Here is a 69885-nt window from a genome sequence, read left to right on the forward strand (position 1 = left end):
GACCACAACAGGAAGAAAGGCAGCTGGAACACCTGCCTAGACCCTGTTTTGAAACTAAAACAAAAGCTGCGTTGTTGTTAGGTCTCCAGACCTTACAAGAATGCCTTTCTGTTTCCTAAACCTAATGCATTCTGCAAATCGTGTTTTCAACCCACCCTGAACTTGTAAGCCCATGATGTATAGCGAGCCCTTTGCCTTGCTAACCCCCTGAATACCTGTTAGGACTCCCCTTCCACAGGATATGTTCTTGCACTTTTCTACCTCACAGGCAGCTAAGTCCCCCCTACCCTTCTCCCCAGGTGCTGCTGCCACACTAATCTACCCCACAGGCTGGCAGCTGTGAGCCCCAAGCCTTGAGTTCCACCCCCACTCTTCTGTCCAGGTGCTAACAGCCAGTTATCTCACTCAACAGCTGTTTTTTGTCAGTCCTAACTCTTCCCCATAAAAGGGACCTCAAAAGCCATGATGGGGGTACTCTCTGAAACCCTAGCGAAGGGAGAGGCAGCTGGCCTGCCAGTTCTAAATAAAGCTTGCTTAATCAGACAGCTGTGGAAATGGTTTCTCTCAGGTCTAACACCACCCGTTCTGCTTTTGCAGCCCTGAGGAACAGGCGCTCCGTGGTAAAGCTCCGTTTTGGTAGAAACCCCAGAAGAAGCTCTGCTAGTGTCTCCCTTGCTGATCACTGATGCCCTTGATTTCTTCAGCAACCACTTATTGCTTCCTCTTCCTGTTCTCGGTGTCTAAAAAACATGGTCCTTTTTAAGCTGTAAAACCCGGTAAGCATGTGGTACCTTTAACCTCTCACTGGGGAGGCACAAATGGGTAGATCAAAGTCAGGTTGTTCTACACAGTGACTTCCAGGTCAGCCAGGGTTACATAGTGATACCCTGTCCCCAAACCAAACACACACACACACACACACACACACACACACACACACACTTTTTAAAACTTTCCATTGCCCCAAATACCATGTCCTGGAGTCCCTATTAGAACTAAAACTAAATATTTATCATCTAAATATTTCAGAGTCCTGTTGCTCCAAAGAACAGCAGCATGGGTGGGACCCTTTCCAAAATTACATGTACTAATGAAATTTTAACAAGAGGGGAAATGTGGACATAGCTGATTTTGGAAAAGTTATGGGCTGAAGGGGGTAGAATGAACCAAAATTTGGCCAAAAAGCGTGTATTCATCCTCGTCTAGCAAATAGAAAAGTCATCATAAAATCATATTCATTATCATTCAAAGAGACACCACATCCAGTAAACGTAAGCATCTTTTTAAATGAACTTTTAATTAGAAGCATTTTGAAACTATGAAGCTTTGAAAACATCAAAATGTATCCCTCCTGTAAAAAAAAAGATGAATATAATTTAGTAGCAGCCATGTATGGGGACAGAAACAGTAAGGCATGGGGGGGGGGGAGGGGGGGGAGGGGGGAGGGGGAGGGGGGGGTAAGTACCTCTGCAAACCCAGTGGCAACCATCTGGGCAGCTTACCTTGACTGTGATGTTATCCAGGAAATGGAGATAAACAGAGAGCATGGGCTGCAGACATCTTCAAACTCTTGGACCCTGTCTTCCCTTGTAAACCGACTCCACCACACAGCCTCGTGTGGAATGCCTCCTTCATGCAGGCGCTGGGCTCAGTAGCTCCCAAAACTCCAGGTTGCTCTGTGAAGTGGGCATGGTCAGTAATGAGTGAGAGACTGAGGCCCAGGGTAGGATGGCCAAGGGTGTTGGCCAAAGTCACATTTCAAGAGGTTCAGGGTCCATGAGAAGCCAGGTGGCAGCAGAACAGGAGCTGCTCACTGCAGCACCAGGACCAGGCTCAGGGTCAGAGAGCGGGCAGCAGCTGGATGGCTCCGTTCACTCCAGCCGTATCCACTCACGTAGCTGCTCCATTGGGCAGTTTTCAGCCAGGGCTCTCAGGTCAGCTAGGACAATTTAGAGAAGGGCTCTTGATCTCTTGCCATAAATACAATGTCACTTGGGCTTGTCACCTAACTAGGGCACAGGCATAATGCAAGGCAGGGAATCTCAGCCTCACTGTGCACATCCGGATGCATGCACACACAGTAGGGGTGAAGCTCATGTGTGCCATATATTTTATCCAAATGTTGCTTCCCTTTCTTCCCCCAGCACCCCAGTTTTTACTTTCCTATTGCTTCTCCATTTCCTGCCTCCCTTAAAATCTCAACCTTGTGCTCACCTTTTTAGGTTCATAACCTACACACACACACGTACGCACGCAGGCACGCATGCACGCAGGCACGCACGCACCAACACACTTGGGTACACACCATTTTAATGTAGGCTCCACAAGCGACATAGATGTGCTTACCTCCTTTCCGAGTCCAGCTTCATTTGAGTAACATAATAGATTGCAGACACGATCACATCCTGCAAATGTCCTGCCTTCATTTTTTTTTTTTTTCCTTATGGCTGCATTGAGTTCTATTGTGCATAAGTGCCATATTTTTAGAAATACATTGATCTACTGAAGGGCCTCTCAACTGCTCTAATTTCGGCCTGTAGTGAACAGCATAGCTACAAAAAATGGATGTTCAAATATCCATGCTATGTTGACTATGAGTCCTTCAGGCATGTACCCAAGACTGGTGTAGCTTTGTCATTTGGCACTTCTATTTTCAACTTGTTGAGGAGCCTCCATGCTAATTTTCACAGTGAACACACAAGTTTTCACTCCCAGTCATGGACGGACAAAGAGTTCCTTCTCCCCCACACCCTCACCAGCACTTCTCATTTGTTTTCTTGATGCTGAACATTCTGGCTGAGACAAAGTAGGTTTTTGGTTGGTTTGGGATTTTTTTGCTTTTGTTTGTTTGTTTGTTTTTGTTTGGGCTTTTTTATTTTTCCAAACAGGGTTTCCCTGTGTAGCCTTGACTGTCCTGGACTCACTTTGCAGACCAGGCTGGCCTTGAACTCACAGCGATCCGTCTGCCTCTGCCTCCGCCTCCCTAGTGCTGGGATTAAAAGTGTGCTCCACCACACCCAGCCTGACAAAATAATTTTAATTTGCATTTCCCTTGATAGCTAAAGATAGTGAATGAATTTTCAAGCATGATTTTGGCTCTTTGTGTCTCTCCTTATTTTTTTTTTTAATTAGAGCGTGATATCCATAGTTCCACACAAAACTACAGCCTCCCAAGGACATATGTTCATGGAGGTAAATGTTATCAATACACTTCTTTGTAATGTTGTCTGGAAGCTGTGTGTGGTGGTGCACGCCTTTAATTCCAGCACTCAGGAGGCAGAGGCAGGCAGATCGCTGTGAGTTCAAGGCCAGCCTGGTCTACAGAGTGGGTTCCAAAAGTGCACTCAAGTACTGCTTGCTGAAAATATATATAAATAATCAAGCCAAATCTTCTGTGTCAGGTAAATGCTGTACACAGGGATCGCACAGAGATGAACTGACAAATCTGATGTTTCCATGGAAATGCACAGCCTAGTTCCTGGCCCCACCCAAAACCTGGTTATGATCTTGGTTGTTTTCTGCCTCTCTGTAAAGCACTTATTTTCTGCCTTGCATATTTTCAGTTCTGGCCAAATTCTCAACCTCTGCTTCCTCCTGCTATGTGCATATCAACTAGCTTCCAATTTTTCTCACATTTTCTTGACTTGGGAGTCACTGAGAATTAGAGACTAAAATTTGCCATTCCAGGTTCCCATCAGAACTCTGAAAGAAGTTCTGCAAGCCACAGGTATGTGCCCCACCTCAGCTCCAAGAAATAGCCAAGGCCTGTCTGATGACACATATATCACAAGACCTGCCATTGCCAACCCAGATGACCCGGATGTTTTCTGCCATCTTCCTTCACCACCCAGAGATGCTCTGAGAGACCTTCATCTGGAAGCCATTCTCACACTATCATGTCATCTGAGATTCGGATCCCATCACTAAACTTTACTTCTACATTGATTTTCATAAGAATTCTCTTCCCTATACACCTGACTCATCATAGAAGTCAACAAATATCCTCTTCTACAAGTCTTAAAAGGTGGCTAATGAGGTGAGGAAGCAAACACGGCTGGCCTTATGTTACCAAGGAAAGGAAGAAAGTGTCTTCTGTTTCCTTAGAGAGAGAGAGAAAAAGAACACATGCCTTTAATCCCAGCACTCAGGAGGCAGAGGCAGGCAGATCTCTGAGTTCGAGGCCAGTCTAGTCTACAAAGAGAGTTCAAGGACAGCCAAGACTATACAGAGAAGCCCTGTCTCAAGGAGAGAGGGAGAGAGAGACAGAGACAGAGACACAGAGAGACAGAGAGAGACAGCCTGTTGGCACAGGCTTACTATTAGCTCCTCAGGAGGTTGAAGCAGAAGAATTAAAAACTGAAGCTAGGCAGGTGTGGTGGCCAATGCCTTTAGTCTCAGGACTTGGGAGGCAAAGGCAGGCAGATCTGAGTTCAAGGCCAGCCTGGTCTACACGGGAGGTCCCAGGACATCCAGGGCTACACAGAGAAACTCTGTCTGGTAAACCAAACAAACACTCCTCAAAGCTGGGGATGGTGGTGTACACCTTTAATCCCAGCACTTGGGAGGCAGAGGCAGGAGGATCTCTGTAAGTTCGAGACCAGCCTGGTCTACAAAGTGCGTCCAAGACACCCAAGACTACACAGAGAAACCCTGTCTGGAAAAAAAAAATCCTCAAGATATGTACGGGATAAAGAGTGAGTTCAAGGCTGGCTTGGGAAAATTTACTGAGACTGTCTCAAGCCAGCCAGTTTATAGAGTGAGTTCAAGGTCAATCAAAGCTACATGAGACCCTGTTTCAAAACAACTAACTAACTAACTAAATAAATAAATAAATAGGCGCTGGAGAGATGGCTCTGTGGGTAAAAGCGTTTGCGGTTCTTCGAGAGAACTTGGATTCGAATCTCAGCACCCAGCTGGACGCTAACAACCAATCTGTAACTCCAGTTCCAGGGGATCCAATGGTCTCTCTGGCTTTTGCACATGGTGCACAGACACACAAGCAGGCAAAACATCCATACATATAATTGTTTAAACAGCTAAAAGATGGCTGGGGATGGAACTCAGTGGTAACGCACCAGGCTACCACGCATGAAGCCTGAGGTTTAATTCCAAGTTTAACAAAACGAACACAATGATAAATGCCCCGTTTCTTTGGAAGAAGATCAAAGAACGCCTATGGCTTTCTCTGGACCAAACTTTGCTTCCTGTATCAGTTACTTTTCTAGTACTGTGACAAAATACCAGACAAAGGCCGTTTAAAAAAGGAAGGTTTTATTTGAGGTCACCGTTGTGGTCCATCCTGGTGAGGGAGTCGTGGCAGGAACACGAGGCAGCTGGCCATCACACTGCATCTGCAGTCGGGAAGCTTGCTTTCTTCTTCTTCCTCATCCAGGACCCCAGACTGTGGAATGGCGCTGTCCACCCTGACGGTGGGTCCTCCCACTTCTCCTAACCCAATCCATAAGCTCACTCACAATGATGTTCGTTACCTAGGCGGCTCTAGAGTGTGTCAAGTATCATACAGGATTAAAGGCAATAACCCTAGCAGGCTGGCAAGATTAAGAAGGTGGCTGCAGAGTTTGGGAGTGAGTAGCCATTTGACTTAGGGTGGATTTCCATGGTAGAACTGACAGGACCTGCCCTCACCTGGGCAGTCTTCCCATGCAGTGATCCCAGAGACACGCCCCCTTTGACTTCAGCACAGCCACTCGCTCTTTCTATTTACAGAGCAGCTAAGACCTGCACAGTGTTCAGGTCAGAGCTAATTCTATCAGTTGCAACCGTCCTGGTGTCTGGCCTCCAGGAAGTAACTTTGGTTGCTTTCTCTTCCTGCAGGATGAACTGTTTTGCCTCTTTCTGCAACAGTTCCCCATTTTCAGGAATTAATTGCTCTCTCTGCTGGTCTGTGGGACCAAGGGATCCAACAGTTCTGGCTTTTAGACTAACCAACGTGCCAAATGACACCCTATACCCGCCCCCCTTGCCTTCCTTCTGTCACTCCAGGATGGGCAGCCCCAGCCCATACTCTAAACTAACACCCTGGCCCTTCTCTGTTCCCCCGCATGATCCACCCCAAGCTTCATCTTAAGAGTTTAGATTTGCCTGGTGGTGGTGGCAGCACTGGAGAGGCAGAGGCAGGCGGATCACTGTGAGTTCGAGGCCAGCCTGGTCTACAAAGGAATCCAGGACAGCCAAGGCTACATAGAGAGACTCTGTCTCTGGGGGCGGTGGGGCGGGGGGAAGAGTTTAGATTCACTGCAGTGCTTAAGATCCTTAAGGGTGTCCTGTCGTGCCTGGTTCCTGCTCGCTGAGCTGTTCATAGCACAAACATCTTCTAGCACTTGACAGTGCCAGTAGACAAATCAGGCACGCTTTACACCTTAAAAAAAAAAACCTCAGTGGGCTGGAGAGATGGCTCAGTGGTTAAGAGCACCGCCTGCTCTTCCAGAGGTCCTGAGTTCAATTCCCAGCAACCACATAGTGGCTCACAACCATCTATAATGAGATCTGGTGCCCTCTTCTAGCATGCATATGTACATGTAGACAGAGCACTGTATATATAATAAATATTTAAAAAAAAAAAAAAAAAAAAAAAAAAACCTCAGATTCCCACAACCACAGTGAACCTGGGAGTCTGCAGCTGGTTGTGGTCTGACATTCACGAAGCAGTGTAAGGCGCCTGAGCTGAGTTTTTGGACTCTGCTCTTCACTGGATTCTCATAATAAATCATTTTAGCGATGTGTACCTAGCTAAGTAAGTTCCTGGTAGGAGCCTTCACCAAATTCAAGACAGACCGCGCACGAGCCTGGAGAAAGCACTATGTCAGAAGGCATAGACAGGAGTGACTAGGTAAACAACTGTCATACAGATGCTGACGTGTTTGTGACATCATGGCAGTGGGGGTGGGAGGCAGGACCGGGGCTTAGAGCTTTGTGCCTACATTTATGCTTGAGGATCTACTCTCTTGCATCTCAAGAAAGACGACGGGTTGAAGTTCTGTCTTTCTGGATGAAATACTATTTATCTGACTGGGTGACCCATTTCTCTGATCAGCTGCAGACCTTTTTTTACATGAGTGTGTATCTCCATGTGCCTCTGGCTGGAGTGCCACAGTCTGAGGGCTTTGTCAAATTAGGACTCTGTCCTGGGTGTGTAGAGAGGGGTTCGCAACCGTTCTTTCTTAAATTTTCTCAGGGTAAAGCTGGGCAGTGGTGGCGCATGCCTTTAATCCCAGCACTCGGGAGGCAGAGGCAGGAGGATCGCTGTGAGTTCAAGACCAGCCTGGTCTACAAAGCAAGTCCAGGACAGCCAAGACTACACAGAGAATTCCTGTCTCGAAAAACTAACTAACTAACTAAATAAATAAATAAAAATGTTCTCAGGGTAGATCCACCACCTCCCACTTAACCTCTCCTAGCTCCGAGCTTGAATTGCTATAATAACTGGGGCAAAGCCCTTATTTTTTTCTGCCCTGAGAAACGTTTATTTTGATTCAGCCCCAGAAGTCCCATCCATAGATAGCACAATGCGCAGCAGCATGGAGGCTACAGAAGTCCAGCGACCACTGAGCGACAGGCACTCACACCCGTGTCCACTCTGCTGGAGGATCCCGTGGCCCTTTGGGCCTTCCGATGCGCAAGTTGAAGCCTGAGAGAAAAAGGGGCGGCATGCAGAAGCCGGGGCAGGAAAGTGTCGGGACCCCCACCCATGCCCCCTCCCCGGTCCCCCTGAGGGCGTGCCTCCAGGTCCCAGAATACTACCGAGGAGAGAGCCTGAGTCCGGAGCCCCAGCCCAACTCTCCAAAGCGCATCCTAGGCTCTAACTGACTTACCTAGCCCACCAGTCTGCGCTCCCTCTGTTACTTCTTCATAAGCATCAGGTCCAGGAGAGTTTTGATCTGCAGGAACTACGAGCGAGGAAACCCCTAAGGGTCAGCTCAAGCAAGACACAAGGGCTCCAGTGGAGCGCAGCTACAGACTTCACATCCCGAGGAGTTGGAGGCGGAGCCATGGGCGTGGCCAAGCCTGGATGTCTGTCTTTGGGGTTAGGCTTAGACAACCCAATCTCCCAACTGAGACCTGACCTAGGGCTCATTTTGGGGTTTAACCCAGACAATAGCCCGTGGGCGTGGCCATGCTGGGTCTGAGGCTGAGTTCCGCTTGACCGCTTGGACCCTCCAGAGCCCTAGCAGGGTAGAGACCGTGCGAACAGGTGCTTGCGGGTCACCCTCAGCCGGACATCCTGGGCGGGCCCCGACTCACCGCGGCCCAGTGGCGTCGTCCCCGAGGCGTCCTCCGTTTGTGCCTTGGGCCGCTGGACACGTGGAGCCACCTGGCTGTAGATCGGGGTGTCAGTGCTGCTGGGCGCCCGCGTCCCCAGCCCTGTGCCCGCCGGAGCGCCACGCTTCTGCACCACTGCGTAAGTGTCGGCCATGGGAAAGGTCGGGGGCCCGGGCACCGAGATGCTCCTGTAGCAGGCAGCAAGCAGAGGAAGTGAAAGCGCTGAGACAGCGAGGGGGGGCGGGGGGAGGGGGCGGAGGGAGCAAGTGCAGCCCAAGCAACAGGCTTCCTTCCTGCCTGCCCAAGTCCCCGGAGCAGGAAAGGAGGGAAGGGGGCGGGCCACCTGAAGAAAGAAAGCGGGGTCCCGTGTTCCTAATATCTTTACAGCAGGAAGGACAGGGCCAGATTGGGAACTGAGACTAGGGAGGACCCACATAAAGCCAGACTTGGTCCTGTGTGTCTGTACCCATTGCAGCAATTCTACCGACGGAGGGGGCGGGGGGTGAGGGAGGGAGGGAGGGAGACTCTAAAAACATATTTGCCTAATTAATTACCTTCTGGAAGAGCAAGGGAAAGGCTAACCCAGAATGTAGGGCTTGGTGTTACAGAAGAGTGACCAGTGGAGCCAGTACCTGAGGACTCCACCTGGTGGGCGGGCTACGGCAGGCAGGGCTGGGGAAGTCCTGAGGGAAGAGGTGTCCTTGCAGATGGGGGCACAGTTCTGCAGGGAAAGCAGGCGGGAGGTTCATGAGGCCATGTCCCTGATGCAGGTCACTATGGGCACTGAGGTGAGCTTATGAGGGGAAGACCTGGGGAAGGGGTTCTGAGGAAGAGTCGGTAGCTGTTGCCGAGAGAGGAGTGGAATTGGGGGCCCTGTACCTCCTTGAGGTGGGGGCTGGTGTTCTGGAGAGTCCTGGAGAATAGTTGGGCCACTGTGTGGTACAGGAACCTGTACTGCTCCTGTTGGGGTCGTGGCCATTAAGAAGGGAAGGTGTAGAAGTTACTTAAGGAAGCCTCCCTGGGTCCTTGGGCATGGGAAGACAGGGCGGGCACATACCTCTGTCTGCACCGCGGCAGGCCGCTGTTTCCGCATCTCAAGGACCACTTCGAAGAGGCTAAAGTTGGGTGGGATTGTCTGGGATAGAGAGGGGGTGTGTGCACAGGCCCTGGTAGGCTGGCTGAGACACAGGGCACACAGAGAAGATGACGTCATACCTGGGTCAGCAGTAGCTGCCTCGCATAATCCACAGCACACAGGACACCCGTTCGTCCACAGCCAGCACTGACAACCAAGGACCAGAACAGACTCCGTCATGGCCAGCTTACAATGCCCTTTTCCCCATTTTTTTTTTTCATTCTTCTCCTCCTCCCCTTCCCACAGAGTTTGCTGTGTTGCCCAGGCTGGCCTCTGACTTCAGCTTCCTAGTGCCTGCCTAACCATACAGATACCACAACCGCTTCTGGGCTGAGAGCTCTCTGCAGTACCTCTTAAATGGCAGGGTCCCTAGATTATAATTTTAAATAAACCTTCTTGGTTTTCACATGGACATTAGTGTGTACCCATGGTGTGTGTGTGTGTGTGTGTTGACTGGAGATTAATATTATATTTGAGACAGGGTCTCTTACTAAACTGGGTGCTCACAAATTGGCGGACTGGCTGGCTAGCAACCCCCATGGAGGCACTTATCTCTACCCCTCACTCAGCACTGGGGTCACAGGGGCAAGCCACCTGCCCTGGCTTTAACTGGGTGCTGAGGGCCTGAACTCAAGTGCACCTACAGCAAGCACTTTACCCCCTGAGATACTCCTTCAGCCCAGGAAAACCGTGGTGGGCGTGGTGGCGCACGCCTATGATCCCAGCGCTTGGGAGGCAGAGGCAGGCAGATCTCTGTGAGTTCGAGGCCAGCCTGGTCTACAAAGTTGAGTCTAGGACAGCCAAGGCTACACAGAGGAAACCCTGTCTCGAAAAACCAATCCCTCCTCCCAGAAAAAAAAAAAAAGAAAGAAAAGGTAAGGCTAGCTCTAAACCTAATGTCTCTTCCTTGCCTTTCTACGTCACCCTCTGCCTTCTGCCTCACTGGATCCTCATAAAGCCTATTTCCTAAACCTGCAGTGGACACAGAGGGGTCCAGGTCCAACTCCTTGGAGGCGACGAGCCTCCTCCACTGTGATGAGAATGTTATCGGGACTGCTGGGAACTCCGTGGTCTGGCCAGGACACATACTGTAGCTGGTGCACAGAGCGGGATTCCTGAGACAGGGGAACAGAGGATAGGAAAAAACACATTTATCGAGCCCCTTCTACAGTTCTAAGTGCATTCCATTTAAGTCCACTAGATAAGGCTGGGTGGAAGAACACTTGCATAGCAGGCACAAGGCCCTGGGCTCCATCCTCAGCACCACAAAGAAAAACAAATCCACCCCATAATAACCGAGGGTAGTGGGAACTGGTTCCTGTCCTGAGCACCCGTTTTACAGAACAGGAAACAGCTCGTCCCATGCAAGAGCCCCTTCACCTTTTGACCTTTCAGTACCTTCTGGAATGTCACCTGGAGGGTCCTGAGAATGACGTCTGCGTTCACTGGGGTTTCCTTCATCTTAGTATGCGAGAAGAGGAAAGAAAACACGGAAGAGAAACAGATCTTCAGCAACGCATTTCAGATTTCTAGAAAGCGAAGGTTTGGGCTTGGGTTTTGGTTTTGAGACAGGTCTTGCTGTAGAGCCCAGGCTGGCCTCAAACCCAAGATCCTCCTGCCTCAGCCTCCCAGGTACTGGGATGTGCGGTGTGTACTACCATGCCTGGAGGAAGGGAAGCATTCTTCACTAAAAAGCAAACACTAAAAACACTTTAAGAACTCTTTGGCCTGCAGTGCTGTTCTTTCATTCCTGGGGTCACTGACTTACTTACCTCCCAGATGGCTGAGAAAAAAAGAGCTTGCTGGGCATGCCTCGCAATTCAGGCTCTGTTGGACTAGCTTACTTAGTGTGTCCTGCAATTCTCAATGATATATATATAACAAGGAAGCAATATTATATTTAAAACAATTGCTTCCTTGTACATTTTCATTTTTTTTCTTAACTTCAAAAGAATATCTTTATCTTTTTTTAAAATTAATTTTTAGTGCATTGGTGTTTTGTTTGCATGTGTGTGTGTGTGTGTGTGTTTGTCAGATCCTCTGGAATAGAGTTACATACAGACAGTTGTGAGCTGCCGTGTGAGTCCTAAGAACTGAATGTGGGTCCTTTGGAAGAGCAGCCAGTGCTCTTAACCACTGAGCTATCTTTCTAGCACCCCCAAAAAATATTTTTAAATGGTTTCACAACCGGTGATGATATTTCCTTTAGGTTAAGTATTATGTTATTGTAAATATAGCCATATATTTTAAATTCCGATAAACTTTATCGGCCCAAAACTTCTCCCAAAGCTTTCAAGGAACCTTCTGTCAGAGAGAGGAACAACTATGCAAATGTAATCCTTTTACAGTGCACATAAGAGAGTTCTATTGTTCTGAAATACAATGGCCTCATTGCATTTGTTACTGCTAACTACTGTGTGAGGGGGGATTTCCTCCAGGACTGTGAACAGGGTAAAGAAATGAGACTGGCAGAAACCTGAACAGGTACGCTTGGTTACTGAGGCAACTGTAACCATAGTCAAATGTGCTAGGGCATGGGAGGAACTCTTACTCAGCATGGACTGTGAGTTTTCCACTGTGTAAGGGGACGTGAGTAATGGTTTGTCTTTCCGGGTCTAGCCCACGGCTTTTCGTTCTGCGTACCTTCCTTGAGATCTCCCTAACTACCCCAGGCCTGCAGAGCCCAGCTCTGTTCCCAGCTTACCAGGGTGATGCAGAAAGGCCCGGTCTGCAGTGGCTCCTGTTCCCGGGCCCAGTAGCGTTCACACTTCTTCTGCAGAATGAGGCCGGAAAGGCAAGGAGTGAATGGAGAGGTCACTTTCAGAGTGGCAAGACACTCCAAGTGCTGCTTGTGCGAGGGCCAGCAGCTGCCGGTATAAGGGAGGCCAGCGGCAGAGTATGACATTAAATACTTGCACACTCCATGGAGCAAGCATGCTGGGGAAGACAGTTCAGGATGTCCTCTGACTGCCTGAAGCTAAGTGCATGGACCACTACGTATCACAGATGCTATTACAGACATGTGTGCACTGCAGGGCTGTGGTCACTACGTGGGCTACCTGGCTTACTGCCTTGATGTGTCACTAAGCTGCAGGAACTAAGAGGCCCCGCGATTCCACCATGCTGAGGGCGCACAGATCATGGTTCAGAGACAGCAACACAGAACTTGCAGGGAAGAGAGAGCTATGCAAACAGAAGTCAGGGAAACAGACCGCAGCAGGATGATAAACTATCCAGAAGAGACTTAACTGTCTTCCTGGAGAAGTAAAACACCTGAAACACTCTTTAACCAGAGTCTAACACTCTAACACTGAACTGTGCAACACTTACAAATCCAGCATCCAATGTTCTTGACCAACAAAGACGTAGTGAAATGTGACTCGCACCAGGGGAATAACCAGGGAGTAGAAAAAGACACAGAATCGACAGGGGAGAAAGAGGCCAAGGCCTTAAAACAGCAGTTTACACGGAGTCAAATGGAGTCAAAGAAAGAATGAAGTGCAATGCAAAAACAGCCCCAAACGGAATTCCGAAGCTCTCACAATTCACTAATAGCAGGTTAAACCCCCAAAGAAAGAAAAGCCATGAACACCAAGATACAGCAGAGAAACAAAGCAGAAAGAGAAGTCAGTCCTTTGTGGGACACACCAACTGGTACCTGGAGCCCAGAAGAGGCAAGATGGAGAAAACAGGGGGTGGGGAGGTTTAATTTATTATTTTGTGTGTATGGGTGTTTTGCCTACATGTATGTCTAGGCACTAGGTGCATGCCTGGTGTCAGAAGAGGGCACTGAATCTCTTGGAATTGGAGTTACAAATAGTTGTGAGCCTCAGTGTAGATGCTGAGGATTGAACTTGGGTCGTCTGGAAGAACTGCCAGGGCTCTTAACCACTGAGCTATCTCTCCAGCCACAGAGAGAACAGAAATTATACTTTAAGAAGTAAAAGCTGAACGTTCCCCAAAGCTGATGAAACTAGAGACTAAACAGTTAACAATCGGGAGCTGGAGTGATGGCTCAGCTGTTGAGAGCACTGGCTGCTCTTCCAAAGGACCTGGGTTCAAATCCCGGCACCCACATAGCAGCTCACAACTGTCTGTAACTCCTGTTCCAGGGGATTTGACACCTTCACACAGACATACATACAGGCAGAACACCAACGTACATAAAATAAGAATAAAAAGGTTATTTTTAAAAAGTCAGTAATCTGGCTGGGCATGGTGGAATAAAAAAGTTATTTTTAAAAAGTCAGTAATCTGGCTGGGCATGGTGGAATAAAAAAGTTATTCTTAAAAAGTCAATAATCTGGCTGGGCATGGTGGAATAAAAAAAGTTATTTTTAAAAAGTCAGTAATCTGGCTGGGCATGGTGGCGCACACCTTTAATCCCAGCACTTGGGAGGCAGAGGCAGGTGGATTGCTGTGAGTTCGAGGCCAGCCTGGTCTACAAAGCAAGTCCAGGACAGCCAAGATAACAGAGAAACCCTGTCTCGAAAAACAAAAAATAAAAAGTATGAAAAATAAAGGGGGACAGTTTCCCCCACAAATGCCATCCAATCATGTACTATATGACCCATTTGTTTGTCTAAAACCTATAAAAACCACACACTTTCTAAGCTCGGGGCTCCCATTCCCAGTCCACTGTGTTGGTGAGAGAGGGAGTCCCTGCTCGGCCTTGAATAAACAACCCTCATGCACTTGCATCGAAAGTGGCTCCTGAGTGGTCTTTGGGGACCTTGAGATCTGGGAATAGCAAACACAAAAATGTAAAGTGTGTCTGAGTCTCTTGGGTCACTATTGAGAAAGGAAATGGTAATTCACAGGATCCGAGAGATACCTGTCAAGTACTTTTTTTGTTTGTTTTTGAGACAGCATTTCACAGTATAGTCCTGGCTGTCCTGGAATTTGTTCTGGCCTCGAACTCAGAGAGCTACCTGCCTCTGCCCCACCCCACCACCAGTGCTAGGCTTAAAGGCTTGTGCCACTACTGCCCAGCTAAGTACTTTTGTCCAGAACTCTTTCAACTCAGACAATAACCCAGTTTTAAAATGAGACTTAAATAAATGTCTTTCCAGATAAGACACAAATGGACAAAAAAACACAGGAAGAACAAAACAGTAATGAGTGGGGTGTTTGTTTGTTTGTTTGTTTTAAGATTTATTTTATGGCCCCGGGTGGTGGTGGAATAAGCCTTTAATCCCAGCACTTGTGAGGCAGAGGCAGGAGGATCTCTGTAAGTTTGAGACCAGCCTGGTCTACAAAGTGAGTCCAGGACAGCCAAGACTACACAGAGAAAAACCCTGTCTCAAAAAAAAAAAAAAAAAAAAAATCAAACAAGAAGGATTTTTTTGTTTTTCATTTTAACTGGGGAGGTCACATGTATGTGAATGCAAGTGACTGCAGCGGCCAGAGTTGTCTGGTCCCCTGGACTGGAGTTTGAAGTACTTGTGAGCCGCTTGATGTTGGTGCTAGGTAGCAAATGTGGGTCCTCTACAAGAGCAGAATATCCTCTGGACCACTGAGCCATCTCTCGACCCCCAGGAATGGTTTTCTTTCTGAGCGAGAAGTAAATAACTGTTGAGCTGGGGAGGTGACTCTTGGCTAAGAGCAGTTGCTGAACAAGAATAAGGAAAGACTGGTGTGCATCGGTAACCCCAGCACTGTAGGGGCACAGACAGGCAGGAGGATTGCTGGGGTGTGGCTGTCTCCAGGCTAAGTGAGAGAAGCTATGTCATAGGAGAGAGGCAGAATGTGGACAGAGCAGGATACCTGACATCCTCCGTTGGCCTGTGTGTGTGTCGGGGGGTGGGGGTGGGGGGGGAGAAGGGTGGTGGCGGTACTGCTGGAATTTAGACCTAGTATCTCATACATCTAGGCAAAGACTTTACCACTGAGCTATAGTTCTCATGTGATTGGTGTGTCATTATAGACTGTAATGCAGAATGTATAAAAATGGCAGGTATTTATCACATACAACAAATTTTATTGGCTATGGAATGTGTTATATTTTTTCTCAATTTTAAGTTAGCATAAAAGTGGGTTTCACTATGCATTTTCATATATATATATATATATTTTTTTTTAACTCTTATATTTGGTTCCGACATGTTCCTCTTCCACCACACTGCCCTGTTCCACTTGGATTACAACTTTGTTTTGTTTTGTTTTTAGTGTCTGAAATTTGTGTATCAGCTTTGCAATTTCTTTCTTAAAATTCCTCTCCAAGTCTTTGTCAGCTACACTTTAGACAAGAAATTACTACCTGGAATATATAAAGAAATGCAAAAATTAAATAACTTTCCAAATCCAAAATTGCCACCCAAAAAAGGTGGTAGTGATCTTGACAGTTTGCAAAAGATGAAATACAAATGGCCAGTGATACTTTAAAAAGTATTCAAGCTGTGCATGGTGGCGCACGCCTGTAATTCCAGCACTCAGGAGGCAGACGCAGGCAGGTCTCTGTGAGTTCGAGGCCAGCCTGGTCTACAAAGTGAGTCCAGGATAGCCAGGGCTACACAGAGAAACCCTGTCTCAAAAAAACAAGACAAAACAACAACAAAGGATAAAATTCTGATAAAGGCAACAACATGGACAAACCTTAAAAACATCAAGTGAGAGGCTGGAGAGATGGCTCAGTGGTTAAGAGCACTGTCTGCTCTTCCAAAGAACCTGGGTTCAATTCCCAGTACCCACATGGCACCTCACAACTGTCTGTAATTCTAGTTCCAATAGATCTGACACCCTAACACCGATGCACAGTAAATAAAAATTTTTTAAAAAGTGAAAGAAACCAGAAACAGAAGGACACATGCTTCATAATCTCATTTACATGATGCAAGTAGAAAAGACAATTCAGTGGAGACAGAAGACAGGTGGCCAGGACCAGAGGAGTTTATGTGTGCGTGCGTGCGTGTGTTAGATGTGTTTGGGTGCCCAAGGAGGCCAGAATAGGACATGAGATCCCTTTGGGGCTGGAGTTACGGGCAGTTGTAAGCTGCTGGATGCAGTGCTGGGACCTGAGGTCAGGTCCTCTATAAAAGTAACAAGTGCTCCTAATCCCCAAATAGCTTTCAGTCCCTTAGAAGGAAATTTTTGTGTTTACATATATTTTACCACAAGTTTTTTGTTGTTGTTTTTGTTTTTGTTTTGAGACAGGGCTTCTCTGTGTAGCCCCGGCTGTCCTGGACTCACTTTGTAGAACAGGCTGGCCTCGAACTCACAGTGATCCGCCTGCCTCTGCCTCCCGAGTGCTGGGATTAAAGGCGTGCGCCACCACCACCCGGCTTACCACAAGTTTTAAAAGACCCAACTAGAGACTCCTTCATATTCCCAACAATGGCTCTAATGAGCGAGAGAAGCAGGGAGCAGGCAAGATGGCTCATCAGGTTGTTGCTAAGACAATCTCAAGGACCCACGTGGTTGATAAAGAGAACCAATTCTCAAAGTTGTCTCTACCTCCACCCCTATTCCACTGTATGCGTGTGCATCCGTGCACATGACACACACACACACACACACACACACACACTAAGTAAAATGGTTTTATAACTGAGCAAGAATAACAGATGTCCGTGAGGACGTAAGGACACTGGAGTTGCCCTGCATTGTGGGTAGAAATGTACCCTGATACAGCCTCTATGGAAAACGGTTTGTCACTTCCTTAAAATGGTGATAAAAATAGACTTCCTCTATGACCCAGCAATTCCACCCAGTGTAGACTGGAGAAACGAAAGTCGGTGTCCACACAAAGGCCGCATAGGAATGTTCAGAATGGTGTGATTCGTGGAGGCAACCCAGCCTCTACGGACTGCTTAGCGCAGAGGTGAAATGCAGATACAGTCAACGGGGGTGTACTAGTGACGTGCTGCCATATGCAAGAACCGAGAACACAGGAAGAAAGAAGCCAGGCACAGAAGGCACATGCTGCAGAATTCCACTTTACGTGACACACATGCAGAGTTGGCAAATATGCTGTGGTCAAAAGTAGATTATGGGTTGCCTGGGACTCTAAACACGGGGTATGACTGCTAATGGGGTGGTGAAAATGTTGATGGTCTCTGTAAGTTGTTCAGGCTGACCTCAAAGCTTTGAGCTGCTCACTTTGACCTCCCAAGTACCAGAAGTAGGGGAGGGAGCTGTCATGCCTGGCTAAACAGGTGAATTGTATCCCAGTGAAAAGACCTTTAAAGGCGAAACCAGTAGTGGCTTGGGGAGTGTAATCATGCTATTGTGACATGTATCCCACAGTCAGAATTACCCAGTGTGTTGAGGTGGATAAGAACTACGAAGGAGGGGCTAGAGAGATGGCTCAGAGGCTAAGAGCACTGTCTGTTCTTCCAAAGGTCCTGAGTTCAATTCCCAGCAACCACATGGTGGCTCATAACCATCTAGAATGAGATCTGGTGCCTTCTTCTGGTGTGCAGGCACACATGCGGGCAGAATATTGTATAAATAATAAATAAATCTTAAAAAAAAACTATGAAGGAAAATGGGAAAACCCAGGAAGGAGTTATAGGTGGGCATGCTGGGGTGTATGAAGCCATGTGAGGGTCCAGGTAAGGAGAATGAGCAATGGGACAGTGCAAGGCAGAGGACGGCCATGGCACAGGCCCTGAAGGAGGGCCCTTTCTGGCTCATCTGAAGACTAGTCAAGACCAACTGTGCAAAGCAGGGAGGGGCACATAAAGACCAAGGTGGAAACTGCTCAGCACAGGTCCTTGGCCATGTCGCAGGCTGGTGGAAAACCCAGGCTGCCAGCCCTGAGGGGACAATCTTATGATCAAAGTGAAAAAGACTGAGGCAAAATTAGGACAGGTGGCTTTTGCGGAGCTGGGCCAAGGGTCCTAGGGACAAGAAGACCCCAAGTCTTCCCGCATCCCCTCACTGGCCTTCCTTGCATTCTAGGAAGCCGAGGATACATACCCGCCCGTTTTCTGTCTCTTGACAAGCCATCAGGATCACCTAGGTGAGGGGCAGGGCAAAGGGAGGCCGCTGAGTAAAGAGAAACCAGAAGGAGGAGGGCTCAGAACCATGACCCTCTCATTGTCCCTCAAAGCTGACCTTGACCCCAAACTCCCAAACCAGGCGCCAGAAGTCCACCAGAGTGTGAGGCAGAGGTCCTTGTGTCGCTATGTAGGCCTGGCTTCCATCTGTGCCCTGGGGAAAGGCCCATTCATTAACAAGATTCGGGAGCCCAGCGTCACCATCCCGGCCACCTCTTCCCTGATCACTAGCCTGACCCGGATGAAGTTGGCATTGATGTAATCTCCATGGCCTTCCTCCCGGAGCAGGGAAAGGATAACTCTTGTCTCATCATCTGCCAGTGGGTAAGACATGTGGAGGGATTGAGTGTCAAATCTCTGACAGCCTCCCACGCAAAAGCAAGCAGAGTTACAGGACACTAGTGGGGATCTGCCCCCTTGTGGCTTCAGGGAGTAATGCAGCCACCTCAAGTATGAAAGGCAGAATGTCTTGGGAGTGCTCCCAGTTGGCCGTGGTTGGGTGCAGCTGCCACCTTGAAACTGCCACCCAGCATTCATGCAAATGGCACACCCACTGACTTACACGGCACCACATCTTTGTAGCGGTTCTTCCTCGTGTTCCCAAGCCGACTGCCGGCCTTGGTGGAGCACACGCCTTCAGTCTTCCAGGCCACTGAGCGGGCCTTGATGTCCTGGTGGAAGGCACCATGGGCCGGAAAGAACAGAGGAGACAAGAGAGGGAGGAAGATGCCAGGTCAGAGCTCAGGGAAACAGACTTTCTAGTGCCTTCTAGTGCAGACCCCTAGTGCAGAGCATGAGGATCTGTGTAATCATATCCAGCAGTAGCGAATGAGCCAGGCTTAGTGCCAGGGCATTTAGTCATCCTAAGTGGGAACTATCCACTGTCCCCATTGTGTGGATGAAAGATGACATATGTAGCGGTTGAGCAACTTACCAAAGGTCCCACAAGGAGATACCCCAACAAAGGCTGAACCCAGACCTCTCAGACTTGCACACTCAACCTTGTTGTGCTGTACAAATAATGGAAATCCATTTATTCGGACCCAACAGGTTGTTCAATGGGGGTACACACTTGCTGCACAGGCCTGAAGAGTTGGCACTCGGTCCCGGCACCCCACACAATAAGGAGCAAGAAGCAACACCAGAAAGTTGCCCTCTGACCTCTACGTAGGTACTGTGGCAAGCACAAGACCCCCACCCCCAAACAAATGAAACTGGGGCCAGGGAGATGGCTCGACGGGTAGAGCCTGACAACCTGACTTTGACCAGGATCCATAAGGCATCCAGAAGGACAGAAGCAACTCTCACAATTGTACACACACACACACACACACACACACACACACACACACACACAAAACAAGCAAAACAAAGTTCAAAGTCAGCCCTGGCTACATATTGAATTCAAGACTTGCCTGAGCTATATGAGCTCCTGTCTCAGAAAAAAAAATAATAAAATAGGGGTTGTAAAAACGGCTAAGTGGTTAGGAGCGCTTTCTGCTCTTGTAGAGGACCCAAGTTTGGTTCCCAGCCCCAGCACTGGCCAACTCACAACTACTGTATCTCCAGCTTCAGGGAGCCAACGCCCTCTTCTAGTCTCTGTGAGTATTTGCTGGCAAAGGTGCGTGCGCGCATACACACACACACACACACACACACACACACACACACACACCCCAAATAAAAATAAAAAAATAAATACTGTATGTAAGATAAAGCATGACAGTATGCTATATATGGGAGCTATGCTATATGACTTGTAAGGAGATGCTAAGTTCATTATAATAATTAGTGAAGAGAATCACTCCTATTATCAGGTGTTCATAATGGCAGTGATAAAAACACCTATTAGGTTGCCATTGTGTTTGGGCCTCCATTTCAAAGTGCTTTCCTTATGCTGACCAGGTTATCCCAGTCCCCAGAGACAGTGTCCTCCAGTGGGCAGCACTGTTGGTATTTCAATCAGAGAGGTAGAAAAACTAAAGCCCTGCACTGAGTGCAAGCTTCGGCATGGAGCCCTCAAATCTGCTCTCTTGACCAGCCTGAAAGTAACAGCACATGCATGTTTATGCACATTTTCTTCTCCTTTACAAATTTCATATTTTATGCCTATAGATTTCTTGTGTTATAGTATTTCACACGTATAAATTATTTAGATTTGCATTAATTTATAATTTATACATATGTTTGTTGTGTATATTTACTTATGAACTTAATAAATTTGGTTCTGGTTTTGGTTTTGATTTTGGTTTTTTGGTTTTTCAGGACAGGGTTTCTCTGTGTAGCCTAGGCTGTCCTGGACTCACTTCGTAGACCAGGCTGGCCTCAAAGTCACAGAGATCTGCCTGCCTTTGCCTCCTGAGTGCTAGAATTACAGGCGTGTGCTGCTGCACCTGGTTTGTATTTGCTTTTGGTTTTTTTTGTTTTTGTTTGTTTGTTTGAGACAGGGTTTCTCTGTGTAGCCCTGGCTGTCCTGGAACTGGCTCTGTAGACCAGATTAGTCTCAAACTCAGAGATTCTCCTGTCTCTGCTTCCCAAGTTGTGAAATTAGACCAAACTGACCTTAAATTTATAGAGCTCTGCCTGTCCCTGCCTCCTGACGGTTGGCATTAAAGTGTGGGCCATGTTGTTATTGGGTGCCATATTGGTCTTTGTGTAAGCTACCTTTTCCATTCTTTGAGGCAACCTCACTATATTCCACAGTGGTCTCAAATTACGTAACTCAGGCTGGCTTTGAACTCATGGTGATCCTCCTGCTAGATGCACAGGCCAGGCTGTAAATGGCCATTTAGTGTCGCGTTTATTTTTCTATATTTATAATATACATTTCTAAGTTTGATGCGGTGTATTTGCGTAACTGGTTCATGTCACTATACTTAAAATACTTCATTACCTGTTGTGTGCCACGGCTGCTGAGTGGTATCTCCTCTCACACGCTTGATTGGCGCTAGCTTATGGTTAGAATTTTTCTAAGCCATGCTAAAGGCACCTACCTATCCAGTACACCCAATACACGCTAGTTGCTTCTACCTAATTTTTAGTCCAACTTGGCATTTAATATTCACTATTCAGAACAGATGAAACTTAAGTCAGACATCCCAGGACCACAATTCTGAAAGGCCCTGGCTTAGACTAGAAACTGGAAACTCCTGGAGCTCAAAGTATGGGCGACAAAGTTTCCTTGTTCCTCTTTATGCTGCCCCAAGCCACTTCCTCCCTGGGATTACAAGGTGACCCAGGAATGGCCGGGTGTGAACTGGAATCCAGCGCAGGTGTGCTGCCTCCCTCCCCTGCGGAAGCCACCGCCCTGCTCAGGAGCAGGGCTGCTCCCGGGAGCGCGACACCGGAGTGTGTCTGGCTCCTCCCAGACAGCGGTAGACTTCACCCTCTGGGCACCTGTGGGCAGAGTGCGAAAGGCTGAGAGAGACAGTGTGAGAGCTAAACAGAAGTGCTAGGAGAGGAAACCAGAGAGAGCCAGAGGCACGGACACCCCAGGAACCGAGAGAAAACGGCAGAGCTTTCACAATTGCACAGGTGGACAGGCTTGGGGGGACACATGGCTTTGGCTGCTGGAGTGTCACTCACGCTGAACTCACGGGCGAGGATTGCCCCTTCCCGGCGGTCCCGGGCCTCCAGCTGCTCCAAGAAGCTCCGCACCGAGTCCAAGTGGCGATTCATGCTGCGACCCGCAAGCCAGGTCTCTGCAAAACGCGATCCAACGCTGAAGGTTTAACGCTGAGGGGCGGGGCCTCCATCCCAGCAGCCAATGAAGGTCGGTAATGGCAGGCGGACCACGCCCCTCGACCAATGGCATTAGGAGCTCACTCCGCTTCGCCCCGCCTACAGGCGCTAGCCGCCACCGCTCCCCGAACTAGCAGTCCCTTTGGCGAGTCCCGCAATTCCCAGTTTCCATCCCGGGTGCTTGGGCTACAGTGCAGCTGGTTGAGTCCCCACGGAACGCTCTGACCCGCTTGAACCGGCCCCACGTGCCTTCCCTGGTGGATGGCCGTGCTCTCAATCTTGCAGGCGAGTTTCCCAAGGTTGCTCTGGAATCCAAAAGAGTAGCTGGGCCACTCGGCCTGCTGCGAGCGAGCGGACGTCCACAGTTGTGCGACAGCAGAATACGAGGGAGGTCCGGGAAAGGCAGGCTTCTACGAAAGTACTGTCCCGCCCCTGAGCTTTGGGAAAAGGCCTATTCCTGGGGGGGGCGGGGAGGGGGAGGGAGGGAGAGCGGGGAGAAAGGTGTCTTTCACTCTCTAGAACCTGCTGGACAAGCGGGAACACCAGGACGCAGCCCTAACTTGAGGATCCTAACCCACAGCCCTCTGGGAGGAAGAGAATAGAGGCCCTGGGAGAGTCTCCCGGGAAAAGGGAACTCAACTCTAGAAGAGCCCCGTCCCGGACCCCATTTCAGGAGTTTGAAGAACAACAGCTCCTCAAGCTCCTGGAGATTCAAAAGTGAGGAAGGGGCCGCGCTAAGGTTGTAGCGGAATTGGTAAGAGTACCTACCTGCCTAGCATGAAAAAAGCCCTAGGTTCCATTTCCAGCCTCCCATAAAGCCTAGCATTCAGAAGGTGGAGGCAAGAGAAGCAGAAACTCAAGGTCACCTTCGCTCGCAACTGTGAATTCCAAGTTAGCTTGTGATAAACGAAACCCTGTCTCAAAGTTTAAAAGGGGGACGATGGTTTTTGTTTTGTTTAATGATGGCGGAATGGCTCAGTGGGTAAAGGCACTTGCCATCAAGCATGATGACCGAAATTTCATACCAAGGACCGACTCCAAAGAGCTGTCCTTTGACAACCACACAGGCCCTATGGTGAGGGTACACACAAAATAAAATAAAAGGGGGGGACTTTACAAAACAAAAACAAAACAGGTTTCCGCTGATGGGTTAGCGCCACCTGCAGGGAAACCAAAGAATTTCAAGGGTTGCCAGCCCTCTATTGAGGGCTGAGGAGTGGAAGTACTGAAAGATCAGTGGGGTTATTGGTAAGAGGCTGTCGACTTACTGGTCATCACCGTGTTTACATGAAGGAATGTATAGCATCTTTAAAAGCCAGACAAGAACTGGTTTGGGCTTTATCACTTGACCTCCATCCTACTTAGATCACTTTGCCCATGGCAACACAAATTCAGCCAGATATTAGGGAGCTGGGGGCTGTACCCAAAAACATTTTCGGGCTGGAGAGATGGCTCAGTGGTTAAGAGTGCTGCCTGCTCTTCCAGAGGTCCTGAGTTCAAGTCCCAGAAACCACATGGTGGCTCACAACCATCTATAATGTGATCTGATGCCCTCTTCTGGCCGGCAGGTGTACATGCAGACAGAACACTGTATACACAATAAATAAATAATTCTTTAAAAAAAAAAAAACAAAAAACATTTTCATTGAAAGAGGTAAGGGGACAACAAGATGGCTCAGCAGTAAAGGCCTTGCTGCCAAACCTGTCACTATGAGTTCCACCCCTGGGACAAACACAGTGGAAGAAGAATATCACTTCCACAAGTTGTCCTCTGACCTCGATGTGTATAGCCTTGTGCATAAAACACATTTTTTTTTTTTTTAATTAGGACGCTGGAGAGATGGCTGGGCAGTTAAGAGCACTGGCTGCTTTTCCAGAGGACTGGGGTTTGATTCCCAGCACCCACATGGTGGCTTATGACTCTCAGAAACTCCAGCTCCAGGGGATCCAACGCACTCTTCTGGCCTCCACAAGCACCAGTCCTGTACAGAGTGCAGGTGCTCATATACATACCCTAAGCTACATAGCTCTGTAGACCAGGCTGGCCTTGAACTCACGGAGATCCACCTGCCTCTGCCTCCCAAGGGCTGGGATTAAAGGTGTGTGCCACCACGTCTGGCTGTGTTAAATTTTTCTTAATTTGGGGTTTGCAACGTAGGTCTGGGTTGCTGGACCTAGCTTAACTACCGAGAGATGAAAGTAAGCTCAAACTGGTTAAAGTGCTGAGGACAAGTCATCATTGAACATTCAGCCCCAAAAGGGACATCTGTACCATGCTCTCCAAGGCTCAGGGAACATTGCCAGGGGACGGGTGGGGGAGGATGGGGATGGGGCAGAAACAGCAGTAGCACTCATAAATTCATAACTCTGAGCCCATCAAAGTCCCGGTGTGAATGAGAGGGGAACAGGAGGCCTCATTCCTCCCTGAGACCCCCTCCTACCCATGCCTGGTCAGGCAACCCCAAGTAAATGCAGTGGGGCACACACTAAAGATATAAAGTAGGAGGGAGCCTGTGATGACAGGGGTCTGCAGGGAGAGGAAAGAGATTAGAGAGGCTAATGAGAGGAACATGATTAAAAAATAATATATATGAATAAATAAATTGCTTTAAGGTTCAAAAGTGGGGGAATCTAAGCTATTTATTGTGAGTTACTAGGGAGTCACTCTTTACACTGTGTGTTCTAGGGGGTCAGTAGGAATGACTGAGCATGGATGGTAATCGCTGAGTTTATTGGATGTTACTAACAACAGCTGGGAAGTTGGTGTCGTCTGGAGCAGGGTGAAGGACAATGAAATAATGAGGGGCCTCGGGGACTTGGGTGGAGTATTGGTTTTGAAGGAAGCAGGAGTTGGTTGTGAGTAAGTGCCGGTGGGATTGCTGATGGCTGGTGGATGGACGTGGGTTGCTGGCAACTGGAGGCAGCACAGAGAAGGTCTGTGAACTCAGTGGAAATGGGGGGTCACAGAGGCTGAGTCTCCGACATGACTAATGGCAGTCATTGTAAGCTAGGCGACTCCAGAGCAAATGAAGTAGTGCCGCTAAGGGAACGTGAAAGGCCTCTATGGAGCAGCAGTAGATTTCACCAGTGGGCAGTGGTCATTGGAGACTGGTGGTACCCAGGAGCGGTGGAGCACTGAGAGGCCAGTGGGTTGGCTATGGTAATAAGCAGGGTGCAGGAAAGTCGTCCTGTCCCTGCCTGAGGAATCTCTGCTTTGGTAGTTGGAGATCTGTCTGAGCAGGGGATGAAAACCCAACTGGGAGACTCAAGGGAGCCTATTTCTCCAGAAGGTGGTATCCTGCTAAAGGCATTTTTTTCTCATAGGCTCGTTTGGCTAATAAGTAAGTCTGTCCCTATGAAAGCTGACAGGGAGGATGGGGTGGGTCTCCACTGGGGTAATTTACTTGGCAGAGATATTGTTTCTTCTGTTGGTTGGGATTAACCTTAGTCAGCAAGGAAGGGGGTGGCTATATTCCTCTAGGACCACCAATCTTTCTAGATGTTTATCTCCTCAGCTATCCAAAAATATATCCAATTGTTTGGCTGTTCAGATAGGAATCTGTTTTCTTGGGATTCTGTCTGTCTATCTGTGATGACTAATTTTGGTTGTCAACTTGACACACCTGAGAAGAAAGAACCTTTGTAAATGTTTTGTTTCCCCAGAAGAAGGGATGAGATGAGAGAAGTACCCAGCTTTACATTTGTAAATGTATGTATTTGCATGGTTCCAACTGAGCCCAGAGCATTTCTATCTATCCCTAGGCCTAGGCCTGGAAGCCTCCAGCCTCTGTAAAATCTAATCTTCTCCAAGCCCAGACCTTGAAGGCTTCAGCTTCCAGCCTCTTCTGCTCTCCTAGGCCTACAATGTGTTCAGTCTCTGAGACTTATTGCTGAATAAGCTCACCCTTTCTAGCTCTTTCTAAACTCTGGCTGGCTGGTTCAGCTCATGTACTGGTTCAAAACTCCTCTCCAAGCTGGCTGATTCAAACTGACTTCTCTCTACTTCTCACTGAATTACTCTGCTTGGAAAAACTGCCTCTGAACTGAAGTCTACTGTACTGTCTCCATGAACACAGCCCCACCTCCCTCCCTGCCCCATCTTTTTTTCCCCGAGGCAGGGTTTCTCTGTATAATAGCCCTGGCTGTCATAGCCTTGCCTGTGGACCAGGCTGGCCCCAAACTCACAGAGATCCATCTGCCTCTGCCACATCCACTTTCTGTACTGCTCTTAAGTAGCTCCTCTTTCCAGTCTGTTCTCAGTGAGAGTTGGGCATATCCTATTTCTGCCTCATTCTACCAAATCTTTCTCTCATTCATCACTTTGTCTGCCCCTCAATTAGAGTCATTGCTTGAGATTAAAGGTGTGTACTGAATTCCAACCAGAGAGATTAAAAGTGTGTCCCATCTATATTCCAGGCAGAGGGATTAAGAGTGTGTATTAAGGATGTGTCTGGCTGGATTTCACAGAGCTAGGTCTTTGGATGCTCTCCCTTGCCAGAGCAACCATGATTGCTGGCTTAAAATTCCTCTATAAACCTCAGTTGAAGAATTGCCTCTATTCTATCAGATTGGCATGTGGGCATGTATGTGGGTGTGTTTTCTTTAGTGTGGGGGCCCAGCCCATTGTGGGTGGTGCTACCCCAGGTGGGTGTTCTTGGGCTATATATAAAAAAAGCTGGCTGAAAAAATTATTTGAAGAAAGCTGGCTGTGTGTAGTGTAAGTTTTGGTGTTTTTTAAAACTCAGTTATGTTATGTAAACATGTTTTTGTTTTAATCCCAGGTGTGGGATATGGGGGCTGCTTCAGTCTGTCCACAGCAGCAACTATTTGCCTCGTGCAGGCTCTGAGAGGGGTGTGATCTTTGCCAGCTACATAGAGTTTAATTCTGAGGACTCTGGAGAAGGAATAAATGCCAGAGGCAGGAGAGAGAAGAGGGGGCTCCAAGAAAGAATGTTGGGGCTTCCTCCTGCTGCTCCTGGTTGCTTTGATGCAATTTGACAGTTTGACATGAAGTAGATGTCCTGAAATGAAGACTGGACATGCCCCAAAGAACCCGACATCCCTAGCCAGCAGGAAGCAGTAAAGAGAGACAAGGGTTGGAAGGGAAAAACCCAAATACAATAGAGTTAAGATATGCACTAGAGGGGCTGGAGAGGTGGCTCAGTGGTTAAGAGCACGGCCTGCTCTTCCAAAGGACCTGGGTTCAATTCCCAGCACCCACATGGCAGCTCACAACTGTCTGTAACTCCAAGATCTGACACCCTCACACCAATGTACATAGATTAAAGTTAAATAAAATATTTTTTAAAAAAAGATATGCACTAGAGCTGTGCACAAGCAGAAGGAAGCAAGCCAGTAGCCAGTACTGCAGCATTCCTCAGAGGGCTCTGCTTCAGTTCCTGCCTCCAGGTTTTGACTTGAATTCCTTGGATGGTTTCTCAGTGACCAACCGTGTGACCTGTAAGCCAAGTAAAGTTTCTTCCCTTGGTTATGGTTTCTGTTGCTATGACCCGTCATGACCAAAAGCAACTTGGGAGGAAAGGATTTATTTCACTTACCCTTCCAAATCACAATCCATCACCAAAGGGAGTCACAGCAGGGACTCAAGGCAGGAACCTGGTAGAAGGAATTGGGATCAGAGGCCATGGAGTGCTTGCTCAACCTGCTTCCTTATAACGGTCAGGACCACCAGGCCAGGGCGGTACCACCCACAGTGAGCTCAGGCCCTCCCACATCCATCATCAGTCAAGAAAACACACCACAGGCTCATCGGATGGAGCATTTGATCAGTTGAGGTTTCTTCTTCCCAAATGACTCTGGTTTGTGTCAGGTTGATCTAAAACTAGCAAGCACGCCTTCCAAGTTGCTTTTAGTCATGAGGCTTATAACCACTAGTGAAAACAAGTTAGCTCGACATTGCTGGAGTGGCTTTCTGCTATGGTGAACCTGACAGTGATTTGGGGGAAGACTGAGGATTTGGGAGCCTTGGACTGGAAAAGCTGCTGAGTGCTAATGAACTGTTCTGTAGGACCTTGGAAGACCAGAAGACCAGCCTATGCTTTTGAGATAAGTTTGAGAGTCTTTCTCGGTTCCATTTGTGTGGTATATTTGAATTAAGACTCTGGAAGTGAAACCTTTGTTCTCCTGGGACAACGGATGCAGAGAAAGCAGCTGCAATTAATAAGAGGTCAGTATCATCAGGGTGACATCTTCTGGAACTTACCTCCTCTGGGTCAGCATACAGCGCTATGGCCTGGGCTGGAGGCAAGGCTGCGTGTCAAGCTGGTAGCTGAGTTTGGGAGTGTGTAAAAGCCTCCCACACAGAATTGGTTTTGTAGGCCTGAAGGAGTCATTAAGAGCAGCCGAGACTTGGCACTGTGTGTCAGAGTCGCAGTCTCTCTGCCGCCTCAGCCTCAGTGGAAACACCAGGACTGAAGGCATCATGGGAAGGAGCTGCAGCTTGGCAGGCGCCACACGAATGGTTCAGAGTCCATGAGAGGCTGAGAGAGGCCACTGCGGAAGGTACAGCCTTTTTAGTTGCAGTGGAGACTCCAGCTTATTAGAGACTGCGGGGCATCGAACAAGAAAGACAGCAGGGCAGAGCCAGCCTGCGCTTATGAGACAAGCTGTGTGTGCTGCAGGTAAGAGGCAGGGCAGCAGGGCTGGGCCTTAGGCATTGCTCCATTGCTGTGAAGAGACACTGTGACTGAGTAGTCAACTCATGCACAAGAGAAAGGATTGAATTCAGGGATTGCATGCCATTTCAGGTAGTGAGTCCATGACCATCATGGTGTTGAGGATGGCAGCAGGCAGACAGGCATGATGCTGGAACAGTAGCTGAAAGCTTACATATCCACAAGCAGTAAATGGAGAAGGCAAGACTGGGCCTGGGATGGGTTGAAACCTCAAAGCCCACGCAGTGACATGCCTTGCCCAACAAGACCACACCTCCTAACACTTGCTAAGCAGTCCACCAAGATTTGAATACATGAGCCTATGGGGAGCCACAGGCTGCCCACCCTTTGGAGCTCAGAAGACTGTGAAAGAGTACCAGATACCGCACACCAAGCTGCAACACTGCTGGACTTGGGTTTTGTTCTGAGCTGATTATAACTGTTGCCTGGTTCCTTCCTCAGGGATAAGAAAGTATGTAATATGTACTTTCTTTAAATCAACTATAAGCCCAATAAACCCTTTCTTCCTCAAGTTGATTTTAGTCAACAGTGCTTGTCACGGCAGCCAAAAGCAAACAGGAGCAGAAATCTAGCTGTGTCTAGCTAAAACCAGTCTGGCTGCCTGCTGGCCGAAGGGAGCAAGAATGTGAGTCTGAGGGACTCACACCCAAATAAATGAATACACTAGTGCACACAGTGCTACTGGCGGCCCTTAATCCCCCAGACAAGTTTGGCATTTGAGGAATACCTGTTTCCTAGTCAGCTGACACTCCAGGCACTACTGGACAGCGGAAGTCAGGGAAAGAGTGTACAGCCCTGAACAACAGTCTAAAAGAAAATGTCACTTCAATCTTACTGGTTTTTCCTGAACACTGAAAACATTCCCCCTAAAAGCAGAAAGGCAACCTGAATTTAAAAATATTAACAAAAATACTAACAAGCAACAATGGGTATATTCTAGCACAAAACAAAACAAAACAAAAACCAAAACAACAACAAAAACCCACCAGGAATATGGAAGAACAAGACAATTTGTCTCCTCCAAAAATTGCCAGTCCCACAGTAATGGTTCCCAATGAAAACGATTCACATGACATTTCAAACACACAATTCAAAAGAACAATAATAAATGTGATCTCACAACTCAAGAGAGGACATGGATATACTTCAAGAGAACACAAAGAGCTGGACAGAAGAAGGAAGCCAATTCAGGATGTGAAAATAGAATTTATTAAAGAGAAATGCTGAGGAAAAACTGAACTAAGTAAGATGAAGATGGAAAGTGAAAAGTGCAATAGGTCAAATACAAAATTCAGCGGGAAGCCCCATAAATAGAAAGGAGCATGTATAGGATGGAATTTCAGGGCTTCAAAGCAAGGTAGAATGCATGACTCAGTCAAGGCCAATGATAAGTTTTAAAAAGTACAAGAATGAGACATGCAAGATCTCTGGGACACCGTGAAAAGACAAAATTTATGGCCATACAAAGAGAGAAATTTCATACCAAATGAACAGGAGCTATTTTAAATAAAATTATAGAAAAGAATTTCCCAACTCTAGATGAAGAGGTGCCAAAGATAAAAGAGGCCCATAGTGCACCATATGAGCAGAACCAGAAAGGAAACTGCATGTCATCTCATAATTAAAACACGCAACACAGGACAGAGTGTGTGGAAAGCTGCGAGAGCAAGCAAATTCATATACAAAGCAGGTTCAGTGGTTAAGAACACTCCTGGAAGATCAGAGTTTAACCCCCAGCATCCATATGTTGGCTTACAACTGTCTAACTTCAGAACCAAGGGATTCTATTCTATACCCTTTTCTGGCCTCCTCTAGCACCAGGCACCCATTTGGTTCACAGCATATATGCAGGCAAAACACTCTTACACATTAAAATATTTTTAAAAAGACATCCTAATTCTTACAGTCTGTAAATATGAGTGCATCTGAAATGGTCTCTGCAGATATAATTAAGCTCAGAATTTTAAATAAGGAGACCAACCCAGCCCACGGGCTATAAAACAATGCAAAGGTCCTTCTAAGAGAACACTCAAGAGATCTCACAGACAGAAGCAGCACTGAAGACCAAGGCTGGCACTAACATGCTATAGTCAGCAGTAAGGAATGTCAAGGGTTACTGGCAAGCCAGAGGGCCAATAGATCCCCATCCTAACACACCCAGCCTTTGGAGGGAGTGAATGCCCTAACCTTGCACCATGACCTCTAGAACTAACCAATTTTTGATTTGTTTGTTTTGGGTTTATTTATTATTTGTACAGTATTCTGCCTGCATGTGTGCCAGATCTCATTATGGATGGTTGTGAGCCATGGTTGCTGGGAATTGAACTCAGGACCTTTGGAAGAACAGCCAATGCTTTTAACCCCTGAGCCATCTCTCCAGCCCACCAAATTTTGTTAAACTATCTAGTCCACAGTAATTCCTACAATAGCCATAAAAAGTAACACAGAGCTGGGCTATGGTTGGTACACACCTTTAATCCAGCACTCTAGAGGGAGAGGTAGGCAGCTCTCTGAGTTCAAGACCAGCAGAGTCTACAGAGTGAGTTCCAGGACAGGCAGGGATACACAGAGAAACCCTGTATGGAAAAAAACAAAAAACTCCCCCTCCCCTCAAAATGAAACACAGGATTTTGTGTTTTGAAATTTCAATATCTCACACACACACACACACACACACACACACACACACACACACACACACGGCAGGATCCCAGAGGCCTTGCAAAGAGGGAACTGGATTCATGAGCTGCAGCTCTGGTTCCAAACCAAACTTCCAGAACACTGGCCTCAGTGGGTCCTATGTCTCCCTTTCAACTCTTCTTGTGGCCTTTGCATATGTCATCCAGATGGCTGTTGTCTCACAGAATTGTTCGGTTTCCATACCACGCAGACATCTCTCCTATCCTCTAGCTTGGCATGCTCCCTCAGAGGCCCCCTCCTACCTGATGGATCTCAGCACCAGTTCTCTCTGTAAACCCCAGTGCATTTGCAGGGTCTTGGCAACCACTCTCTATAAAGCCAGGGCGCTTGGGGAAGTCAAGGATGTGGGTACAGAGAGGGTGAAAGTTGGGAGAGGCTGGGGTACAGACTTCGAATCTTGAGATACCTCCCTGTGTGCTGTTAGACAGGCCCATCTTCAAGAGAGGGATGGTAGGCAGGCTGTGTGTGTCACTGTGTCTCCTGTGACTGAGGGATCTTGTTGAACTGACAAGTTAAGCTGGCACTTCAATGGTGTTGGCTTCCTGCTGGTGACAAATAACCTAAACCACTGAAAAAAGTACTCAGAGGGTTCAACTAAGATAACCACTCATTTTTCAGTGAGGATCTGTACCACCATTCCCAGCCTGAGAGGGACTGTTTATACTCTACACAAAACTAGGTTTGAAGACACTCCACAGCCATTAGGTGTGGAAGGAATGTGACCTTGCCTTAACTGGGCCCAAGGTGAAAGCAGTGTTGGGTGGCTTGACCCCACTGAGATCTCACTGATATAAACAGTTGTGATAGACTGACAGGAGCCATTTGGGCAGGGATTAAGGACAAGGACCAGGACTCCAGCTGGGCTATTGTATTGCAGAATGACCAATGGGAGGAGGGAACTGGAGGAGAGACCAATGGTTCAGGTCCTAAGATGGGAAAGGGGGGGCCTGCTGGAGCAGAGCAGGAGAGAGAAGGCTGTAAATTCGGCCATGAACAAGTGGTGCTGCTTTCTTCTGTCTGGCAGAGCATCTGCGAGATTGCTGGAGAATTACACCAAGGGATTCGCCCCACGGAACTGATACTCAGAAGGTTTCATTCTTATTCTCCTTAACCTCCTTTTCCCTCCTGTTTAGGATAGGCAGGTTGTAAGGAAGATTCCTTTGTTTAATAAATTCAAAATAAAGTTTAATTGCTAAGGAACCAGAGCCAACAAATAGGCCCTCAATCAACAAACATTCTGTGGCCTTCATCCTGCAGGTTTGGACTGACAGAGTAGGCTCCCTGTGACCATTCGAGGCATCTGGGTAACATGACAGCAGAGGGTTAATTTAGATCCCTCCAGTCCCCACTTGGGATTAGTGAATCTGTCTGTGACAAGTCTCTGCTGCAAGATTCCAAGTCTGCAACCTGCCTGGCAGTAGCTCAGAGCTCACTCCGTGCTCAGGAAGACCCTCTTGCGGGCAGTGTTGGTGTACGGGTGCCAGCGCCACTCTACATCCGCTGTGGCCTCCTGCTCCAGTGTGCCCAGGCGAATCATGTACACTAGGGTCAGAGGAAAGAGAGGTCACCCATGCACAGGCAAGGCCCTCCTTTACCTCCCCAACTCAGGCATAGACTAAAGCCCCAAACTCACATTTCAGCTCAAATCGAGGCCCAACCTCCGTCAGCTCCACATTACGGTGGTCCGTCTTCTTGTAGACATGGTGCCTAGGGAAGCAGAGGTAGGTATGTCCATCAGTAGAGGCTGACAGGCCCTACAAAGGGCTACAAATGTCATGATGCCCAAAATTCAGCCCACAGTCCCACCGGAATGAAATGTAGTCATCCTGGTTTGCAAAGGTGATGACCCGATGGCTGTCGTCTTTTGGCACAGGGAATAGGTAACGGAGGATGTCCGACACCTGGGCACAGGGAAGGAGAGTCACAAGTGGCTGGTCTGATCCTCAGCCTTCCCCACATGACCTCCCATACTCACCCGCTTGCCCAGCCGTGAGGAAAAGCCATGAGTGATGAGGTGAGGCTTAGCTTCTGACATGGTGCCCAGATCAGGGATGTCATGCCGCATAACCACGTTGCACAGTGTGAAGTAAGCAGTAGGACCGAAGGGCAGATGGCTAACAATGAGTCCCACTGTAGGGCACAGGCTGTCAGACACGCTGCCGCGAGAACAGCCCTAGCTCCCCTTCCCTCCGGCCGGCCTTACCAGGTGTGCCGCGATGCTCATGGACAACCAGCAGGTCGGTGACCCCATTGGCTTTGCAAGCTCGCACCAGCGCTCCAACCTCATGCCGACCTCGGTTCATGCGCTGGGCACCTGGGAACACCAGCTTCAGTTCCTGCCCAGGGACCAATGTCAGATTAGAATTGGAGACACTAGACCCATGCACCCCCTACTCCCGGCCCCCCAGTACCTTTGCAAACATCTTCAGGCGAGAACTGGGGTCTCGGGAGGTGGTGATCATGATCTTAGGATCCTCAACCCCAGCCCATCGGTATTCATCATCCACGTGGCTGGTCACACCTGTCAGGTGACCAAGAGGCAAGAAAAATGCTAATGAGACCTCTAGTGGCCAGGAGGGCAGCTACCAGCCCATCAGTGGCCAAGTACAACTGAGCAATGGAGTAGTCTAGGAGCTGCTAAAACCAGAGGTGAGAGACACACAACAAATATCCATATCTATAGTACACATTAGGTTGTTCCTCACAACAGACATCTATGACGTCTGTGATTCCTTCCCTGCTTACTAACGCAATGATGGGACATTTGGGTACCAGTGCTAAGGACACTGTTGTGCCCCAGCAGACATTCCAGTGAGGGAGAACGAACCAAGAGGAACAGCTACCCTGTTCAATGTGTAAAAGGAACTGGACGCTTGCTCAGGGAGAGCCCCTGTGATGCCGCACAGGCAAACAGGACGGACCCTGGGGACAGTACAGAAACAGCTCACCTGGACACTCCCAGGAGGTGGGAAGCTGCCCAGTGTGGCTGGGGAGGACACGGAGCCCAGTGGGCAGAGAAGTTGGTGCAGTGTAGAAGAGGGCAGCAGAGCAGTTTTACCTTCACCACCAGCATCATCGAACTCCAGGGACCCCTGTAAGGCTAGAGCCTCCCGGCGTAACTCAGTGGGAATTAGCTGATTTTCTGCAAGGAAAAGACGGGGCTGCGTGAGACACAAGCAGGGTCCACTAAACTTATATGACTCAGTATGGCTCACCAGTCTGCACAAATTTTCCGGAAAAGCACCTTATTCTTTCTTAACATTCTTAAAGAGTCACTACAGGAAAGAGTGGAAGGAGGAGAGATAACAAACCAGCTATGTTACGTATTTCACTTTAAGACATGGTCTTGAGAGGCCCGTGGCTGTTAGCATCTGAGTGTGGTGATTACCGGGTATGCCACCACCCCTAGCTACCAACTTTTTTCATCTAGCTGTCACCTAATGGTCACTGGAAAGCTCATTTTCTAAAATACATCTTCCTCATCAATATGTTACTTTTATTTTTTACTTTTTGGTTTCTTGAGACAAGGTTTCTCTGTGTAGCCTTGGCTGTCCTGGACTCGCTTTGTAGACCAGGCTGGCCTCGAACTCACAGCGATCCGCCTGCCTCTGCCTCCCGAGTGCTGGTATTAAAGGCGTGCGCCACCACGCCCAGCAAACCAGGCAAATTTTTAACGAAAATCTGGTAACTCACTGGAGAGCAGTTTGATTCCCGAGGAACACTACAAAATCAGCAAAATGCTTTTTAAAAAAGAAATAGAAAGGGGCTGGTGAGATGCCTCAGCATTTAAGAGCCAGGTAACAGTCCTGAGCTTAATTCCCAGCAACCACATTGTAGCTCGCATCCATTTATAAAGGGATCTGATGCCCTCCTCTGGAATGCAGGTGGAAAGCAGATCGAGCACTGATGCTTACTCAACCAAACAAACTTAGAAAGAAATGGATTATTTCTTAACTAGGAAGGAAGACCAGTCACCTCAAAGTCTTCATACAAGGATTCTAAGCCAGGCGTGGAGGGGCACGCCTTTGATCCTAGTGCTCAGGAGGCAAAGGCAGGGCCCTCTATGAGTCTGAAAACAGCCTGCTCTACAGAGTCAACTCCAGGCCAGCCTCAAAAAACAGTAACAACAAAACAGTATTAAAAAGAACAACACCAGGCTGGAGGACAGATGGCTTAGAGGTTAAGAGCACTGGCTGTTCCTCCAAAAGTCCTGAGTTCAATTCACAGCAACTACATGGTGGCTCACAGCCATCTACAATGAGATCTGGTGCCCTCTTCCAGTGTACAGGTGGACATGCAGGCAGAACACTACACATAATAAATAAATCTAAAAAAAAAAAAAAAAAAAAAAAACCACCGCTAATCTTGATGCAAAGAACACTTCAAGGTGAGTGGTCTCGGCTGGCTGTGGGTCATAGATTTCTTCTGTGGTCTAAAGTGGGGTAGCCAGAGGCTAAGCTGTGGTGTGTCCACTCTGGAAAATAGAACACGCTTGAGCACCCTAGCCTCAGGTCCAGTTCTGTTTCTCCAACAAGTGAGGGGAGAGGGGAGGCAGCATCTCTTCTTTCTACCAATTGAAAACAAGCTCTTATCTGCCCCAGGGAGACTCACAAGAAGGAAAGTCCGTCCAGCCATACCTTTTGCGTCCTAGAAACAATACAGAACCCTGACCCAAACAATTAAGGCAGTCCAACACACACTAACATGCATCTTTAGACCTATAACTTAAAGGCCATAATTTAGGGATATAATATAAACACAAATAATAGCTTAAGCTATTTCTTTTCTTTTTGGTTTTTCTAGACATGGTTTCTCTGTGTAGCCTTGGCTGTCCTGTCCTGGACTTGCTTTGTAGACCAGGCTGGCCTTGAACTCTGCCTCTGCCCCCCAAGTGCTGAGATTAAGGGCATGCACCACCACACCCAGATATTTCTTTTTCCTTCAATGCAGTATTTAATATAGCGATCATTGTAAATGTTAACATACTGATCATTTTTCTTTCTGTGTGTGTGTGTGCCTGCCTGACTTTATATGCACATGTGTTCAGGTAGCTGCTGAGGCCCGAGGACGCTGGGGTTACAGACAGTTGTGAGTCACTCCACATGGTCACTTGGAAATGAATTTGGGTCCTCTGGAAGAACAGTAAGTGCTCTTAACTCTTAAGCCATTTTTGTCTTTTAGTCATCTCCGTTTTTTTTTTCTTTTTTTAAGTTATGAAGATGGATCACAGATGTCTACCATTATGCTTCTATAGCCCAGGCTGATCTGGGACTCATGCAGCCAAAGCAAGCCTTGAACTCCTGATTTCCTGCCTCCAGCTCCCTAGTGCCAGGGTTACAGGCAGACAGGCTACCAGACCCAGTTTAGTGAGGCTGGGGACAGAATCCAAGAGCCTCCTTCATGTTAAGCAAGCACTCTAACAACCAAGCTACAGCCCTAGCCCTAACATTATGCTTCTTAACTCAAACAAACTTTATATAACACACCTACTTTATAGTCCTAAAACTTAGGAACAGAGAGATGAATTTAATCAGAGGTACCAGGTACCCTGGTAGGACCCATAAAGCTTCTTGGATATAAACCCAACAAAATAGGAACATGATATTCCCAATTAAGGTCTGTGATACAAGATGTTCATTTAATAGAGCAAATGAAAATGTCAATAAATGAAAGGTAAAGTTGCCAGGTGTGGTGGCACATGCCTTTAATCCCAGCACTCGGGAGGCAGAGGCAGGTGGATCGCTGTGAGTTCAAGGCCAGCCCAGTCTACAAAATGAGTCCAGGACAGTCAAGGCTACATAGAGAAACCCTGTCTCGAAAAATCAAAATAATAATAATAATAATAATAATAATAATAATAATAATAATAATAATAATAATAATAATGTTTTAAACTTTTAACTTGTAAAGCAAATGACAATCAAGTACTAAATGGAAGAAGAGTTTTAAAATACAAGCTAGCCAGGGGTGGTAGGCAGGATGAGGGGGTGGCGCATGCCTTTAATCCCAGCCCTTGGGAGGCAAAGGCAAGCTCATCTCTATGATTTTGAGGCCAGCCTGGTTACAGAGCGAGTTCCAGGACAGCCAAAGGATTCTCACGACATACCCTTGGGGACGGGAACCAATAAGACAAGGTCTTGAAACTAAAGAAAAACTAGATGGTCTGTAAGCAAACTATCAACCTGTAAACATGGGCAGCATACACGGCCATACCATCATATGGTGGGACCGTTCAGGAAGCAAGAGAGGTCCTACCTAACAGGCAATGAATAGAAAGACGCTGCTCAGTCACACTAATACAAATACATTAAGGTCAAACTCGTCCACACCATTGTATAGTATGCTCTAGCAAGGACTAGTATCCCACCAGGACCGGGAAGCCGTACCTTCGAGAGCACGCTTGACTCGCTCCTTCTTCTCCTGAACCGATCGCTGTGCCTCCTCCCGGGCCTTGCGATACAGGTACTCGCGGCGCAGGCGAGCCTCTCGACGGAGCTAGAGAATTACACAGGGTCACCATCCATTCCCGAGCACCGAGGACCACAACTCAGCCCTTCGTTAGCCCCCACCTCCCCGCAGGCCAGAGTACAAACTTAAACATCCTACCATGATGAGTGTCGCTCCCACGCGACTCTGGGATCTTCAGGAGCCGCTGGCACCACGCAGCACTCACTTCCGCCCTCAACCATGAAGGCCTCAAGAGGCTTTCCTCGAGCCGACTGCCGTCTAGAGTGCCCCAAGTTAAGATGGCGGATGGAGGCGGGACTTGCAAGGTGATTGGTCAGTCGGGCAGCCAACCAGTTATTCGTTCGGAACGTCACGTGGTCTAAGACACCCCTGAAAATCTAATCCGTCCGCGGCTTCACCAGCGCACGGACTGCTCAAACAGCCGGCTAGCCAAGAGCAAAGGTGGAAAGCGGGGCGGATAGCCATCTGATTCGGGAAGTGTTCCACTTCAGTTGCTAACCCGAGTCCTGGTTCCTGGAGTGCCCTGGCCGTTGACAACGGTCACCCGGAGGTAGAAGCCTTTCACTTCCGGGACACGATTAGGACCGCCCTCTAAGGGCGGGTCTCGGGAGCCTATTGGCTGTCACACACGTGGGCTAGCGGTGATTAGGCGGCTTGAAAGGAGGTGTCTCCGCCCATCCGCGTCCCAAGGCTGGTTGGGCCATGGCGGTCTCGGCCCTGCGCGAGGAGTTGGACTCCAAGTTCCTAGAGCTGCTCAGCGACCTGGAGGAGCTGGAGACGAAGCGGGCGGCGCTGAACGCCCGGGTGGAGGAGGTGGGCCACGGGGAATACAGGGAGGGATAGAGGACGGGCACGGGGAGGGAAACTGAGTCTTAAGTCTCTCCTGTCTCCCCAGGGTTGGCTCTCGCTTGCCAAGGCTCGCTATGCCATGGGCGCCAAGTCGGTAGGGCCCCTGCAGTATGCCTCGCATATGGAGCCTCAGGTCTGCGTGCGCGCCAGGTGAGGTGCCCTCCCTGTGGAGTGGGTGGGCAGGACCTAGGCCTCCGCGGCCAGAGATCCATCTTCCCTTCTCCTTCAGCGAGGCCCAGGATGGATCCCAGACCTTCAGGGTGGTCAAAGCCGACGCCCATATCCCCGAGGAAGTGGGGCCCCGCGAAGCATGTGAGTTCCCTTTCCTCCTGTCCGCTCTTACTCAATGCTAAAGACAAAACTCACTGAACGTTTAAGGAAATTACTTGATTCGGGATCTGGTTAATGGAGAGCACCTAAGCTGGAGATTGGACGGTCTCAGGAGGGCGGATTTTCCTTATACTTTGATAGGGAGGGCACAAGAAGTTATGGTTTTATAGTGGGCCGTTTTATAGTGGGATCGGTTCTGTAGCCAAAGGAAGTCTCAGTCAGCTAAACAGAAAGCATGCATCTCTGTATCTAGGTGTTCCTTAGAAATAAACCTCTAACCCCAATTAATCATTCCTGAGACAAAGAATTGGGAGGGGTGGGATTTCAGGGGCCTTCCAGCACATTTAGGTAAAATGGGCAAGGTCAGTCTGTGACCTTGTCACAGGCAAACAGATGCAGAGTCACCTGGATTGCAAAGGGAAGAGTGTTTTTATTGCCAAACCCACAAAACGGTTGGGGGAATTTCTAACCTTCAGTGTTTTTCAGGATCATGAGCTTGGATTATGCTCAAGAGGACTGTATGATTTTTAACCTTTCTTTCTCCAGCTCTGCGCAGGCGCAGGGGCCCTACCAAGACTCAAGAGTCAGGGTCCTCTGTAGTTCCTCAAGATCCCTTGAACTGGTTTGGAATTTTGGTTCCTCACAGCCTGCGGCAGGCCCAAGCCAGCTTCCGGGATGGTGAGTGGATCTTATTGGCTCAATAAGCCATATACTGAATCCCAGCCCTTTATCTGCAGGGAGCACTGGAAAACTAGGACCACATGAGGACCCTTAGCAAACTGTCGAATATCTGCTGGGGGCTTTTCCCAAAAGTATCCACCGGCTGTTCTTAGCATTCTAGGTTCGTGTTTGGTAACTGCTGAGGGATATAATAGCAGCGGGGATAAAATGGAATGTTTATTCTGTGTAGGAGAGAAAGACAATGTATAAATAAGTAGGCAAACAAATCGACTCTTATTGTGGTTCCAGGCTTGGAAAGTCATGAAAATAGTAACACGGGAGGGAGTGGGCGAAGGAAGAGCTTCGTGAGTGATCTGGGGGCGCCATGCTCTACTAAGGAGATCATCTAGGCCTTAGTTGGTGGAGTTACTAGGGCAGAAGCCCTGAGCAGGGGAGGTATGTGGACTGGAGGAAAAGCAGAGGAGGCTAGAGAGCTGGGGTGGTGGAGTCAGCAGGGGGCAGGGGCCACAGAGCCAAGCATAGTGAGGTTTCCAGAAGGACCTGTAGGGTCAGGGGCAGGGCCAGAGTCGGTAGGATGACTCCTTCAGCTGCTGAGTGAGGACAAACTAGGGAGCAGAGGGAGGAAGCAGGTGCCACAGGGCATCAGCCAGCACGGGATGTAGGTAGAGGCATTAGAAGTGGGGTGACAGTGAGATCTTGCACATGTTTTGAGAGTGGAAGCCCCAGTGCCTGCTAAGACAGGTTGCAGGAGTAGAGGAAGTGGAAGAGTCCACTCAGAGCTCTAGGAGGAAAGGCCTGGTTCACCTGTAGCAGTGGCCAGGCTGCTAGGCAGCAGCTGCGGGAAAGGGGCATGGTGATTGTGGGTGGGTTCTTGTGGCCAGGCACCTGCTTCTGGACTGGATCAAGATTTGGAGGTCCAGTGCAAGAGTGCTGGTGTTTGATGTCCTGAATTGTTGACACTGATGCACATAAAAATTGAGATAAAAAGTTGAGGGCCAGGGAGTACCAAGAAGAGACTAAAGAATCGGCCCTCCTCCCCCATAGTGGGGTATATCCTAGAATCCTAGAGTTGTGAGAAAGCATTGCCTGGAAGCTTAGGGAAATGAGACATCAGCCCTGCTGCTCAGTGGGAGGGTAAAAACAGGCCTAGCTGACCTACTGGATACAGTAGAGGAGTAGAGAGCAGAGGCTGATGCCACCTAGAGGTGGATGAGAGAATGCTTCATGCTCTGGTGCAGAGAAAAGCGGGGAGTAGCTCAGAATGTCTAGGAGTCCGCTGCTGGAAGGAGGAAGGTTTGTAGGATCTGTGAGGTAAGATGCTTGCTTCTTCCTGGCAAGCACAGTGAATCAATGGAAGGGGTTTTTGAGGAGATGATTGTTTAGCACAGGTGAGGTGCTAAGGAGGTGAGGGTGTGGGCCATGTGATATCATACCTGGAACATTTTAGAATGTCCTGCTCCTGCAGTCCCTGAGGGGGTCCATATGTCATACCATGGTGACGTTTCTCTTCTTTTCCCAGGCCTGCAACTGGCTGCAGATATAGCCAGCCTCCAGACCCGCATCAACTGGGATCGAAGTCAGCTCCGGGACCTCCAGAAAAAGCTGAAGGAGTTGGACCCTGGGCCTGCGTGACCTGCATCTAGTTTTTGAGGCTCTGAGCATAGCCATCTTGGATGCCACCACCCTATCTCAGGCCATCTTCTTTCCTAAATAGCCCCTGTCTCAGCCAGTGGCTCTCCGAGAAACGTCCTTAGTCTGTTGTTTCAGCTTTGTGAGGCAGAAGTTTGATGCCGCAAGCTGAGCAGTGCTGAAAGCAACTTATTAAACCACTACTGGGTCCATGTTCTCAGAGGGCCTCCCTCCTGGGGGTAATCTAGTGAACCGGCAAAGAGCCTGGCATCAGCCAGCTGGGATAATGGAAACACTGCAGGGATGGTGACAGGGAAGCCATGGAGCCTGGAAACTTGAGACAGGTCGGGACAATTGCCGTCAGTAAACAGACGTCTGGCTGGGTGTGGTGGTACATGCTTGCAGTCCCAGAAACTCTAGGGCCTGAGGCAGGAGGATCACTTACAACCATGTAGTTAGAGACTGACTAGCCTGGGCAACAGATCTGTTCCTTAAAATTAGATAGAAAAGACAACACACAAATACCAGAATAGCTAGCAGGGAGTATTATTCTGTTATAAAGGGAAAAACAAAACAAAAACCCGAAAACATTCTTTCAAGGGAATTGAAGACACCTCACTTGGTGTAGCTTACAGGAGTAAGCTCTGTTTGCTGAAGTTGTAGTCCCTCATCTGGGAACTGTGTCCTGCTTCACTTTTCTACTGAGCTAACTTTTCAGTTGTAATAGTTTATAGGTGTATATATATTTTCTCCCAATTTGTTAATTTTGTTCATGTTGGTTTTTCTACTTCTTAATTGTAAAAACATAAACTTATACAGAAATTTTGAATAAAGTGAAAGGTACAATAACTGTGGTCAAGCTCTTTCATGTCTATGTGGTGTTTTGCCAGCATGCATGTCTGTGCACCCTGTGGTTGCCTCTGCCCTCAGGCCAGAAGAGGGCGGGGAATCTGGAATTACATATGGTCGTGAGCAGCCCTGTGGGTGTTGGGAAAACCTGGACCCTCTGGGGCAGTGCTCACCTTTTGGTTTGGTTTTTTGTTTGTTTTTTTCCCCCTGAGACAGGCTATCTTTGTATAGCCTTAGCTGTCCTAGACTCACTTTGTAGACCAGGCTGGCCTCGTACTCACAGTGGTCCGCCACCCTCTGCCTCCGGTGTCCTGGGATTAAAGGCGTGCGCCGCCACGCCCAGCTTTGTTACCAAGTTTTATTGATGAACAGCGAAAAGACTAACAGCCGATTACAAGCCTGTGTGAGATTAGGAAGCACGTTCTCTCCCTCCAGGCTCTCTGGTGCCTCTGTGTTTGGGGCTATTGTGACGAGAGAGAAAAGGTCCTCCGCCCTTCAGGAGGCTGAGTTAACATCCTACTGCCAAGTAAAGCGACAAAGCTGCAAGCAAGAGAGGGCGGAACACAATCGTAATGACCGTAAATTCTTCCTGTGGGAGGGCCTCTGCTGATCACGCCAGAGTTCATTTACTGCGGCTGGGCTTCGGGTGTGGCGGGCTCTGGGAAAGCCGGCACGGCTGCTGCCGCCCGCCGCCGATGGTGAAGTCAGTGCCGCCGCCGCGGGAGTGGGGTGAAGTCCGTGCTCAGCTGAGAGCTGTCGCCTGTTGCCTTTCACCCAACTCCTACCCGCGGAGAAGGTTCATCAATGCATCCTTCACTGTTTCCTAGGAAGTGAGGAAGCTGAAGAATTTAAGGGGTGGAGTTTGTGCACGGGGCTCTGCTGACGTAGGTGACATAGCCGGCAAGACAGAGGCACCTGCCGGCAGCTCCCATATGGTCTAGCGGTTAGGATTCCTGGTTTTCACCCAGGCGGCCCGGGTTCGACTCCCGGTATGGGAACAATGCAACTTTTGCTTTTTTCTAACTTAGAGAAAAAATTCATTGCTGTTCTTGTCTTTTTGCTATACCTAGCAGCACGATCATTCGGGAAAAAAAAATCGCTGCCCTTCCTGCCTTCTAGGCAATCTTAACACCTCGCACTGAAGTAGTAGGGTATAGACTCAGATTGAGTCTAGAATCTGTTGTTTAGGAAACTGTGGGCCCCACAGGCTCATTCATTGGTCTGAGTACTGACATCAGCTTTCTTTAGTATTAACTAGGTATTTTGCCCAGCAGTAACTACTTAAATCAGCTGTTTATATCAACTATCATCTACATTATAGATGCTAAACTACAGATATTGAAGTTAAATGTAATATTTTTCAAAATAACATCGTGGGTTGCCAATACGGAGGTTTCTTCTGCCGGGCCCTTCCCAGATTCTTGGCCTGGAGTTAAAACTTGCTGCGTGGGGCAACTGCAAGCTAGGGTGTAATGTTTTGTCTGCGTTGCTCAGTGTTCTTGCCTTCTGACCTGAGTATGCTGGGCTTGATTCCGGCATGGAACTAATTCCAAGCCTTTTTTTTTTTTTTTTAAGATTTATTTATTTATTATTATGTATACAGTGCTCTGCCTACATGTACACCTGCAGGCCAGAAGAGGGTGTCAGATCACATTATAGATGGTTGTGAGCATGTCTGTATTCCAGCTAGAGTAGCCATGTTGCTGGATTAAAACGAATACAGGTCCTCTGCAAGATCAGTGCATGTTCTTTTTTCTTTTTTTTCAGGCAGTTGTGGCACACAGTTTTGTTTGTTTATTACATACAATGTACTGCCTACATGTATGCCTACAGGCCAGCAGAGGGCACCAGATTACATTTATATATGGTTGTGAGCCACCACGTGGTTGCTGGAAATTGAACTCAGACCTTTGGAAGAACATACAGTTCTCTTAACCTCTGAGCCACCTCTCCAGCCCTGAGATTCCTTCCTTCCTTCCTTCCTTCCTTTCCTCTCCTTTTTTCTTTTCTTTATCCTTTTTTTTCGGGGGGGCGGTCGTCGAGACAGGGTTTCTCTGTGTAGCCTTGGCTGTCCTGGACTCACTTTGTAGACCAGGCTGCCCTTGAACTCACAGAGACCTGCCTGCTTCTGCCTCTCTGAGTGCTCGGATTACAGACATGGGCCACCACACCTGGCTCCAAAATAAAAGATTTTTAAGAGGAAGTAAATGTTGAGGCAGGACTGGGGGGTGGGGGGGGGGATTGTTGTTTTAGTCTGCTTCCTGCTGATTGGAGGTAATGACATCTTTGAGGATCCTAAGAAAACTGGGATGCTGCCCAAGTCTTTGGAGAGCTGGCTATTTCACTCACTGTCCAGGGTCTGTAGGACCATCTGGTGCTAGAAAAGTACAGGCCTAGCTGAATCAGTCTGTGAGGCTGGACCGTCTGGAGCTAGAAGTTTTGAAGCTGTCCTGGATGCAGATTTTGAGAAAACACCTGGACCTGGCAGGATGCTGAAACAGATAGAAGGATAGATAGATAGATAGATAGATAGATAGATAGATAGATAGATAGATAGATAGATAGGACAGACAGAGACCAGCATCTCAGCATCTGTCCCAGTATCCTTGAGGGTAGATTTTGTCAGGACCACTTTAACTTCATTGGTGATTGGTTGTTCTGCTCTGAAAACACACAAACTTTTAAAAGTAACCTTGTAGGGACATTTTTGTATTAGCACATGTATGAAATGTGCGGTGTGTACAAATCAGTTAAAGTTGATGCTCTGCTCTAAGCCTGAGCAGGTGAAGAACGTCTGTTAATCTTTATAAGTCAGTCTGAACTACATAACCAAACTGTCATAGGGGGTTATATAGCTCCATCCGTGCCACATGAAAGGATGGCATGTAATAATAAGTCGTGAGTTGTTGGCATACCTTTTACTATCTATTTTATTTGAATGTATACCTCTACCTCCCTTCTCCACCCCTTATCCCTCCTAATACTTCCCAACCCCCCAACACTAGGTAGGAGAGAAAGAAGGTTAGAAGAGAAAGGGGGCAGAGTTCTTTCTAGCTATTTCCAGCTGTTTAGGGTCACAGGTTCTTTGGGGCAATAACAATCTCAGTTGTCAGGATATCCAGCAGCTTTCCTCCTCCTCGGACCATCTCTTTGAAGTGTGTGTGCGCCGCCTCTCTCTCTCTCTCTCTCTCTCTCTCTCTCTCTCTCTCTCTCTCTCAGAAAGCGTTTTCTCCTTCTCCCTGGGAATGGTGTCTCCCACAGTGGACTGGACCATCCTATATCAACTAACAGCCAAGACAATCCCCCAGAGACATGTGCCCGGGGTAATCCATCAGGGTAATCCTGCAATTTTACTCTCTTCTCTGGAGACTCCAGGCTGTGCCAAGTAGATAGTTAAAGCTGTCAACTCTCTTAATCTCACCTCGTCTCCCCCTTGTTGGGGCTCTGTGATGCGTAGTGGAAAAAAAAAAACCCCACAGAACTATTGTAAGAATGTGCTTTGGTTTCAGTCCCAGGTGTGGGGATGTGGGGCCACGTCACAGCAGCTGACTGTGATTTGCCTCATGCTCTGGTACAGGTGTGGTTGTGCCAGATGCAGATCGTTTCTGAGATTATGTAACATTTGGAATTCTGGGGGACTTTTCGGAGAGCATATAAATGCTAGGGCTCAGAGAGGTGGGGTTGTTGGTTGTTGTTGATGTGAGTTTGTTAAGTAGTCATATGCAAAGAAGAAACAACAAGAAATTAGATATGCTGATGGCGAAGATAAAACTGATACCTGTTATCAGCAGGAAGCAGTCTAGTGATAATGTTGCCCCTTTTCCGACCCATCACTTTACTCAGGGATCTCTCTCTCTCTCTCTCTCTCTCTCTCTCTCTCTCTCTCTCTCTCTCTCTCTCTCTCTCTTTCTCTCTCTCTCTCTCCCCTCTCTCCCTCTCCCGTCTATCCTTCTTTCTCTTCTATCTAGTGTTAGAGGGTGAAACTGAGAGGATAAATGGGTTGAAAAAAAAAAACTTAGAGGACCCACAAAATAGCAAAGTCCATCTACACTGATGGTGGCTGGGCTATTTACTTTTCAGTTTCTATGATAAAACATCATGGCTATGAGCTGGCCAATCCAAGCCTTTCCCTGAGGCCCTGACGGTGGAGAAGGAATGTAGTTCCTTGTCTAACACGGGAACATGCTTGGCAAAGTCCGTAATAGCCTTGGGCCAGGGCCTTGGGGAAACTGTGACTTCAGACCCTGGGAACGAGCCCTCCCACAGACAGACACAAGGGGCTGTGGTTCTGAGTCCCAAGGCCGCTATGTGCTCATCTATGATACAGTTGAGAGATCCTGTGTTCCTCATGTGCTACATTGCGTGGTTAGCTTCCTGCTGACTTCATCTCATTGTATGATGGCTTTCCAGTGACTCTGCCTCAGTTCCCCTCTGCAACCCATAGAAAAACTGCTGTTCTTGTTAATAAATCTGCTTGGCATAAGCCATCAGCGTATGTGAGGCTTCCGGATCCCAGCTCTGCTCTCTTTTTCTTTGTCTAATTCCTGGTCCACGCTCTCAGGAACCTGCGCTGAAGCCTGCTTGCTGGTCCAGGTCACACCATGGCCAAGGCAACTTATAAAAGGAAGGGTTTCCTTCTGTTTACCACTCTAACGGGATATGATGCCACTGACAGAAAAGCAAGGCACCATGCAGGAGGCTGGAGCCGCATGCTGCAAGCTCACATTTTGATCCACAAGCAGGAAGTAGACAGAGCAAACTCAGACTAGAATAAGGCCTTAGGCTCTAGAAGCCTGCCCACCCCCTGTGATGCACTTCCTCCAGCAAGGCCACGCCTCCTACACGTGGAGGAATGCTTTGAGTGGGTGTAGGAGTTGTCAGTAAAGAGCTGTTTGGCCAATCAGCTGGGCAGAAGGACAGGAAGGGGAAGGGAGGAGCTTCACGAGGCGGGGCAGCATGAGGAAGATGGCGGGGGATGAAGAGACTGAAGAAAGAGACTGAGGGACGAGAATCTACCCCTGGAGTCATCAGACTGGCAAGGTATTGGTTTATATATGGATTTTAAGGATATTAGGATTACAGTAGCTCAGATTCTGCCCAGCATAGTGCTTGCAGCTTAAAAATAAACCATAGTCTCTGTGTCTGTCCTTTTGGGAAGTAGCTGGTTAAAGAAAACTACTGACTTACTAATTTACTAATTGACTAATGTAGGAAGAATGAAAGGTACATCAACAGCCCTCTGCCCCATTCCTCAAAGCCCCTTCCCTCTCTGGGCTCTGATATTTATACTCTCCCAGAATCCTCAGAATTCCATTAACTTCACCTGGCAAAGACCACACCCCTCTCTGAGTGAATGAGGCTGTTAGCAACTGTGGATAAACTAAGGCAGTCCCATATCTCACGCTTTAAAGGTTTTAAGAAACCAAAACGGCCGGGCGTGGTGGCGCACGCCTTTAATCCCAGCACTTGGGAGGCAGAGGCAGGTGGATCGGTGTGAGTTCGAGGCCAGCCTGGTCTACAAAGTGAGTCCAGGACAGCCAGGGCTACACAGAGAGACCCTGCCTCGAAAAACCAAAAAAAAAAAAAAAAAAAAAAGAAAAGAAAAGAAAAGAAAAAGAAACCAAAACGTCACTACACTCAGACCTTTTCACAAGCTAGCCTGTGAGAACCTGGCTTCTTCGATGCCTGTAGTACTGGCTGCTCTTCTGACACTTTCTTCCGCGGAGCCTTTCACGAGTCCTGTGCCAACTTGGATCAGCCCTTGCTCCCCGGCATCCTTCCTGCTGTTCTACATTGTCATTTAAAGGGCTTCCCCATTCTTGTTTTGTTTTGGTTTTGTTGTTGTTTTGTTTTGTTTTTTTGAGACAGGGTCTCTCTGTGTTAGGCTTGGCTGTCCTGGACTCACTTTATAGACCAGGCTGGCCTCGAACTCACAGCGATCCACTTGCCTCTGCCACCACACCCAGCTGGCTTCCCCATTCTTACAGATTTTTAAATTTTAAGTTTACTCTTTATTTTTGGACAGGGCCTCATGTAGCCCTGGCTGAACTTGACCTCCACATCTTCCTTTCTCCACTGCCCAAGTTCTAGGATTATAGTCATGCTCCGTCATGGCTGGCTTTCTTCTTGCCTATCTGTCAGCTCTGAGCATCCTGTAGCTACTGGTTTTTCACAGCGCATGGAATGGCAGTTATATTTATTTACTTTAAGTTTTTCACGCATGCGGAAGTGAGAGGAGGAAAGAGAAAGGGGTACCCCGGGCCCCGTGTTAGCCCCATACACCCAGCTTCCCAACAAGCCTCACTTGCTGCTTGCTGGTCCAGGTCACACCATGGCCAAGGCAACTTATAAAAGGAAGGGTCATGGGGCCAAACTCAGCTTCTCAGTCTCAGCAGCAGGCATCCTTAACCGCTGAGCCAACCTGCTGGGCGGTGACAGTTATTTTGAAGGGTGTCTGATGAGTACAGCCTTTCAAGAAATGCTTCGCAGCAAGTGAGGCTTTCTCCTGTCATCTTCCTGCCTCATCCCTCCATTCAGAAGGTCAGCTTGAGTGACAGCCTTTCTGTCACTGGACAACCCCAGTCCAGCCACCACCAGCCTTTCTGACTTGACCCTCTTTACCATGTCCAAATGTGTCTTGAACCCCATGTGGACTCATGACCTCCCTGACCCTGCCACCTCATTCATTTTGTCATTTCCCTTGAACTCTGTGATCTAAGCTCAGAGACACTCTACCACATGCATTCCCTTGAACTCTATGATCCAGCACTCTACCATATGCATTCCCTTGAACTCTATGATCCAACACTCTACTAAATGCACTCTCAATTCCTGGGCCCCTTCCCCCCTTGGCTGAAGTTTCTGGTAAAGATTAGAAACACAGCTGCATCGTAGACTGCTTTCCTAACGTTCATAAGGACCTGGATTCAATCCTCAAGAAGGAAGAGAAGTCAGCACAAGAAAAGGCATTTAACGTTACAAATTTATTATGCGCACGACAAGAAAGAAAATCAAAGGACTCAAACACAGGTTGTGTATCTATGCCCTGGAACAGGGGTTACACTTAATGGAACTTCTAGGAAACACGGCTGGTGAGAAGGTACGTCTTAGCATTATGTAAACCTCTTGTGTCCTCTTCTCAGCCACAGTTGATCCCTTTGGTGATGACACTCTGGGGAGGGCACAGATGGCGGTGGCCACCCCTGGAAGCTGTTATAGCAAGTGTTGGGAGAAAGCCTTCTCCACACCTCTATTGGAAGTTCCGGCTTCCAGCCACCTTATCTGGGAGTGATGTCCCCTCGCCCGCTCTATCTCTTCAACAACCCAAGTCATCTGAGACTGGACGCTAACAGGTGACCACCTCCAAGTGGTACAAGCTCACAGGGGCTCAGCGGCTAGAACAGGCTTCTGTTTCCTGCATGTGGCCCTTGTGTGTTTCTGCAGCATAAATGTGAGCTCAGACGGAGGAATGGGTCTGGAGATGTGTGTGTGTGTGTGTGTGTGTGTGCGTGTGTATCTGTGTGACTGTGTATCTCTGTGTATCAGCACCAATTTGGTCACACTTGTTTGCTCTGTAGCAAGGAGCTCTTTCTTTAGCGATGTCTAATGAATTATTTAAAGACAAAAATGTCAGCATATTTGCTGCAATTTATTTTAAAATACTTCTACATATAAAAAAAAATGTAACAGGATAAAAATATAGAAAGCAGAGGAGCACCTGGTCCCTGAGCTCAGGCAACAAAGCCTGAGCGTCCAGCTCCTCTGTGCTAATTAGACAGATGACCCGTCCCCCATGGATATTACAGAAAAGTGTCCCACAGAGTCTGCCTCAGATTAAAAGAACGCACCACTTCCCCCAGCTCCCCCACTCCACCTCTGATTACTACGTAGCCCTAGCTAGCTCAGAACTACCTAGGTAGACCAGGCTGACCCCTTGAATTCACAGATGGCTGTCTTTCTCTGCTTCCCTGGTGCTGGGATTCAAAGCATGTGCATGCAGTCATGCACCATCCAGCACCACCTCCGCCTCCTGGGCAGCCCCGATGCATGTTTCTGTGCAGCCCTGAACTTAGCATTGCTCAGCAGACCTCTGAGATGGATACGTTGCCCATAAAATTTCCTAGGGGGTTTTAAATCTCTTCTTTTGGCAAATTATGCATGAATATTAATAAGGGAAAGATATGTCTGATTCCATCACCTTTTTTTTTTTCTTCCAGCAAGTGTTTCTGATGCCTTAGCAAGGGAGGCTGACAGAGCCAGTGGTCCAGCCAAGGTTACTGGGTAAGGCTTCCCCACAGAACCAACCTTATCACCTCCTTCCGTCCCATGCCCTCCCCCATCTCTGCTCCATCTTTGCTCTCTTGCTCCTGAGTTTCATTCTGCCGCCTGTGTTCAGCCCTTGCCTGAACATGACTCTGGATGTAGCTAGATTCCAGCCTTCTCTCTTCCCTCTCCTTCCTTCCCTCGCCCTCCTCTCATCTCCGGTCCCCTGCCTGTCATGTACAACAAAGCCTGTAGCATGCGATGGAATTTGTGGCAGTGGCCAGTGCTCACATACCTGTCAGCCTGTCGGTCTTTCTAGGGCAGATAAAACTAGCGCCCAGGACATAAGTAGGGTGGACCACAGTTCCCCTCCGCAGCCTTGCTTGGAGCTGAGAGGGAAAACGAAGCAAGGAGGTGACAGAGAACCTGGGAGTTGTTCCCTGAAGCTGCTGAGGAGAGGCAGAACTCAGGTATCTCAGGGCCCAAGGGTGCTCCATGCTCCTGACCTTACCTCGCCTTTACCTGATTCTTCACAGAACATTCTCAGGCCTCTCACTTTCTCTAACAAGGACTTGAGCCTGACTCAGGCTTCCTCAGGCCTGTGTGGGTCCTAGAGAACAGATGCAGGATGGAGAGACAGACAGGCAGGATAGCAGAGGGTCAGGCAGGAGAAGGGGGCTGCACAGAAGAAAGTCAGCCGGTGGGCAGCCTGAGGAGACACAGCTGAGCCTAAACACAAGAGTGAGTTGCTGTGGCCAGGGCCCCAGGCACAAGGGGAGATAGGCAAGCCCCCCAAGGAGGCAGTAACCAGTTCCAAGCCCACAGATGGAGCACATGACTCTCACAGAGACTGCAGACTTGGGGCTGGCTCTGAGCTCCAAGGGCTGAGCTTGGGCACAGCAGCAGGCAATGCAGTGCTCCTTGCAGCCCTCAGTAGGCTGAGAATTAACCCCCGGGTGTCCGCTGAGGTAGTGAGAGAAGGACCTGACCCTGGGGGAAAATTGACCTTATACCCAGGCAGCTCCCTCCAAAGCACCAGGGAGAAAGACCAACAGAGGGTCCCACCTGAAAAACGGTCCTCGAGTGTGGGGGCTGTTCTTGCTTGCCAACTTGACTACATCTGGAATTAACTAAGATTCAAGTCTGGAGGGCACACCCACGAGGAGGAATTTTTTGCTTAATTTGAAGTAGGTAGATCCAATCTTGACCCTGAGGTGGGAAGTTGCAGGCCCTTATCCTGGGCTACAGTTTCTTCTGGAAGCTTATGGAAGGACATGGAAGGAGGGGGCTTTTGCTCTTTGCCTGCTTGCCCTCGCCTTGCTAGCACATCCATTCCTTCACCGGCCGTGGAGCCTGTTTCTTCACGATCCCAGCACATACAGAAGAGCAGCTGAGACACCCAGTCTTGTGGACAGAGTAACTGCCGACTCTTGGACTTTCCGTTCATGGCCAGCCATGATCAGATCAGCTGGACTGCAGCCTGCAAGGCATTCTAATAAATCCCCTTTCTATATATATAGAGAGAGATTTATTCTGCTACACTAGAGAACCCTGCCTAACACAGGGAAGGCACATGTTTGCATACATGCAAACACATGTGCATGCACATGCAAGTGTGCATGAGGAGCCAACCTCAGTGTCCTTCTTCAGCAGCCAGCCACTTGGTTGGTTTTTATTCTTTTTGCACGTGTTATGTATGTGCACATGTGTAAACGTATATGGGCACATATGTGCATAAAGGTGTGAGTGTCCATGTGTAGCTGTGTACAAGTGAATGTGAAAATCCAAAAATGGACACAGGGTCTTCCTCAGCCACTCTCCACTTTAGTTATTGAGATGGGGTCTGTATTAATCTCTTGGTTAAGCCTAGACCTCACTGATCCCACTGTCTACTAGGCTGCTTGCCCTAGAGAGCCCCTGTCTCCACCTCCTCAAATGGGATTGTAGGTATGCTCCGCCATGCCTGGCTTTTCATGTGGGTGCTGGGGCTTGAACTCGGGTCCTCACGATGATATCGCAAGCTCTTTACCTGATTCAGCCCCTCAGTCCCCTGAAAAACAATTCGTACATGTGTCAAAAGTACCATAGGAGATATTAAAAAAAAAAAAAAACATTACCTATGATGCTATCCAAAATGCAAAGGGGACTGTGGAACCAACGAACAGGAGGCAACTGAGCAGGAGGCGACCAGTGCATAGAAGGAACAGAGCAGTGGAAGCTGCCGTCCAAAGAAACAGGCGCAGAAAGTTCCTATGTGAATGACAAGATCGACCTGACCAGTAAGTGGGAAATGCAAATTAAAGACAACAATGAGCGGATCATTTCTCACCCGTCAAATTACTAACAATGTGAAAGCCTGGCTACCTCTCAGCAGTGATGGTGGTTGTGAGAAAATTCACGGTTGGTGGGAATAAATTCACGCATCCTTAGGAAATCAATTTAGCCAGATTTATCAAACTATTACGTGTACGTCCACTTCCTGCAGTTACACTTCTTGTGACTTTGTGGGGAGGGATAAGTGGCCACAAATGGAGGAGGAGCTGACAAATGAGGCCACATCTCCATCACAGGGTACCATGTGGGTGGGGTGTGCACTAACAGACACACCTTCACAGGGTGCTGTGTGGGTCTAGCACTAGCAGACACTTGTTAAATCACCAAGGTATACTTGACTTTCAGAAAAACTGAACTTCTAAGTAGCACATACTGCACGCCTGTTAAAATGATAATAAAGGCCAGGCATGGGGACCCTGGCTTTTAATCTCATCGTTTAGGAATTAGAGGCAGGCAGGTCTCCTCTGTGAGTTCTAGGCCAGCCTGGCCTACTGAGTGAGTTCCAGGATAGCCAGGGCTACACAGAGAAACCCTGTCTCAAACAGAAAAAGCTAAGTGTTGTGTCTACAGACACTGTGTATGAACAGGCAGCGTTGCCTGGGTTGCTTCTCTTGTTACTCTGACAAAGTAAAGCTGACACCTGTCACAGATGTGTCTAAGAATCACTCGGGAGACCACCAAGAAAGGAGTGTGTGTGTGTGTCTGTGTGTGAGAGAGAGAGAGAGAGAGAGAGAGAGAGAGAGAGAGAGAGAGAGAGAGAGAGGGTTAAAACAAGAGTTGCAAAAGGGACTTTTGTGCTTTATGTGCATTATGTGAAAGTTTTACAGTTCTACACTTTGGCTCCAAAACATCTCTCAAAAGACCATGTATGAAGGCTTCGTGCCGTTAGAAAGTGGAAGCATCCTTAAGAGGTAGAAATTGGGCCTATGAGCTGGCTCAGCAGGGGAAGGGGCTTGCTAGCAAGCCTGATGACCTGAGTTCTAGCCCCAGGACACACACATGGTGGAAGAAGAGAACAGACTCCCGCCGGTTGGTCTCCGACCACCCCGCGCATACACACAAATACACATGCACACCCAAAACGTCAAGAGGTAGTTAAGGTGTGGCGCTGGACAGGGAGATGGTAGAGCGTGGCATCTGGGGCCTTCTGAGGCTCGTCTCGCATTGCTAATATGGCTGGGTTTGGAGTCACCTCAGACACTGTGAGTCTACTGTGAGATGGGAAGACCTGTACACACACACACACACACACACACACACACAGTGTGATGGTCTCATAAGCTCAGGTCCAGCCTCGCCCCTCTCCATTTCTCAGGTGCCTCAAAGTAACCAGACCTCCCTCCTCCGCCATATTCTTCCTCCACACTATACTATTGAGAAGACGGGCCCGAAGCATCAGGACCAAGTTATCATGGACTGAAATCTTTGGAACCAAAATCCAAAATAAGCCTTCCCCTCCTTTGAAGTTAATTATCTCGGGTAATTTGCCGTAGTAATGGAAAGCTAACAGGTGTGCAAAAAGAAGAAGAAGACAAGCAAGGCCATTGCAGGTGCACGTCTCTAATCCCAGGACTCGGCAGGATGAGGCAGGAGGATGACAAAGTTGGGGCCAGCCTGAATTTGCATGGTCGTTGATATCCAAATACCATCAGACAAAGAAAAATGTAAATATGATTTTAAGGTGGCTTAAACAACAGGAAACTTGGGTGTCAGAAGAGACAGCGGCATTCCTCTGAGCAGCACAGAAGTGGGTGTCCACTGTCCTCACCAAGGCTCTTGTCACAGGCTAGTTCCAGCGTCTTTCAGGAGGAGTAGCTCCTGTGTGCTGAGTCTTCACTGGTTCCTTGATATTTTAATTCCTTGTTGATTTCACTTGTCTTCTGATCTCAGTCACCCCTCAAGCTTAACCCAACCCACTGAAGCCCCACACTGGTTCCCACCTGTGAGTTGTCACTCACTGTACCAACCCAGCAACTATGCTTAGAGTCTCCACAAAACCTGGGCAGCAATGTTTGGAGAGAGGGGTGTGACAGTGGCTTTAATGAGTATCAATAGGGAGGTTGTGGTGGCACATGCCTTTAATCTCAGCACTGGGGAGACAGAGGCAGGCTGACCTCCGTGAGTTCAGTCAGCCTGGTCTACATAGCAAGTTCCAGAACAAAAACAAACCAGGCGTGGTGGTGCATGCCTTTAAACCCAGCACTCAGGAGGCAGAGGCAGGAGAATCGCTAAGGTTGAGGCCAGCCTGGTCTGCAAAAGAGTCCAGAACAGACAGGGTTACACAGAGAAATCCTGTCTTGGAAAACAAAACAAAACAAAACAAAACCCAAAAGGCAGCTGCAATAGGACCACCTCTGTATTGGTAAAATATCTGTGTCTACACATGGGTGAAGAGGGCCTGGGACCTCAGTGCAGTGTCTTTGAACTTCCTATGAACTTATATAATTGTTTAAAGTTTGAAGGAGAGGCCTTGCAAGAGGCTGAGGGGTAACAGCGCATACCAACACCTAACAACCTGAATTCAATTCCCAGGACCCACCTGGTATAAGAATCTGAGTCCCACAAATTGTCCTATGGCCTCCACATGCATGTTGTGGCATGTGTGCAACAATAAGAAAATGGACTAAATAGCTTTTTAAAAAATAAAGTTTATAGGGGAAAGTGGGGACTTGGCTTGTTGTTGGGTTTTTTGTTTGTTTCTTTGTTTGATTTGTGTGTGTGTGTGTGTGTGTGTGTGTGTGTGTGTGTTTCTGAGACAGGCTCTCTTTACGTTAGCCTCGGCTATCCTGGATAGCCTTGGCTATCACTTTGTAGACCAGGCTGGCCTCAAATTCACGGAGATCTGCCTGCCTCTGCCCCGGAGAGTGCTAGGATCAAAAGCACCACCACACCACACCCAGCTTAGCTTGTTTCTTTTTGACTCTTAGAAAGTCAGCTGTTATGAATAGTTATTTATGGGGTTTTATGCAGACACAAATGCTTATTTTCTGGCAGACACGTGAACAACCTCGAGGAACTGTCTTGTGTCTGTATACTCCACTATTGAAACGTGACTCCGGCCATTTGACTTCTCCGAGAGTTCGTAGTTGGCTGGGTTGGTAAGTAAGTACTTGTTGCGGTAGGACATGGGCACTCGCCTTTAATCCTGACATTCTGAAGGCAGAAACAGGCGGATCACCCAGAAATCAAGACCAGCCTGATCTACATATCGATTTCCAGGCCAGCCAGGGCACACAGTGAGACCTATCTTTTTTTAAGCTGCTTACTGGAGGTAGCGACACTGGTGTTAGGTGGACATAGTTTTAGGATGCTCTGCACTCGGATCTTCACAGAATTTTCACATCTTTCCTGAGACACCTGTTTGGACTGCTAGAAAGAAACCTGACCGTGGCAATGTCATTCGTGACCACTGGGAGGCAGCAGAGGACAGAGAATGGTTCCCAGCTCCGCGCTGGAGATGACGCCAAACCGGGATCTCTGGACCTTACAATTAAAGGAAGGGGCAGGGAGGTTGTCTCATCGGTTCGCTTCCTTCTAGGTTACAGAGACGCCCCCGCCCATCCTTTCACCAAGCACGTTGCGTGTCAGAACTTCAGGGATAAGGTTACCCGGGAAACCTGAATTTCCGTGAGTTACTACAATACCAAACACCTGTCGGGAAACTACAATCCTGTTTCTGCGCCCCCTGCCGCCCTAGCACAGCTCTGCATCTGGTACGGACTTCAGGTGCAGTGTGCCCTTGTGGCCTCTAGGGAGCGGTGTGGGACCACCTGCTGGCTTCGAGCACGCAGTCCTCTGAAAGCCATGGAGCTGGAGCTGCATAGTCTGGATGTCTTCTTACCCAGAGTGCACGCACACACATGTACACGCACACACATGCATACGCAGAAGTACACAGACACACAAACCCACATGAGTGAGGGAGCGCACACACAGGCTCACACCGATACGCACACATATAACGCACACACAGAAGCACACAGACAGACAGACACACACCCCACTGTCTCCACAGCCAGAAACAATGCCAGGGTAGAACAGGCAGGAGTTAAAGGGTATAAACAGCAGACACCCTCAGAATAGGGGTCCTGGCGTCTTTACTAGCCATATTCTGAGTCCAGTTCAGGACTATTTTTCAAAATGTATTGTGGGTGGTGCAGGATGTCTCCCGGGCTAAGTGTTCAATATTCTAGTTTGAAACTCATTAGTCTGAAAAATTAAAATAATTTAGTTAAATCCCCTTAGTTTTAAAAGGCTATAAATCAGATTGCATCATTCTGTCTCACCTGACTCACAATCCAAGGCCTCCCAGCAGGGCCCACAAAACTCCACACCATCATCTGGCCAGCCTGACCTCCTACTGACCTCTGTCCCAACTCTCCCCTCAGGTTCTACATCAAACCCCTCCCCTCCCACGTGTGACACTGCATTTGGGGTCCTCTCTGCCATCCAAACTGTCCCTCCAGAAGTCCTCGCGGGCCACCACCCCTTATTTCATGGTGGCTTCTCCTAGACAAGCTTTATCTCTTTCACAGCAAGAAGATCCCCAACCTCATACCACATGCCACTCCCTGCTCTTGTCTGTCTGACTGTGGTCTTTCTACCCCCAGAAAAGTAGAAGCACCCTAAAGCCCAGCATTTTATCTTTTCATTGGTGGACATTTGAAAGAAATTCACTAAATGGCTGCTGAGTGACTGTGTGACCTGGCAAATGGAGACCCACGAGAAGGATTCTGCCAGTGCCTGCCCTTTGCGCCCTTAATTTGATATGCATTGTGGTAAATGTGGCTGTACCCACTGTGTGAGGTTTCAGCAGAGGGTTTTATTGTCAGTAGTGGAGAAGAGACGAAGTCTGACGCAGGGAAAGTGCCATCATCAGCCCTACTCAGCCATTTATTTATTTTTGGGTGTCACAGGTGTAGGAGAGTGGAGGCTCCATCCACTCCCACCCCCCTCTGGCTTCCAGGGAGCAAAAGTAGCCTGGAAATATCCTGTCTTCTCCAGCTCCAGGGGCAGCCTGGGGTTCAGGAGCTCCTCCATTGAATCACCTGCCTGAAGGAGCAACGCCTTTTCTCATGACTCCCAGAAAGCAGAGATGGAGGGGACCCAGGGCAACAGGAGCCAACTTACCAGGGGAGGTGAGGAGGCTGACTTGCGCAGGCTAACAGGGCTAGAGTTGTGAGGCAGGGAGTTGGCAGTGGCCAGCCGCCTCCCCAAGGATTCATTGAGCCCCGCTTCCTGCCCCCTCCTTTGTGCCCAGGAGTAACAAGCAAGCAATTCCAAGAGCTACCAGAGCTGAGAGTGCACAAGGGCAGTTAAGTACTCCAGGGGAGGCTGAGAGTAGGAGTTTAGCGATTTACACAAAGAGTGCTTAGACAGAATGGTTTAAATGGAGGGGAGGGGAGGGGAGTGGGTGGGTTACTTATACACCAGCACTTGGGGCACAGAGGTGGGCGGATCTCTGTGAGTTCGAGGCTAGTCTGTCTACATAAAGTTCCAGGACACCCAGGGCTACCAAGAGCCTGGAGGGAGGAGGTGGAGTTGGTGTGTGTGTGGTGGTGGTGGTGGGGGAATCAGAGACAGAGAGACACAGAGACAGGAGTGTGTATATTAAGGGTGGGGAGGTGCTGAGGACCCGGTCTTGTGGGGTTCTGGTCACAGGACGGTGCAGGATGGCAGAGCCTTAAGCCTGCTCTCTCTCTTCTTGGAGAGTCTAACAATGAACTTTTCCTCCCCTTCCCTCCCCTCCCCCTCCCATCTCCTCTCTTTCCCCCGCCTCCCGTACTCCCGTATTCATTCTCTCTCTCTCTCTCTCTCTCTCTCTCTCTCTCTCTCTCTCTCTCTCTCTCTCTCTCTCTCTCTCTCTCTCTCTCTCTCTCTCTCTCTCTCTCTCTCTCTCTCTCTCTCTCTCCCCCTCTCTCTCCCCACTCTGTGCAGTCTCCAGGGACTGTCTCTCACATCCACTCTCCTTTCCTCCTTGATTTATGCTGCAGAGTGGAACGACCTTCCCTGACCTCATTTTCAAGTCGGTGCGAACACACCCTGAGCCCGCTCTGCACATTCCAGAGGAGGAAGCTCGCACACCACACTCACGCACTCACACCCTCAAACCGCGATGCACACGGAAGACTCGGACTTCTGGACCCTGTTCCGGCCTTGAGCTCACTCCCAGATCTAAGATCATAATGGACCCTGTAACGGGCCCGTTCAAAGAATAGAACCTCATTAGCATCTTGCTTTGAATATCATTTGCATTTTATTCATCTCCTGTCAAAACGCTCAGAACTCTTCCTCAACAGCTTGAGAGTTCTGCGGGCCCCCATCTCAAACCGTTTCCCTAAGGGCCCCACCCTTGTCTGCTCCTCTACACCTTCCATCCTTGCGTGGCCAGCGCCCCCACCAAAAGTGCTAATCTCCAGACGTATCGGCAAGCTCCAGGCTCTGCCCTAAGAACGCTATTAAACATCCACGGAGCAAAGCACTACGCGAGAGCCCTTTGAACGAGGAGGAAACTGAGTCACAGAGGTGCGTTGTCCTCCGGGTGTTAGAACTGAAAATCAGCAATAAGCAACTTTTAAAAAGCAGGGCGTCAAAATCAAAAGGCTTCTCCACTTGGCTGCCCGCCCTCGTGCAAGGTCCATCTAAGACAAGCGCGGCAGAAGGTCTGTTTGCCTACAAGGAACAAAGTCACCCTCTGGTCAGCCACGACCCCTCCCCACAGCCGGGCCGCTGAGGGGCCGGGGCGGGGCAGAGCCCATTCTCAAGTCCCCCTTGTTGCCCGGCGGGCCCCAGTCCCGACCCCTTTCCCAAGCGCAAGATCGGCTGGGTCCGGTCGCCTTGCTCATGGGGTCGTCTGTCCGCACTGGCTAGTTAAGAAAAATAAACACCGTTCTAAACCAAGGCCATTCCTTTCAAGCCGAGCCCCGCCGCCTGCCAGAGAAATGCAAACAGCGGGGGGAACTGCCCCAGCCCGCCCCTGCCCCCGCGTGCTAGCTGCGGGTGGGAGGGCCGGGCCGGGTAACCTGAGCCTCCGCGCCGGCTCCCCGCGAGCTGCCCTCCGCCTGCCCCTTCGCCCCTGACCCCGCCGGAGACGCGTCCGCCCTCCTCGGCGTCCCCCACCCCACCAGCACGGGACCTAGGCCAGCATAGTTAGGCTCCCGGAGCTGCCCTCTCCCCGCACCCCCCCCCCCAGCGCGTTCAGCATAGGGGAGCCCCCATCATGATAAGTCACCCTGGGGGACTCCCTCGGCCTTGCGACCACATGGCTCCCATCAGCAACACTCTCTTGCTGTGACCGCGCACCAAGTCTCAGTGCTAGGGTCAATAAACGCCTAAAGACAGAGGGGCACATTGGAAAGGTGATAGGAAGCCTAACCAAGGTCGGGGACCGGTTTCTACACGTGTTCCCGCAATGGAGAAGGACAGCGAGGTGGGCCACGGGAAAAAGGCTTAGCCTGGCACAAGGGCACCAGGGCACCAGGGCAAAGGGTTAGCATATATAATAAAGAAGGCATATTCAACCAGGATCAACGAGGCTCGAGGCTTTGAGGGTGGTTTATTCACGGTCTTCAAAAACATGCGGTTCGAGCCACCAGGGGGAGGATATCCCTGGGTCGCTCCGAACCCCGCTGGGAGGAAGGAAACACAGCCACCAAGGATGCGACAGCGCCACCCTCTCTTGTATTTGCGTTGGAATGGTTCTAGAGAGGCCAGCGGCTGCGTATGCGTGAGCGCTGCGGGAAAAGAGTTGAGAACGTAGAATCTTGACAGGATGGAGCTTCTACTCCAGAAGTTGCGCTGCGTGGACCTAGCGACCTTGCCTGTCGCAGAGGCACCTTGGGACTCTCCCCTCCACGCCCTCACTTCCCTCAGGGCTACGGAGGGAAGTCTCCAGGCCCGGAGGATAAATAGGGAGGGTCGACGGTGCGCCCGCATCCTTCGAATTCCTTCTCAGCGAATGTGGGCCGAGCTGACTGCAGAGAGAAAACTTGGGTGTAAAACTCCTGACATTACCTGGTACCTGGCATTACCATCTGTCCTAAGTACTGTCTCCCTACAGGGGCTTTCTCCTCTCACAGTTTCTTGATAGCCAAGCGCTATCCCGGCATATTGAGCGCACAGGAGTTCTCGCACATTTTGGGGTTCCTTTCCTGGTGGTCCGCGCACCTGCCTTACGTTAAGGGGCACATCTCGCTTGCTGCCGAGACTCAGGCTCCTCGGCAGTCCCAAGCCTCGACTTTTCCATAGTCTCTGGAACTGAACGTCAATCAGTACTCGTTAAGTGTGCGAGCCACCCGTTTGCAGGCACACACCTTCCCGCACATGTGCCCAGCACTGTAGAGGTTCCCTTCCTTGCACTGTGGTTAAGGGAGCAGATGTGAGCCCGGAAGAATTCTCGTGTCCTACCTAGGCTTCAAATGGGAGGGTTTTTTTTCTACTGGTGTAATGAAGCTGGGGAGGTGGGGAGTAAACATCTCTTCCAGAGTCCGGGATCTCTCTAGCTTCCTAAGTTGGTTCCTTTCAGTGGCGCCTGACGCCGCCGAGCAGTCCCATCAAAAAGAATCCATTCATTTCTGATCAAAAGCGCCACTTTGGACGCGGGCAATAAATCTGTGCCCCTCAAGTCTTGCCGACCTCCACTCCTCCTGGCCCCTGCGGCATAGACGCCCTTAAAAAGAGCCCCTGGTGGGATCAGGTTTGAAACTCCACCTTGCGGGTCCAGCAGCGGTTTTTTTTTTTTTTTTTTTTTTTTTTTTTTTTTTTTTTTTAAGCGGCCAGATCCTCTCGATGCCTCTCCTCCAAGTCCGGTTTCCCCTTCTGTCACCCAACCCCCTGCCCTCGCGCTCAATCCCCAAGCGAGGACGTCGCTGACAGTTAAATTGCAATGTAGGCCGGGCTGGGGGTTGAAAAGGGACCGCGTGTCTTTAACGGGGCCGTGCAGACAAAGCGTCTATCGGAGCAAGAGAAGCCGGGCGCAGCCTCGCACAGACCTGTCAGCGTGTCTCCCGCGCTTGGGAGAGAGTTTGCGAAGTCATAATTATATCTCTTAACCTGTCTTGCTCTCTGTAGAAGAAGGTCCCATTATATTGAAATGAGATTATTAGCCATCAAATACTTTCTTTCTCAGGAGTTTTTTTTTTTTTTTTTTTTTTTTTCCCCTTAATTCAAATACCTTAACGACTTGGCAATTGCATTTTCATCAGATTTAGTTGGCGCCCCAGCCTGGTGCGGGAGCCAGAGCAGGAAAGCAGCTAGGTGGGGAAAGATTGGGGGGGGGGGGGCTCCGCCAAGAAAAGCAACCCTCCTACACCCTTTCCTAGGTCTATTCCACCGGGCGGGGACATCTGGGCCCAGGGAGAGGACAGTGAGATAAGAGAAATTGTGCAGACGGGGGCACGTCTTCCATCTCAGTCCGCAGGTTCCAATCATTTCTTTACAAACGGATTGGGATTTTCGCTAGGGCCGGACCCGGAGGCCAGGACACAGACCAGGCAGCGGAAATTTGATGCCTGCCAGGATAGGTGTGGGGTTTAGGGCACCAGGTGAGGACTAAGGCTGGAGCTGGGTTCGCCTGGGCTTGGCTGTTTCCTCCCGAGCCTGGCTCAACGCTCCAGCCAGTTTCCCCGTGGATGGAATTTCAGTGTGTAATAGAGGAGTTTCCCGGCCCCCCTACGCCCAAGGTCTGTCTGGTTTTACCAAAGATTGTGAGCCCCTTGAGGGAAAAAGCCCATCTTGTTTCCAGACCCTGGAACCCAGTGTCCCTACTGCCAACAGAGCGAACCACCCCTCCCTGGGCTGGGGGCCTGCAGGAGGATGTGAGGTGGAAGATTTTTCCAGACGGTAATTGTAAAGCCCCGGTTTTGTCTTCTTCTGGTGGGAGGTGGGGGGGGGGGGAGACCAGGCTCGAGTTTTCCTTGGCTGCAACCCAGACTCAAGGAAAAACTTGGGGTGGAGGGGGCGCGGGTGGGGGAGAGACAGCCACCAGCTTTACCTCCCCCACTGCTCCACACTCAGTACTGCTTTGCATTCTTTGGTGCTGGCATTCCGTACCAGCTCCAAAAGGCACAGGACCATTTTCTCCATCAACACCATCTCTCTTCATTAAGGAGAGCTTAGAATCAGAAATTTGGCTTCCGGGCCAGGTGAAGAGCCCCACCGCCTTTTAGGGAGTGGCCTCCCAGGTCTCTGAACCTCCAAGATTTCTCTTCCAATGATTTCCTTAATCTTTGGCATCATTTTTCCTGTAATGAAAATTCATAGGCCAGGCATGACGATCTGGAAGATTCTAGGGAAGAGTGAAGCAATCCTCTGTCTCTTTAGGAGGAGGGGAAGTGGTCACCAACTGTAGCTTTAAAAGCTTCCAGATGCACAGATACACACACTCACAGTGTATGTGTGTGTGTGCTTGTGCACATTTGAGCAAGGCCTGAGGAATCAATGAATGAATAGATGCCCTGGAACTAGAGTTCCAGGCGGTTGTGAGCTGCCCTTTCGGTGCTGGGAATCGAACCAAGCTCCTCTGGAAGGGCAGCCAGCACTCTTAGCTATGACACTACATACAGCAAGAAGAAATGTGTACTGTGCTGAGGTCTGACATCTCCAAGAGCTTGGGCTAACAGGATCCAACACCTCCTGGGAGCTCTACTGTTGATGTTCAGGAGGGTAGGGGAGAAAGGGCTGTGGCTGTTGATTTAAATTATCTAAGAGGGGGAAACAGGGCAGGGCGGGGAAGTTTTAAGGCATTGACACTGAACTTGACAATGCCACTCTGTAAGGCACATATAATCCCCATCCTATAGACAAGGTTTGGTAGCCACCATAGTTTCAAAAAGGGGGTGTGGTGCTGCATTAGTTAACCAGGTCCCCTGGCTCAGGTAACTGTTCTAAATGCTATATGGAAAAGGAGGAATGGAAGCAAAAGAAGAGCCAGAGGCTCCTTACACCAGAAAGGGGAACCGACCCCTGCAGTGGGGGCCCTCACTGCTGAGTGTGACTATTTAAATCTCATCCCCGGGACTCAGGTGGTAGAAGGAGAAAACAATTCCCAGAGGTTGTCCTCTGACCTCCGACCTCCACATGCTCACCATGGTGCACACACACCTATGTGCACACATGCACACAGACACATACGCTCAACATAAAAGACAAGACATGGGTGCACACCTGTAACCCCAGCACACAGGAGGCAGAGGCAGACAAATTTCTGTGAGTTCAAGGCCAGCCTGGTCTATGAAGTGAGTGCAGGACAGGCAAGGCTACACAGAGAAACCCTGCCTCGAAAAACAAAAATAACAAAAGCAAAAAAGACAAAACACGGAGCTAGGCCTGGAGAAATGATGCCATGGTTAAGAGTACCTACTGTTCCTGCAAAGAACTCAGGCTTGGTTTCCTACACCCACATCAGATAGCTCATAACTGCCTTTACCTCCAGTTCTAGGCGATCTGATATCCTCTTCTGGCCTCTGCCGGTACCTGCATGAATATGGTGAACATCTGCAGAAGCATGTGCACACACAAACATACACAATAAAATTTAAAAGCCATTTACAAAGATAAAACCATACGCAACGGTACCAGATTCTTACTGAGCACCTACTATGTGCTGCTTTCTCGTCATAGTCTCCCTTTCACAGGAAGTTTTAAGATAGGAGAAACTCCTTGTTTGGCTGGACAGAAGGCTTGGCAGTTAAGGCTGCTTCCTTCTACTCCAGGGAATCTGAGATGGCTTCAAAGCAGCCTTGTCTGGGTGGCTCACAACTACCTGCAACTCCAGTTTCAGAGGATCTAACACATGGGCCCAATGCATGCACACACCCCTCTACACACACACACACACACACACACACACACACACACACACACACAGACCCATATACATATACCCTGCACCTACAATTTGTACATACTCCACACATACACACACATACAGACCCCCACATATACCCCACTCATATACACACACATACCCACAACACATACGCATAACTAAAAATAAAATACACTTTTGAAAAACATTTCAAAATGTAGGTCAGCCCCTGTGACACGTGCCTAGAATCCCAGCATGTATGTATCAAAGGCAAGGGGTTTCAAGTTCAAGGCCAGCCTGGGCTACATACACAATGAGATGTTGTCTCCAAAACTAAAGATTTCAACTGAGTAGGGGGGAGGGGCACAAACATTCAAATGCTAACAAGCGAATTAAGAGGAACCTGGTAAAGGATTGATTTTTCAAATATTTACTTTTCTTTACCTCGTGTATATGAATGTTTTACATGTATGACTGTGTGCCGTGTGCGTTCTCCTAGTGGCTGAAGATGCCAAAAGAAGGCATTGGATCCCCCAGAACTGGAGTTCCAGACAGTTGGGAAATACCTCGTGGGTTCTAAGAACTAAAGCCAGGGTCCTCTTGCAAGAGCGGAGAATGTTAACCACTGAGCAGTCTCTCAACCCCCACCCCCACCACCCCCAAAGGAAGATATTTAAAACGAGGAGAAAATGTTATAGCCCATGGGGGCTCACAGAGATTAAACCACACCACCCAAAGAACATGCATGGACTAGTCGTAGACCCTATTCACATACATGGCAGATGCACAGCATGGTCTTCATGTGGGTTCCCCAGCACCTGGAGCAGGGTGGGGGAGGGGCTTCTCTGACTCTGTTGCCTGCCTTTGGAGCCCATCCCACTAAGTGGGCTTCCTTGTCTGGCCTCAGTAGGAGAAGATGCACCCAGACCTGTGAGGACTTAATGTGCCAGGGCGGGTTGGTACCCATGGGGGGGGGGACTTCCTCCTCTGATGATGATGAGGAGGAGGAGAAGGGAGAATCTGGGAGAGGCATGTGATGGGGGAGGGGGAGGCTGGAAGGAGGGGGACTGTCATCAGGGTGTAAAGGGAATAAATAAATTAATGGGAAAAAAAAGGAAATTGAAAGGATGTTTGATGTTATACAGCGTTGTGATCGTTGCGAAGCGCACTCTAAAAGCCGCCAAACTGTATACTGTAAATAAAGGTAAAGTTACAGCATAGGAATTTCAGCTTAACAATGGGTGCTTCATTTCAAAAAGTGTGGGGCTGGAGAGGCGGCTCAGTGGTTAAGAGCACCGTCTGCATTTCCAAAGGACCAGGGTTTGAGTCCTAGCACCCACATAGAGGCTCACGAGTTTCCATGTCCAGTTCCAGGAAATCCTCTTCTGTTCTCAGAGGCACACATGCAGATTAAACACACCCACACATAATACTGATAATGAGAATAATAATACTAAATTAATAACAATAAACACATTTTAAAGGAAAAGTGAAGGACTGGTTGTGCTGGGTTTTCCCTATAAAATCCAGAGCAGTGTTTAGAAAATTCCCCATAAAATGCAGTGTTCAGGACTGCAAGTATGAGAACTTGAGTTCGGATCCCCAGCACCCATGTAAAGCCAGATACAGTAGTAGGCCTCAGTAGTCCCAGTGCCCCTACTGGGAAGAGAGAGGTGGGAACAGGAGACCCTCCAGAAGCTCAGGGGCCAGCCTGGGGTACCTAGGGGAGAGGTGAAAACAGGAGACCCTCCAGAAGCCCAGGGGCCAGCCTGGGGCACCTAGGGGAGAGGTGGAAACAGGAGACCCTCCAGAAGCTCAGGGGCCAGCCTGGGGTACCTAGGGGAGAGGTGGAAACAGGAGACCCTCCAGAAGCTCAGGGGCCAGCCTGGGGTACCTAGGGGAGAGGTGGGAACAGGAGACCCTCCAGAAGCTCAGGGGCCAGCCTGGGGTACCTAGGGGAGAGGTGGGAACAGGAGACCCTCCAGAAGCTCAGGGGCCAGCCTGGGGTACCTAGGGGAGAGGTGGGAACAGGAGACCCTCCAGAAGCTCAGGGGCCAGCCTAGGGTACCTAGGGAGAGAAGTGGCAACAGGAGACTCTCCAGAAGCTCAGGGGCCAGCCTGGGGTACCTAGTGGTGAACGAGAGACCCTGTCTCGAACAACATGGAAGCTGAAACCTGACATGCAAGGTTGTCCTCTGACCTCATTACACACGGAGTAAAGCATGGTAACACCTGTACACAACACACAAGTTTAATTTACAGTAGCAGCATAAATATAAAAAGCATATATATATACATATATATGCTATATATATCATAACTCATTGCATTTATCTGATGGAACGGGACTTTTGCATTTATATTGGACAAAACAAGCCAGACTCAAAAGACAAATGTGTTGTGTTCTCACTCATATGCAGAATCTCTGTGTGTATGTATGCACGTATGTGGAAGAGTATCAGGAGTTCAAGGTCAATCCTCAGCCACGTAAGTCCTCAGCCTGCCTGGGCTACATAAAGTTCTGTACACTTCTCTGTACACAGCCACGGTCAGCACACTCCCAGCAGAACCCCAGTACGTTTGTGTAAAGGGAACTGGCGCACACCTTACTCCGTGTCCTACTGGAACCTGGACACTATAGAAACTTTACCCCACTGTGGACAGAGTGGGCAGCTGTGACTGAAGATGCATGCCTGTGATTCCAGCCATTAAGGGGTGAGAGGAAAAGGATCGTGGCCAGCCTGTTACATACAAAATGCAGCCCTGTCTCAAGCGGGCAGCGGCTGGAAAGCACTGCTTGCTGCTCTTGCAAAGGATTTGGGTTCAATTCCCAGCACCTACATTGGGCAACTCACAACTTCCTTGAATTCCACTTCTAGGGTATGTGGCAATCCTCTCAGGCCTCCACAGGCACCTTCACCTATGTAGTAGTACACTTGCAACCAAACACACACACACACACACACACACACACACACAGAGAGAGAGAGAGAGAGAGAGAGAGAGAGAGGAGAGAGAGGAGAGAGCGAGAGGAGATGAGCAGAGAGAGAGAGAGAGAGAGAGAGAGAGAGAGATTTTGAAAGACACATTGGACTATATTATTCTGGAAGTCCCAACTGGGTTTGCAATGATATAAATATATTCTTGGTTAAGCCGGGCGTGGTGGCGCATGCCTTGGATCACTGTGTGTTTGAGGCCAGTCAGGTCTACAAAGCGAGTCCAGGACAGCCTGTCCTGGCTACACAGAGAGACCCTGTCTCGAAAAACCAAAAAAATAAAAAAAATAAAAGTAAAATAAAATAAAATAATATAATATATTCTTGGTTAAAATAGATAAGTTTTACATGTTTACAGTAGACACAGAAAAATCATCATTAATTGAGTAAACATTCATTTCAGTAAAGGTGGCATCGAGGAGGATTTGGTATCTTCCACAAATGACATCACTGCAGATCCTGCCCTGGGGATGTGAATCCCCTCGATGTGCATAAGGGTGCTCAGAGTTTGCTGTGACAAAGGTTTGGGGAGTGGATCAATAAAGCCCTTGGGCCACACGCTCATGGGCACCAGCTGGCGCAGAGGTCCCGGATCACAACAAGATAGCAGCTGGGACTTGACCTCAGCTTTCAACTTCGGGGAGTTGTTGGGGAGCGGAGCAGGAAAGACCATCACCCTGGAAACCGAACCCGATGGTTTCCTCTCTGTTGGCAAGCTGGGCAGCGGCGCTCGAGAGGTCAGGAGTGGGACTGGATCTGGCCTGGGGTGGAGGATCGCTTTTGTCCGCAAGCTGCATCCACACAGGCAGACCTTGGAGGCGTGCTCCGTGGAAGGACAGAGCTCATTGCCCGGTGAGTGGGAGTGCTGCGTGCCCTGCATCCCTGGGGTCTGGCTCTTCCACCGCAATCCCTTGTAGAGCCGGGCTTTCCTTTAAAAAGGAATGAGCAAAGGAATGGACGAATTAATGAACACACACATAAAGAGATAATAGATAGTAGATGAGGGAGGGAGGGAAGGAGGGGAAGGGAGAGGGAGGGAGGGAGGGAGGGAGGGAGGGAGGGAGAGAAGCCAGAATAGTTAGACAGAAGTCTAGGAAAAAGACAAAAAGATCCCCACACAGGACATCCCAACCTGACTTCCAACTCATTCTCGGTCTTTCCCAAGGACATTTTCTTCTTTCTGCAATGAAGAGAGAGGCAGATTCTACACCAAGGCTTGGTTTTCTGTATGGAGAGAAGAGAGAAAATGAAGGCTTGGAGGAGGTGGTTAAAACAGCACCCACGTCCTAAGGCATTTCCAGAGAAGGAAGAGGGGCATGCTGCCAACAGAGATGTCCTGTTCCCTAGGGCTGGAGGGTAAAACACCTCCAACATCTGTCCTCTGAACACCTCAAGTGGGAGAGCCAGTCAGCCTCTTTCCAGCATTTCCAGTCTTTGATGGGAACTGTCATGTGACTGAGGTGGCATGTGGGGCAGACAAGACATTTCAAGTCTCCTACCTCTAGCACTACCTTTCTAGGTCCATGAAAGAAGTCAAAGTAGGACACATTGTGAAGGGGTCCACTCTCCTACTGTGATGTCACTGGTGATGTCATAGATGGGTGTATTCATAAACCCTAAGAGCCCCTGAGTTACAGTACTGAGTCTCCTGGCTTCTCTCTCTCTTTCTCTCTCTCGATTTATTTATTATATATACAATGTTTTATTATATTTATTATATATTATATAATAATATTATATATTATTATGTATACACCTGCAGGCCAGAAGAGGGCACCAAATCTCATTGTAGATGGTTATGAGCCATTATGTGGTTGCTGGGAATTGAACTCAGACCTTTGAAAGAACAGACAGCTGGCTTCTCTCTTGATTCTACAAGGTCCCTGCTTCTCCTGGTAGTAACAGTAACATCTGTCCAGGGAGCACAGACTGAGCACATGATAAGGGTTGTATTAATACCATGGGGCTGATTTAACAATCACCTCAAACAGACGGCTTTAACCCTAAATCATCTGTTCTGTTCGCAGCTCAGGAGGTCGGAGAGGCCAAAAGTCAAGGTATTGGCAGGATTGGCTGTCTCTACAGGCCCCTGAGGGAAACCCACTCCATTCCTTTCTTCTAGTTGCTGGTG

The 69885-nt window shown here is 48.8% G+C and overlaps 3 protein-coding genes and 1 non-coding gene across 5 annotated transcripts; 2 read left to right on the forward strand and 2 right to left on the reverse strand.

Annotated features, from left to right (window-relative positions):
• Positions 1-7504: 7504 nt before the first annotated feature.
• Positions 7505-22132, reverse strand: Ptpn18 (protein tyrosine phosphatase non-receptor type 18). The gene is made up of 15 exons (XM_051152823.1): positions 22000-22132; positions 18977-19085; positions 18652-18728; positions 18473-18568; positions 18335-18373; positions 12120-12188; positions 10814-10876; positions 10388-10530; positions 9496-9562; positions 9338-9415; positions 9160-9240; positions 8913-9001; positions 8263-8468; positions 7833-7907; positions 7505-7648 (listed from the first exon to the last, which is right to left on the reverse strand). Exons 1-15 carry the CDS (start codon positions 22090-22092, stop codon positions 7581-7583), a joined length of 1353 nt encoding a protein of 450 aa, XP_051008780.1. The 5' UTR covers positions 22093-22132; the 3' UTR covers positions 7505-7580.
• A 10802-nt stretch (positions 22133-32934) lies between these two features.
• Positions 32935-38100, reverse strand: Imp4 (IMP U3 small nucleolar ribonucleoprotein 4). The gene is made up of 8 exons (XM_051152824.1): positions 37937-38100; positions 34609-34692; positions 33962-34071; positions 33754-33886; positions 33526-33680; positions 33357-33451; positions 33184-33257; positions 32935-33092 (listed from the first exon to the last, which is right to left on the reverse strand). Exons 3-8 carry the CDS (start codon positions 34010-34012, stop codon positions 32980-32982), a joined length of 621 nt encoding a protein of 206 aa, XP_051008781.1. The 5' UTR covers positions 34013-34071; positions 34609-34692; positions 37937-38100; the 3' UTR covers positions 32935-32979.
• Positions 38101-38663: 563 nt separating this feature from the next.
• Positions 38664-42030, forward strand: Ccdc115 (coiled-coil domain containing 115). 2 transcript variants are annotated; one of them, XM_051152825.1, is made up of 5 exons: positions 38664-38831; positions 38914-39017; positions 39097-39179; positions 39674-39875; positions 41398-42030. In XM_051152825.1, exons 1-5 carry the CDS (start codon positions 38721-38723, stop codon positions 41519-41521), a joined length of 624 nt encoding a protein of 207 aa, XP_051008782.1. In that variant the 5' UTR covers positions 38664-38720; the 3' UTR covers positions 41522-42030. The 2 variants fall into 2 exon arrangements, with proteins under 2 accessions (XP_051008782.1, XP_051008783.1); XM_051152826.1 differs by having other exon boundaries at positions 39744-39875.
• A 1252-nt stretch (positions 42031-43282) lies between these two features.
• Trnae-uuc (transfer RNA glutamic acid (anticodon UUC)) lies at positions 43283-43354 on the forward strand. The gene has a single exon. It is a non-coding gene; the product is annotated as a tRNA-Glu (tRNA).
• The last annotated feature ends 26531 nt before the right edge of the window (positions 43355-69885 follow it).

This window comes from Acomys russatus, chromosome 11 (assembly GCF_903995435.1).
Source record: "Acomys russatus chromosome 11, mAcoRus1.1, whole genome shotgun sequence".
In the NCBI taxonomy this organism is placed as follows: domain Eukaryota; kingdom Metazoa; phylum Chordata; class Mammalia; order Rodentia; family Muridae; genus Acomys; species Acomys russatus.

Coding starts and splice junctions, on each gene's coding strand:
- Imp4 (XM_051152824.1), bottom strand. CDS start 34,012: ATGATCACCACCTCCCGAGACCCCAGTTCTCGCCTGAAGATGTTTGCA. Junction 33,887..33,961: donor GCCTGAAGATGTTTGCAAAG/GTACTGGGGGGC, acceptor GTCCCTGGGCAG/GAACTGAAGCTGGTGTTCCC. Junction 33,258..33,356: donor GATGACTACATTTCATTCCG/GTGGGACTGTGG, acceptor CTGCTTCCCTAG/GCACCATGTCTACAAGAAGA.
- Ptpn18 (XM_051152823.1), bottom strand. CDS start 22,092: ATGAATCGCCACTTGGACTCGGTGCGGAGCTTCTTGGAGCAGCTGGAG. Junction 10,877..12,119: donor GGCCTTTCTGCATCACCCTG/GTAAGCTGGGAA, acceptor TCGCATACTAAG/ATGAAGGAAACCCCAGTGAA. Junction 8,469..8,912: donor CCACCAGGTGGAGTCCTCAG/GTACTGGCTCCA, acceptor TGCCTGCTACAG/GAGCATCTCGGTGCCCGGGC.
- Ccdc115 (XM_051152825.1), top strand. CDS start 38,721: ATGGCGGTCTCGGCCCTGCGCGAGGAGTTGGACTCCAAGTTCCTAGAG. Junction 38,832..38,913: donor TGAACGCCCGGGTGGAGGAG/GTGGGCCACGGG, acceptor CTGTCTCCCCAG/GGTTGGCTCTCGCTTGCCAA. Junction 39,876..41,397: donor CCAAGCCAGCTTCCGGGATG/GTGAGTGGATCT, acceptor TTCTTTTCCCAG/GCCTGCAACTGGCTGCAGAT.